The 69,561-nt window shown below is 45.8% G+C and overlaps 4 protein-coding genes and 1 pseudogene across 5 annotated transcripts in view; all 5 read right to left on the bottom strand.

The window, feature by feature from the left end:
* Positions 1 to 6,358, bottom strand: part of LOC311428447 (zinc finger CCCH domain-containing protein 11A-like) — a 7,235-nt gene extending 877 nt beyond the window's left edge. Inside the window, exons 1-6 of the mRNA XM_084539889.1 lie at positions 6,303 to 6,358; positions 2,893 to 2,945; positions 2,331 to 2,505; positions 2,012 to 2,131; positions 1,109 to 1,232; positions 476 to 678 (exon numbers count right to left, since the gene is read on the bottom strand). Coding sequence (XP_084396015.1) covers positions 563 to 678; positions 1,109 to 1,232; positions 2,012 to 2,131; positions 2,331 to 2,384 — 414 coding nt within the window. The 5' untranslated portion in view covers positions 2,385 to 2,505; positions 2,893 to 2,945; positions 6,303 to 6,358 and the 3' untranslated portion in view covers positions 476 to 562. The remainder of the gene's footprint in view (positions 1 to 475; positions 679 to 1,108; positions 1,233 to 2,011; positions 2,132 to 2,330; positions 2,506 to 2,892; positions 2,946 to 6,302) is intronic.
* A 10,920-nt stretch (positions 6,359 to 17,278) lies between these two features.
* Positions 17,279 to 22,225, bottom strand: LOC311428463 (zinc finger CCCH domain-containing protein 11A-like; annotated as a pseudogene). The gene is made up of 8 exons: positions 22,173 to 22,225; positions 21,611 to 21,785; positions 21,292 to 21,411; positions 20,389 to 20,512; positions 19,756 to 19,958; positions 19,092 to 19,211; positions 18,506 to 18,586; positions 17,279 to 17,370 (listed from the first exon to the last, which is right to left on the bottom strand). The product of its transcript is annotated as a zinc finger CCCH domain-containing protein 11A-like (transcript).
* Positions 22,226 to 29,191: 6,966 nt separating this feature from the next.
* Positions 29,192 to 30,505, bottom strand: LOC311428445 (uncharacterized protein). The gene is made up of 3 exons (XM_084539886.1): positions 30,158 to 30,505; positions 29,949 to 29,975; positions 29,192 to 29,525 (listed from the first exon to the last, which is right to left on the bottom strand). The coding sequence occupies exons 1-3, from the start codon at positions 30,365 to 30,367 to the stop codon at positions 29,211 to 29,213; spliced, it is 552 nt and encodes a 183-aa protein (XP_084396012.1). The 5' UTR covers positions 30,368 to 30,505; the 3' UTR covers positions 29,192 to 29,210.
* Positions 30,506 to 30,510: 5 nt separating this feature from the next.
* On the bottom strand, positions 30,511 to 36,328 carry LOC311428443 (zinc finger CCCH domain-containing protein 11A-like). The gene is made up of 8 exons (XM_084539884.1): positions 36,225 to 36,328; positions 35,956 to 36,021; positions 34,945 to 35,436; positions 34,645 to 34,721; positions 33,743 to 33,935; positions 32,933 to 33,102; positions 32,457 to 32,518; positions 30,511 to 31,912 (listed from the first exon to the last, which is right to left on the bottom strand). Exons 3-8 carry the CDS (start codon positions 35,417 to 35,419, stop codon positions 31,645 to 31,647), a joined length of 1,245 nt encoding a protein of 414 aa, XP_084396010.1. The 5' UTR covers positions 35,420 to 35,436; positions 35,956 to 36,021; positions 36,225 to 36,328; the 3' UTR covers positions 30,511 to 31,644.
* Positions 36,329 to 39,642: 3,314 nt separating this feature from the next.
* On the bottom strand, positions 39,643 to 41,641 carry LOC311428450 (zinc finger CCCH domain-containing protein 11A-like). The gene is made up of 4 exons (XM_084539894.1): positions 41,588 to 41,641; positions 41,026 to 41,203; positions 40,707 to 40,826; positions 39,643 to 39,927 (listed from the first exon to the last, which is right to left on the bottom strand). The coding sequence occupies exons 2-4, from the start codon at positions 41,077 to 41,079 to the stop codon at positions 39,772 to 39,774; spliced, it is 330 nt and encodes a 109-aa protein (XP_084396020.1). The 5' UTR covers positions 41,080 to 41,203; positions 41,588 to 41,641; the 3' UTR covers positions 39,643 to 39,771.
* Positions 41,642 to 69,561: the final 27,920 nt, after the last annotated feature.

The raw sequence follows: 69,561 nt of genomic DNA, 5'->3' as shown, positions 1-69,561 counted from the left end.
TAGGACTCTAGATTCTCTCTGCAGCTTTAACTACTACACAACACATTGCTCTTCAGACAGAAAAAAGAAATTTCCTTCCTAGTTTCACATAGAATTTTACAGAAAAGACCAGCTAAAGCCAGGAGTGGTTCTAAGCTTTCCTCCAACGTTTCAGCTTCTGTCCACTGACTGCCAGACAAAGCCACCAGGGACCTGGCAAGACTGCCTGCCCTATCGCTAGTCAGACCTCAGGTCATCTGTGATTTATACACTCATTTACAGCACAGATTCCTTCCAAGAACCAAAGATTTAACACATTCATTTACAGCACAAATTCCTTCAAGAACCAAAGATTTAACACATTCATTTACAGCACAAATTCCTTCAAGAACCAAAGATTTAACACATTCATTTACAGCACAAATTCCTTCAAGAGACAAAGATTTACACAATCATTTACAGCACAAATTCCTTCCAAGAACCAAAACATGCTCACCATCATCATCTTCATCATCATCTGCAGCATTGATTACAACTGGAGGGTGTGTACGGCTTGGGACATTTTCAGAGTTTTCCACTTTCGTCACCCCCTTAGCTGTGGAGAGGGATTTGACTGGACAGAAAGTTTGTTTTGCTGCAGTGACATCTGAGCCACTTTCAGATCATCGTCCGCGCACTCAGGCGGACTTGGCAGTGTAGCTAGAGGAAGAGGAGGATCATCGGTAATATGGCAGTTTAAAACTTTGACCACAATGCAAAGAGATGGTAGCAAAGGCAGATAACCCGCACAGACAACGAATTCAGCATCTCCTTTTGCCCATCCCATCACTGCTTACACCGTGAACAATGATTTCCCTTCCAACAACAACACATCTCCCTACCACCCAGCAAAAGCGGAAACAACAGGAAGCAAACTGCAAGGCAAACATCACACAAAGCAAAGAGAAGCTGAGCACGAAAGCAGAAAACAAACACCAGCAGTACACTCGGTGCAGTACACCTATGACTGCAGACCTTTTCCTGCCCTCACAAATGAACAGTTACCTGACGCCCCCTACAGGATTGGCACCCACTAAGTAATACTCAAAATTAATTCTTCAGCGCTTAAAGAAAAAGGACCTAAACTCACTCTTGCTTGGTGGTAAGAATTGTCCATCGATGTAACGTCCCTTTGCATGATGAAAAGCACAGTTGGCTTTCTGACAGCCTCCCGGCTGGTTCTCCCAGTAGCAAGGAATCTCACTGCGCTTTTTCTGAAGACAGAAAGAAAGAAAAGCTCGTGATAACATGCACCTGAGGCTTGCAAAGAGATGCACAGCTCCAGATCGTGACAGCTGTCACAACACAGTGCTGAAACAGCATTCCAAAGGTCAGTTTCTCAGTTAAGTGTAGTATTTCTGGGCATATTCACAAAGTTTGCATAAGCTGTAACCACTATGCACATTTAGTTTGGTCATCACTCAGTTTGAGAAGACAGGCACTCTCAGACATCACTTGAGGGTGGCTTAAACTAATACACCTAGGATTATACTAGGATTATTCAGAGGGAAAAAGAACATCTGAAATTGCCTAGGTTAACCCTGTCTAGAACTACTTCTTGGAGACTTAGTTCTGCTGCACCTTTAACTTTCCCCACTTCCTACCCCAGGCAGCTACAACAGCGTTATCTGAAGGACTGTGGGTCAGAAGACACCTGATAGTTCATTATCAAGCCTGCTCCCATGAGGATAGAACAGCCTGTTTATTACCCCCCTGCTCCAGCACGTTTTAGCAGTCTATTTAACAGCTATTCTGCATCTCTTGAGAAAACTGTCAGCATCTAATAAAAAAAAATAAACAAATATCTTGCTAAGACATACCTAAGGCATTGATTTTATTTCCCTCTGCTTCCTCCCACCCCCTCTCTTGGTAACAGAAACCAGTATGATTTTGAAGCAAACAAATCTATCCTGCAAAAGCGCAATCAGTACACCTACGGCACTGAAAAATGCTTTTGTGGATTTATTTTGAGAACACATTGTTAGGCACTCACGTCAATTTCCATGTGTCTGAATCGGCAGACATTCCTGAAACAACGACCCTCCTGCCACAGCTTGCAGACCGTCTCATTGCCCAGAGCAGCTTCGCAGTGGCGGTAGGCACATTTGTCTCCCTGGAACCAAAAGGAAACCAACAAGGAAAATAGAGTACAGCCTCAAAAATGGCCATGCTGCTGCCTAATGGTGCTACAACTGAATTCACAATCTATCTGGTTCTCAAGTTAACCAAAGACCAGTGTGCTTCCTCCTCCTAATCTACTCCTTCCTGAAAAAAGGGGAGAAAAAAGCAAAGCAAAGGAAAGCCAGCCATACCTTGCTACAGGTAGAATAGAAATAGAAGTAGCAATCGTCTCCTTGTTTAGACATGCCGACGAGTTCTGCTAACAAGCTCGGGTTCTCTCCACAGGGACTTCCTCTGCTCTTGGAGAGAGCTGTCTTCACCCTTGCTTGGGCTGAAAGTCTTCTACTGGCTTGTGATCAGTGAAATCTTCTTTTTAAAAGTAACCCGAAAGAAAGTAACAAGTGAAAAATAATGAGGAACAAACATTTTTCCAGCTTTCTTCAGTTAATCAAATCAAGTTATCAGTCTCTCAAAGAGAGCAAAGCCTTGAAATCAGCTGTTACATGAACTAACTAAATATTAAAGTTCTGTAAAGCTGCCAGGAGCTTTGTCAGCAAGCGTTCTCTTCCACATCCTCAATAATATGACCTGGAGCACATCTGGAAGCCTGAAAACGGAGTCACTCCTTAAAAAACCACCTGATGATACATGCAAGTCAATAATCAACTATGGCTACAAATAACTTCTCTAGAACACAGTTAGGACGCATTAAACAGCACGTTCCAGGCCCTGTGGGTCTTCGATTTCACCTACCTGGACAACCTCAGCAAAGTTATCGATCTTCAAAGGCTTCCAGTTAACTGCTCCTGTAGGCCGAACCAAGACTGAATCCGTGAATTAATAATAAAGGGGTAGGAAGAATTTTCCTCCTCACTTTGCCAAGGGAACCTCTCATCCACAATTCAAACATAGGATGCGCTTTTAAACAGCTTATAACTAAGAGAGGAAGCAAGTCCATTTGAATGCTCTCTCAGACTGGATGCAGCCACGGTTAGTTAGCTCTTCAAAAAAATAAAAAACAAAAACCAAAACAAAACAAAAACAAAAAAAAAACAGCGCATTTAGAGATGAACTCGTGATTCAAAGTGGCTGCAAAAATGAGGCTCCATCTTCCACAGCCGGACAATTTAACTTTTTTTTTCTTTTTTTTTTTTTAATTTAAAATTCAGCATGTTCCAATCTCTGGTCTTCAAGATTTCTTCACCTATTAAGAAAACACAAAAACCTTTCCCCGTCTTTATTACCTGTACAGCAAAAAACATACCAATGCATCTAAATCCACAGATGTGCATACGCATACACACATCTGTGTTTATACACACACGAGGAGGGAGTGAGAGAAAGTTAGCGAGAGCGACACTGAAAATCAGAATTTTTGCCTTTTCGACACAGAGAGCGCGTAAAAATTCTCTCATTTTGAGGGAACTAGAAAAAAATGGAGGCTCTGCAAAAGATTTTGATGAGTATGCCTTCGAGGCCGATGCTTTGTAACATGAGGGATCTGGGGGCCAGCACACAAATATGCATACGGATGTACATGCATACAGGATAAACATATCTATACACACAAGCGTGCACAGTAGATGTTGTATGATCTCCATATCGAGAACAACTCGTAGCCCTGATCAGACATGTAGAGTTGCAATCAATTAACAGCAGCAAGACAGCAGATCAAGGGTACAGCAAGCTTTGAGAGGCAGGGGAATGCTCACTTTGCCAGTGGCACGGCTGCATGATACCAAGGATTTTGAGTTACTTTGATTTTTTGGAAGCAATTTGGTTTTTCTTTCTGCGCTGTAGCTGTGGTGGTTTTACCGTGCTGAGCAGCTAAACCCCACAACCGCTCTCTCACTCCCCCTCCTTTAGATGAGGAGGGGGAGAAGTAAAGCAAAGAACAACTCACGGGTTGAGATAAGGATAATTTAATTAAAGGGAAAAAATTATAATAATTAAATAAAGACTACCATGAACTAAACAATTTAACTAAGGGGAAATAAAAAGGGAAAGGGGAGGGGAAAAGGAAAAATAAAAAGAAGGGAGGAAAACAAACAAACAAAATAAATGAAGGCTATATGGAAGTGCAGAGGAAAGAAATTACTCTCTACTTCCCACAAATGAGCCATGATTGACCACGTCCTTGAAGCAAGGCCTCAACGCACGCAGCCGGTGTTCGAGAGGAGGACCGACGTTTTCCCAACGAGAGCCCACCCCTCCCCTCTTCTTCCTGTTTCCACCTTTTATTGCTGAGTGGGACATCACATGGTATGGAATATCCCTTTGATTGGTTTAGGTCAGCTGCCCTAGTGATGTTTCTCTCCTCACCTTTTTGCCCACCCCCTAGGAGGGTTAGAGAAAGGCCCAATGCTGTGCCACTGCTGCTCAGCAGTACACACAACACTGGGGTGATAACACTGCTGTTCCAGCTACAAGTACAGAGTACGGCACTGTATGGGCTGCTGCAGGGAAAGTAAACATTCCAGCCAGACCCAGTACAGTAGCAAATACCACAGGTTTGCCATCACGTGCTGTTCCCTAATCCATATATCCATCATCAGCCATTGCTGCAGGATCATGAAAGGTTAGAGAAGACGACTTAGGTCCAATTTAACAGCCAATGAGTTTTCGATGAGCAGAGCTGCAACAGATTTTATTTCGCCACAAGCATTTTTTTTTCTTTTTTTCTGATATGAAGTCAGAAATTTTGATTTTTTTTTTTTTAAAGACACTAAATGTCACAAAACCTGCAACCAGTTCAAATTAGAGTGATTCTGAATCCTTTCATTAAAACGCTGCACATTTCTGTGCAAATTATTTCTGACTCTTCTGGACAAAAGTGGATGAAATAGTTCTTACAAATTAATAATAAAAGGTTGGAAGCTTTTACTCACACAAACACTAGTGAATTTTCCAGGAAATATTGTTTTGGCAGGGAATTTTCCCAAATCTAAAATAAAGAGAGGAAAAGTTGGGTTCTCATATTAGTTACTGCTTTTGACTGCTGGACAAAGGGAATAAAAACAGTAGTTAAGTGCAAGGTTTCCTTCTCTTCTTTAGTATGGGTAGGAATCGTCACTTCGGACCTTTAGCACCTTCAGAAACACACCCAGTGCCATGCAGGTTCCTCTGCAGCTACTTCTAACAATTACTGGTGCTCCTTAGCATGGAAGTTTGACTCAAAACACTCTCCAGATTTAGCTCTTTTGACTGCCCAAGGAGCTCATCATTTTGCTTGTTGCCTTCCATTTTCCTGAACACACCGGGAACGCTGTTCAGAATCTGAATGGATCTGGTCTAAGGAATGGGAAGAAAGCAAAACCAACGATACCTTGCAGTATTCCAAATTCCAAAAAAGCAGTCTCATTTTAAAAAGGACCTCAAAAGCTTTTTTTTTTTTTAAACTGACATCTGCCAACATAGCAATCCAAGCGCTAAACCAACTGAAGTTGCCCCTGAAAGCCTGAATAAAAATGAGTAACTCTGGTGCACTCAGCAGGTCTGTAATAGAAGTTGGTAAGGGTTTTAGATTTCTTTTTTTTTGCTCCAGGGTGCTGGTAAAATTTTTGCATTAAGAGATTTTGAACCTTTTGTACCAAAGAATTAGAGATGCGCTACAGTGCCAGTAGCTGGGGGTCTGGAAATACACACCAACAAGTGTCATAAGCTTTTCATCTTCCTTCAGCAAAGGCATAGTACAAAGAAAATCTGTCTAGTTTGTTTTACAGGCTTGTCTTTCTCAGTACGGAACAAACTGACCTCCCTGGTCTAACTTTGCAGTGCCTATTCTGCCTTTGTCCTGCAGAGAAGAGCAAGAAAGGAACAAATCTATTTTTGCACCCCAAAAACGCATTAGAGGAGGATTATCACACCCACCTAAGGGTACTTCCTTGTTTGTTTATAAAGCACAAAGCATTTCTCTTGGACAGTCTCTGTTGCTGGCCTCTTTTGTGCCTTCCATTTATAATAAAGATATTAAGATGCTTACCCCTTGCTTGTTTTTTTTTTTTTTTTTTTTGTTTGTTTGTTTGTTTTTGTTTTTTTTAAAGAACAGTGGAAGTGGAGAGTCGGATGACAAGCAAGAACAAACACTAGAAACTCCTTGTTCTGCCCCTGCTTTTTAATCACCCAGCATCACCCCGGCTGCAAAACAGCCTCTGCTGATTTACCTGCTTGTTAAAGCACCCCACAGGCTGCAAGTGCGGTGTGCTAGGTGTCAAGTTATATTTAACGGTGCACACGTAACCATTCATCTTCCCACAGTCGAAGCACAGAACAGCCTCTTGCTAACACAACTCATCCCTGCTGCTGCAAGAAACCTCATGGCCTGCAGGAAAACCTCAAGCTAAGAGTTCCAAAGCAAAAGCAGAAAACGCATCATTTGTACTCTTTCTATTTGAGGGAATTCTAGCTGCTAAATGCTGCCTACATCTGAGGGCACGTTCTGAGGCTGCCGGGAAGGACACTCAACACCCACTGACAGCAGGAGTGCAAAGATGCCAGCCAAGAAGGCAAAGGTTAGAGCTGAACGCTGCCTCAGCTTCCTCCAGCAGCCAGCTGGGGGTCACCTTTCACCACGCTCTCTGAGACTCGGAGCCCCGAGTTACCGCAGCCGCCACGTACAGCTGCTCCTTGCTGGCCCAAACTATTTGAACAGTCTTCAGACTTCAGGGACCTGTTTTACGACAGCCTCAAGATCAAATTCATCTGTTCCTGAAGGCGCTGATCGTCCTGCTGTTTCTGTAGCTGTCAAAGAACAATCCTGAACTGAGGCACTCGTCTGATCAAACAGTGCTTCGGCACAGATTTGTCTTTAGCTTGACACATCAAGGTGAAGAGGAATCGATTCTTGCAAGCAACCTCTCAAGCAGGGATCTAATAAGGTGACCAAAACGACAGATCTGTTGTGCAGATCTGAGCACGTCACTCTGCAGGGAATCACTTTCAAGCCTAAGATGTTTCACCCATCTCCCTGCCCCAGAGCGACACAAGGAAAGCTCTTAAGCAATTGCTAGCCTCTCCTCAGTGCTCACGAGTCCCAAATCACTAATTTTACAATATATAAACCATGGCAGCTGGCACCTAGATGGCACACGGTGACACTGCACACGTTGGCAGTGCTGTCAGGAGCTGGAAAGTCAGGGGTGAGGGGGTTAAGGGAAAACCACACATCAGTTTAGCAACTTGGCTCCCGTAGGATACTTCCTACGGCAGGAGTTTTAGCAAAGTCCCTCCCTCAGAGGGACCTGCTGGCTAATTAAAACAGGACTTCTGCTGGAGCAGTCAGAAGGCAGCAGGGTATCAGGAGATATCCAGTGGGCATCACCGTCAGCCTGTGGCAGTTTGGGGTCCAGGTATCAGTGGTTATGCGTGGTTTTCTCTGCTTCACTTTCTCCAAAGCTGTGAAAAAATAGTTCTTTTACAGCACTGTACAGTCACATGTTACGGATGGAACCAGCTGCATCAACTTCCAGTACGACGGTGTTGGAAAAAGGTGCCTTTGGTGGTCAGGAGCACAACAGCTCTGGTGAGGTGTTATTTAAGTGTGTTCTTACATCTGAGTTTCCTCATAGCAGTATGTAGCTGAGGGGGTCCAGGTTTCCCAGGTAAGATTGATGTTTTTTCTCCTACCAAGCACCAGCTCAGTATACAAAGCTCTGTTAATAACACCCAAGCGTGTAGATGTTAAACTGAAACTGCTTTTAAACCTATTTGTTGTTACGAAAATAGCTTAATACACCATCTTCACAGGGTAAAAATTCACATGGAAGGACAAAAAAACCCAGAAGCGCTTCCTGAGCTTCAGTTTACCAACAGCACCATCGGATTTAGATCCTGGCCTGGCAGCCAGGATGCAGGGTCTGTAAGCATTGCTGCGATGTGCAAGTGCCAAGGCAGGTTTCTGGCCTGCCCTGAATAAAATACCTTTTTTTTTTAATACAAACAGCGTGCCAGGTACGCTGTAATGCCAATGTGCCAGCTCAATAGAGGATGTCAAACAACAGAGGCGTTTATCCTAATTTCTGGCATGAAAACACTTTTAACAGCATTCTTTTCATGAAGAAAACCCTCTCTATCTTCTCCAATGCTCCAGGATCTGCTGCAGCTGCAGCAGCCGCGCTGGTACAACCCACATCTTTGCCAAATCTTTTCAATAATTGTGCTTTACCTCGGCAATGTTGAGGTCACTCCTCTTCCTCCTCCAGCTGAGCAAGCAGCTCGCTGGCTCTGCCACACCGCAGGTGCGGAAGCGAAAGCTGGGAACACAGGAGTCAAACTCTCAGTGCTCACAAAGCCACCAGGGCAGAGGGCTGACACAGAGGCACCCCGGATCCGCTCTCCCTCCCCGCTGCGAGGCTCGCAGCAGCCCCAACCCGAAGCACACACAATGCTTCGCATGGTGATGTCACCGCTGATTCTGAGTCCCCACGTGAGGATCTGCTTCACCACTCTCAACGTTGGTGTTGGTTTTTGATTTTTGTTTTTTTTTTTTCTTTTAAACATTCTCAGCTTATGGGAAACCATCAGGTAAACCACAGATCGCTAGGGAAGAAGGCCCACACGAGGGAAGTCCGTGCTTTTCTTCCAGGCAGTGGCACGTGCTTTAACACGCCGCGTTCGACAAAGCAGCTCTCCCCGTTTTGCTCAGTGGCAACAGGCACGACTGCAACGCACACAGGTGTAGGCAGCACCTGCAGGTCCCAAACCCTTAACCCGTTTTTAGAGAGCACCAATTTTTTAAGTAGTGCTTTTCCCTTAATCCATGACCCCTTCTTTCCTTTATTTCTATCGGGTGGCTCTCCTCCATTTTCCTCCTCAGTGTCTGAGCAGACACTGGGAATCGTTTCCGGAGGAAGGGCACGGCTGAAGCTCCTCCATCTACTCTCCGAGAAAAGAGAGTATGTTAAAGAATACATCTTTCCTTTCTTTTCCCTTTTTTAAATACAATTTCTGAAATCAACGCTGCGGCCTGGCAGCAAATACCTACGGGACTAAAGGTGATTCCTCATCCTCACTGTAACGTTGTAGTTAACCTCCCAACGAACCCATCTCCCCAGGAAGCAGCCATTTGAGATGGGAAGGGGCAGAGCAAGAGGAAGCTCTCCTTAGCCTAGCTCTTCCCCCAACATCACCTCGCCACCCAGCACCAAATTCAATTCACCTGCTCCGCCCGATCACTCGAACGGGCGTCCGACGCTGGCACACGCCGCAGCGGTGGTTCTGACGTGCCTTAAATCACCTCTCCGCAGAATATCTCGGGTCTGTACGCTCAAATAACGCAGTATTTGAGAAATAACGCCCAGAGCTCACACTCTGAGTGCAGCCCAACAGCACCGAAGCACCGGTAGGCTAAACATTCCAAACCTGGCAACAAGGCTGACCCAAGCAACAGCATGGAACCCTTCTGCACCTTCAGCGTGGACATCAGCGTAAGGAAACAGAGACCTCCTCGATCCAAATTTTAAGCGAGAAACGCAAAAGGTCACCCAACCGGCTTGTTTTCAGCAAGCTAAAGGAGAAATTAAGGCGACAACCGGGTGCATCCAGAGTTAGTCAGATCCTGAAGGCAGTTCCTTGGGGGAACGGAGGAGCAACGCGCCAGATGAGGGCTGCCTTACAGCGCACCCCTTAGAGGCACTGCTACGGAAGGAAGGCAGAAGGTTGGAACTCGAAAGAACTAGCAAGGCGCCCGTTAAGGGGGAAATCTTTCATTTTTTTTATCAGCAGAACCTCCCCTCTCCCTCCCCCCCCCCCCCCCCCCCCCCCCATGAAGGCAGACCGGGGACTCTTTGCTTCCTTAGGGAGAGGGCAGGGACGGGGCAGGGTGGTGGGACAGATGGCCAGAGGTTCGGATGGACGGACAGACAGCCGGACAGAGGGCCCAGCAAGGCCTGACGAAGGGCTCAGGAGCGGGAGGGAAGGGCAGGGCGAGGGGAAAGGCAGAGAAGTACAAATCTCTTTTTCCTTGTGATAACTTTTCTTGACCAAAAAACACGATTGTGAATGAGGCAAAATGAAAGATGTAACATGGGGACGTGCGGATACTCACGATGATGCAGCCTTCTATCCGCATGTTCACCTGCTCATAGAGCCACACCTGGATCCTCGACCTCTGCAGAACGAAGGAGGAGAGTAAGTCGGGCCACAAACACTGAGCACTTTTGTTCTCTCATGTGTTCAGAAATACCTGCTAGCCACAGCCACGACAGCTCCCAAACGCTCCGAGGAGCAACTCTCAGGGGCAGTTCCAATGTGCAATCTGACATTTGAGCGTTATACCATCGGGTGAATACTACACGTTTGGTGAAGAACACGTTTCCAGTCACAAGGGAACACCCCTGCACGCCCGGCTACACGAGGGGGAAATGCCGGGCTCCTTGTGCCCACCAGCACACCGCACAGCTCTCCATCCCCCACAAACCCGTCCCGGGACACAGCCAGGAGCCGAAAACTCACCGAGGGGAATCCCCAGACCCTCCCCACTCCCCCCACACTCCCCAAATCCCCATCCCCGCCCCCTCCCCGCGGTACTCACGTTCTGCAGGTAGCGGAAGATGAGGTTCTGGGGCGCTGCGTTAAGGGCTCAGCACGGGGACGACAGTTCCGGGCTCGGGACAAGGCCCCAAACCCCACAGCGAGGCCTCAGGGCCCCGCGACAAGGCCTCAAGGCCCGGGCCGAGCCCCCTGAGGTCCGAGCCGCCCCCCACCCACCTCCCCGGCACCCCCCAGCCGCAGGAAGGATACGATGGGCTGCACCATCACCTTCTGCACCTTCTGGCCCTGCCCGCGGTACGCCATGGCTGCTGCCGCCTCGCCGCTCCCGCTCCCAGCACCGCAGGCAGAAGAGGCGAAGGCTGATGGTAGAACAGGGCTTCTTGGGGTGAAGGGAAAGCGAGGGCAGGTGGGCGCAGTCTCTGAGCTCTCCTCCTCCTGAGTTTGCTTTTTCTCCCCCATTTCTGAGCCGCCAGAAGTCCCCGTGAAGTCCTTCGGCACGATGAAGGCCTGCGTGAGCTCCAGCAGCAGTTTCGTCGGCGGAGGTTTTCCCTGGTGGGGCCGGGGCGTCACAGCACACACACACACACACACACAGAGACGCGTGGTTTTGTCCAAACATTAAGTATTTACAACAAATTCGACAAGCGCTTTTCCTCTGCCAGCAGCAAATGCCTGAGGGCCCCCACAGCTTCACAAATCATAGCGGGAAGTGCCTACCGTGCCGCGAAAAGTTCGGAAAATAATTCAAAATTGATCTGCTAGGGGAAAAAAAACGATGGCTGGTGGCAGGGTACACAATACACCCGAATCTCAGCTCTGTCCTCCGCAGGGTCAGTGCCCACGCCCAAGTGCGATGCTGATGGCACCCGAACATTTGCTGTAGCAGGCAGCAGAGCCAGCAGCTCAGGGGAGCAACTTTTAAAACCAAGAGGCACTTAAACAACCCTTCATCGACCCTGTGACTGCGGCAGAGTCCCGACTGCTCGCCCCGGAGTCCTCACACAGGCAAAAAGCACCAACCAAAGCCTGGGGGAACTTTGGTATAGCACAAGAGAAGGGAGTGGGGGTAGTGGAGCCGCATGGCAGAGCTGCTGCTTTTCACCATTTGATCCTCCCTGATAATTGAAAGGAAGGCTGGGTGGGCTGACCCCCACCCCCATTCCTGGCAGCAAGTTTGGTCCACAACACACTGGAACAACGATTCTGCTCCCTCCCACCCCTACAGCTTCATCATCTGACACGGGTACAGTCAAAACAATGGCATACACGAGTAAAAGTCAAGAGTTGACATAGTAACTCCAGGATTTGGCTATCAACTGTCCGAGAAATCAGAACACCGAAGCTTCACAATGTGCCCAACATCGAGTTGTGCCAAGGGCGGAGGAAGGAAGAAGCTTTACATTTAAGCCTTCAGAGCATCGCTCCATCAGATCGATTTGCAGCCACCATGGCGTGCCAATGGAGATCTTTCTGTGCCAAAAGAAGTGCTTTGTCCTCTCGATATCGAAGGTAACCACCTATAGTTACAGAATGGATGCACAAGACCTTAACTCTGACCAGCAGGGAAATTTAGGACAACTGAGGGCAGATCCTGCCAATTTCTACCACTTCGGACTGTGCTTTAAGTCTCATTGCAAAGCCTCAGTTAGAAAAAGGATCACCTCGGGGTATCCAACAAGAAGAACAGTTTTAATTTTTATTTTTTTTTTAATTATACCCTAGGACTACGCAGTTCAGCTGTCAATCATCTCGGAGAGTTCAAGGAGGAGGTCATCCTCGTCCTTCCCTGGGTCTAAGTCGATTTCGGCTTCCAGTCTGCCTCCTGAGATTTCCCAAAGTAGCTTCTCAAAATCTTCATCCGCAGATAAGGGCACGTTCCCTGTGGAACTCAGCCAGCGTGTCCGTGCCTCTTCTGGCTGGGAAGAAGCTGAGGTCGAGGTCTCGAGATCCATCTCCATCTGCTCCTCAAATCTTTCAGGGCTTCCAAGACGCACTTCAGGTCTTGGGAGAGCAAGAAAGAACAATCAGGATATGCCATTTCTTAACGGGAAATCCTTTTCCTGCAAACCGGCTCTTAAAACTGTAGGCAAGCCCTCCTATGCTTCAATCTTACACAGGGATTGTTATCAATCAACCCAGGGCTACATTTAGAGCCCGATGTGTTACCAGGTACATTTTTCAGTCTGGGGGTTTATCTGTGAAGCCAGGGCACCTGGAGTTGAGGTGGCATTCTTGAGGACCAAAAGGCAGAGGACACTACTCATCATCTATCACCTCACGAGGAAGTAGAACTTCACCTCATCCTCGTTCAGGTATTCAGACAACCCAAGAAGTCACCGGAAAGCTGTGCTGACTTGCAGCATTTCAAGAAAGCCTAATTAAGCAATCCTGCTAGCTGCTAGAAAGTGGTTTCAGGTGACTTATTCCTTTGATGGATTTTGGCTTCAATTATCTCAGAACCCTCATTTTTTCCCACATGTGACAGAACTTATGTTTCCCTGGGGATATACACTGATTAAGAAAAAGAACAAGTTGGGGTTGTCACCTGTTTTGGGGATTTTCTTCAAGTCTGATGGCTGGGACGTGCTCCGGCACGTCTGAAACACCCTAGAAAGCAGCAAAACAGTATTTATGACACATGGGTAAAAGATTCCTTAATAGCTTTTTCCTCCACACTGCTTCTCCTCTGGCATTGCGGAGCCGTGGCCAAAATACAAAACCAAGGTGCTCCTGAAGAAAGTTCACATTCACCTGGAGGTTACTCACGATCTGGTGTCTTTTAAGAACATGGCATTAATGGACAAAATCCCCCACACCAGAGAAATCACAGCATCAGAGTACCGGTTAAAGAGTGCCATTCATCTCATAAATACAGAAGGGTTCTACAAGCATCCTGGAGACAGCTACTGGATTTCTAAGGAAACAGAAGGCCTGCAGAACGTTTGAGTTTTCCACCTTTTCAAATAGAGGAGGGTAGAAATTTAACAAGGGATCCATCGCTGCATTAGCCCCTGGCCTTACCATGGCTGCTTTTCTGGCTGGAGGTCCCATCATGTCAGCATCAAAGGCAGTCTGTAGTTCCACAGCTGCTATGGCAGACGGGTAACTCCCAGGTGCCTTACGTTTCAGTGCCTTCTTCTTGGGGAAAGTGACTTTCCCACGCGAAGGCTTCGCAGATGTCATAAAGTTGGCTAGAGTAAAAGGAAGAGAGAACTGATACAGTCTTGCTCTGCCTCAGGAAAAATCCAGGTTCTCTTAATCATTTCCACAGTCCTTCTACACACTTAAATGCATTTGGCCAGCACAATTACACCGCCATTGCCTGGATTCTCAGGAATCTTTTCCACATAGTAAACTCTGTCTACCAACAAGCCATACAAAGGAACAAAGAAACCGAAGAGCTACAGTAAATAATAATCCAGGACAAGGGAAACCTCAGACACATAGCAATCCTAAGTGCAAGCTAGGTTCACAAATATAGACAGCTTTTATATTTAAAGTCCCGCTCCCGCTAGGAAAGGAAAAAGCAGCAGTTATAGTAGGACAAGAGTGTATGCAACTCTTGTACCAGCTTCCTCTCCCTTGCAGTGATGTCCCACAGTTAAGTTGTTCTACAAAGTCCACATTTGTAGTGTCATTTTCTAGTCTCCCGTTCCTTACCTAACATCTGGCTGGCAGGAAAAGAAACAAACTAAGAAAAAGAAAGTACACCCTTCGCTTCGTAGCACTGCGTGGCAAAATGCACCCAGCCAGAGTTACAGCATGAGAATTGTCATCTTCTGTCTGTATTTCAGAAGACAACCTAAGTAACTCTTAACCTTCAACACTTACTTTTAGCTTCCTGGCCCTGAAATTGAGCTGCCACTTTCCCTGCTGGTTCAGTATTAAAGAAGCCAGCAGTAGATTTGACAGCAGCTTCCTCCTGCCGAAGCTTCTCTTGTTGTTCTCTCTGTTGCCACTTCTCCCACCGTCTCTCTTCAAAGCTCTTCTCTGGACATTTACGAGTTCCACTCTGCCGAGTGGGCTAGAAGGAAAGAAAAGTAGTGCATGAATAGGACAAAAAAAATAAATAAAATCCGTGGAGATTTCGTTAAGAAAATCTGATCAGCAATCCCTCCAAAATGGTCTTGATGTGGAACAGCATATTAATCTCGTTCAGGTTACTGTTGTTTTTTTTTTTTGTTTGTTTGTTTGTTTGTTTTCCCATAAAATTCTGCCTGTAACAAGAGCCATGCTTTACTATGGACGCAGTCTCACATATCTGCAATATCCACTATGGCAAGCTTCTTTAAACAGCTAGGGTGTTCTGCTGTACATCTATTTATCACATTCTTTTTAAGCAGCAGAAAGTCATACAAGTTCCCCTATACAGTATCCACTGACAGATTGATTTCCTTGAACACAGAACTCTGGCCTTCTGTATTAAATCCTTCATGTCTGACAGATCAAGTCAGTAAGAACAAAAAGAATTCCCTCCACGTTAACTGTGTAGATTTCAGCTGGTGCTAACAGGGTTTCTTTCTTGCTGTGGTATAAACAGACTGATTCCAAGTTTGAGGATTACAGAGTTGTCTGGAAATGCTGCTGGCGATAGGATTTAGACTGCACTGCAGCTCCTACCAGCTGCTGAAGGGTAAGAACACACTCAAGAGGGTGGCACACGGTGAGTAACAAAACTTGTCAGAATTATCAGAAATTGTACGAATGTATGTGTGTCTTCACAGAGGACTCACCTGTACATCAGGTCCAGAGGAAAGTTTAGGAAAAGGCCGGTTCAATTCCACTGCCTTCTTTTCTTCTTTTTCAGGTGCTTTAAAAAAAGACAAAAAAAAGTGTTGTCAACGGCAGAAATAAAGAAAGCTGGGTACTTGTTTCCTTTGTGCATTTATTTCCTTGTGTCCCATGAGAGAGAGAGAGAAAGGCTACAATGTGCAAGCCATTCAGCATTTATCCATGAAGCAGATCCTGAGCAAACTGAACTTGCTCAATATGGGAAGCACCTCACTGGGGCAGGCATTAAAGCATCTTATTACCTGTTAGTTTTGTGCTCCATAAAGATTTCTGCTCTGCTGGGGCAGGTCCGGGTTGTGCTGAGGGAGCTGGCACATCTCCTTCACTCTGCTGCATCCGCAGAGCTTTCTCACGCTTTATTTCTTCCAAGGTTTTAACACGCACTTCTCCTTCTGGCTTGACTTTTCCTGCCGGCTCCTTCGCCTGCCCTTTGCTGGGCCCGGACAGAGCGAGCTGCTTCTTGGACTCACCCTGAATTTTGCTCTTGCTATGGCATTCTCCTGCTTTTTTCTTCTCTTCTACCAAGCGATTATTCTTTTTTTCAGACAAGGCTTCAGAGAAAGTTTGCATGCGACCTGCACGAGCAGCTCTTGCCCCTGCGCTGGAATCTTCAGTTTTACCGTGCCCTTCAGCCTCGGCTTTGGCTTGAGGTTCGCGTCTCTGAAGAGCTTTCTCACGACGGATTTCCTCCAGTGTTTTCACATGGATCTCTCCCATCGGCTTAGCAGCCTTCCCTGTCATCATCAAGAAATGAGGAGAAGCACCAACATTTAAAGAGAGTCCAGCAATATTTTAAGTCTCCAAAATTTGTCAGAGCACTAAGGAAAACTCATCTTGAGCGTTCCCAATAATGCATCTTAGAACAATATCCTTAGAACAACATTCTCCTCCTCCTCTGAGCCACTTGTATTTTGAAGACCAGCCCTATCCAGAGAGAACTGCTACACAGAAATGCTGCTTTACTTTATTACTTTTTCAGACTGCATTTCAAATTCCTGCTCCTGGCAGTGGTTCTATTCTAATTGTACGTAACGGTTCACAGAAGCAGCTAAAAACCTCGACAAGGCACAAGTAGAAAATAAACACACACCTAGAGCCAGAGTTCTGATAGTGGCTGTCAGAAGAGCTTCAGCACTCAACCAAGAGGCGTCAGTTCTTTGTTTTCGTTTAAATTAGTTTGTAGGGATGTATGAAAGCAGTCCAAGTTCGTGGAAAGGACGGAGGAGAAAGCATATTTAAGATCTAGCTGTTACCTCTCTCAGTACTGGTCTGTTTAGGAGGTAATCCCAGCCTGTCCTTCAGAGACTTGGGAACTCGAACTGCAAAACAGAAAAAGAACGAATTAGGGAGGCTGCATAATGTCAACTTCAGGTTCACATTTCAAAACAAGACAGGAAAGGTAGCTTTGAATCCCAGTGATTACGACCTCAGCCAACATGCAAAAAGAAACATCACTGGAAAAGGACAAACAGAAAGACTAAATACGAAACCCAGGAATCCAATCCAGATGCCCGTTTAGTACCTGTCTCTCTCTTGGGTGCTTTGTCAGCATTTCCCGGAGCCTCTACCTTCTTCCCCAGCCTTTCAGCAAGGCTGCGCTTCACTGGAAGGCTGCCTACATCATCTTCAGAGAAAACAAGGAATATTGTAAGAACTTTTCTTTGCAGGAAGGTTTGAGAACAGTCAACAATAAGCTTCTCTTTTTCAAGCATATTTTCATAGAATTGCCTTTCAGCTGCTAAATGATTTTTTTTTTTTTTTTTCCATTTCTGCCGTCAACACAGATCTCCACTGCAATGTATTTTCCCTTCATACATCACAAATACTCTTTAATGCAGTCATATATAGAAGGCAGCACCTACGTAACAGCTCGTAAAAAGTTCTCACCCGCGGAGGCTTTCCGTTTTCCTTGTCTATCAGCAAGATCTACTCGAACCACAGGTTCCTCCCCTAAAACAAAAGGGAATTTTTTTTTCTATTTCACAGAAACCAGTAGCCAACAGAAATATTATCCTGTTAGCCCATGTCCAAAAAACCCTAGTCAGACACTGTTTTGACAGCTAGACCACACAAACTCATATTTTAACTATAATTAACATGGAAAAAAAATATTAATAGTCTCAGTGCTTGCTTCAAATTCCAGCTGAGATAGTAGAGAGTGAATCTGAGTCTGCTTGACACCTATACTTTGTGCAGAACAAAGCTGCATAAGCAAGCAGAATATTCTTAGGTGCAAATGCTGAGAAATATTCCTTTCTAAGGTGAATGTCTACAAGTAAAAGTACTTCCACACTTTTTTCCCTTTAAAAGGCATTTGCACAGCTCTAAACAATTTATACACAAACTCCTGTCATACTGTGTCCACACCTGCCACTGTACGCCTCTTTAATGCTTCAGAAATTGCTTCTTATATAGCACTGGCTTCTACAGCTCGCTCTTCTCGTTACTCTTCTGTTTTTCAGTTACCCCCCTATTGGCATACTGACACTTTTTTTTTTCTCCTGCCACTGCACTTAACCTGAGCACCAAATCTTTCCAGTACAACCAGGGACTTTAAGCATAAAAGCACGTTTTGAACAGAAGGCAGCACCAGAAGGCTAACATGGGTGAATTGTTTTAATTATTGCTTAACCCTCCAGTTTAGGAGTAATGAAATCAAAACAAAAGCATTCATTATTACCTTTCTTGGAAGACACTGTCACAGTTCTCACCACTGTCCGGACATTTTCCTCTTCTGGAGCAGGAAAAATCATAGAATCAACGGGACGAAGAGAAGATCTTGAAGAACCTTCTGTTCAGAGCAACCAAAACATAAGGAAGTTTACCCAACGTAAAAAACTATCACAAAGAACAAAAAACTTTAAATGATTTGTTACTGTCAAAAATACAGCAAGCAGAGCATGTAAAGAAGAGAGGTGACTAATTTGCCTCTGGTTGCCCTTTGGACTCCCATTTAGAATACCAGCTGGCTGAGAATCAGGTTGCTTTATGCCCCCAGCTAAAAATGGAAGTCTGTCCCTCAAGCAGCTCCCAGTCACCATCACCTGCCGTGAACAGGATAAGAAAGTAGGCAATATTAACTCACCACCGTGTCTCTTATTTTTTTCCTTCATCTTCTGCCATTTGATTTCCTCAAGTGTTTTTATTCCAAAATTCAGATTGCCCTCTGAAAACAGGAAACAGTTCATGAGACAGGCTTAGAGGCACTCACTGAGGACCACAGGTCCTCAGGCTTCTTAGCGCTCAGGAACTTTCTGAAGTATTTCGAATAAAGCCTGTCAACACTCCTCACAAGTGAAAGAGCCATAGAACCAATGGCATTTTGCCCCTCCTTTCATCCTTCAGGGTTCAAAATGTAGTTTTAATTTTAATCCATTTACACAATATTAGATCCCTCTATCGTTAGATATGGCTTATCAACAGTGGTTGCAAGGCTGCACGTGCAGCCATTTAAACTCCATGCTGTGGCCCTGTTTTGTTCTCCAAAAGTAAAGAAAAGGAGTTCACCTTTCTGACCCAATGGGCACATGATGGTATTAATGGCAGAAATGAGATCATGGAAATAACCGACTCCATTCAGCACCCCTACATTTTGTTGTGTTTTTACACCACGCTGCTTTTGACTTAACTGTCAAGTTCTTCTGATTTATCCTACTAAGGTGCTGGCATACCTTGTTTAGTAGTAATAGAACTGCCTTTCCGAGTGGAAATCACCCGTAATCCATTTTTGCCTTCCGCAGCTGGATGCTGGACGGGAGTTTTAGTTTCTTCTCCTTCCTCAGAAAGTTGGTCTGAAGGGGAAAAATCGATTCAGTTATGCATAGACCAGGTTGGTCATGATTACGTAGCTCATGCAGTGACACTTCAGCCCATGGTTCATATAAAAAACTTTGTTGCTGTTTTGTTTTGTTTGTTTGTTTGTTTGTTTGTTTGTTTTTAAACAGCTACACTGACCTGATGAACTCCTAAGTAGAATACACTAGGACAAAACATCTAGGACTCTAGATTCTCTCTGCAGCTTTAACTACTACACAACACATTGCTCTTCAGACAGAAAAAAGAAATTTCCTTCCTAGTTTCACATAGAACTTTACACAAAAGACCAGCTAAAGCCAGGAGTGGTTCTAAGCTTTCCTCCAACGTTTCAGCTTCTGTCCACTGACTGCCAGACAAAGCCACCAGGGACCTGGCCAGACTGCCTGCCCTATCGCTAGTCAGACCTCAGGTCATCTGTGATTTATACACTCATTTACAGCACAGATTCCTTCCAAGAACCAAAGATTTAACACATTCATTTACAGCACAAATTCCTTCCAAGAACCAAAACATGCTCACCATCATCATCTTCATCATCATCTGCAGCATTGATTACAACTGGAGGGTGTGTAGGGCTTGGGACATTTTCAGAGTTTTCCACTTTCGTCACCCCCTTAGCTGTGGAGAGGGATTTGACTGGACAGAAAGTTTGTTTTGCTGCAGTGACATCTGAGCCACTTTCAGATCATCGTCCGCGCACTCAGGCGGACTTGGCAGTGTAGCTAGAGGAAGAGGAGGATCATCGGTAATATGGCAGTTTAAAACTTTGACCACAATGCAAAGAGATGGTAGCAAAGGCAGATAACCCGCACAGACAACGAATTCAGCATCTCCTTTTGCCCATCCCATCACTGCTTACACCGTGAACAATGATTTCCCTTCCAACAACAACACATCTCCCTACCACCCAGCAAAAGCGGAAACAACAGGAAGCAAACTGCAAGGCAAACATCACACAAAGCAAAGAGAAGCTGAGCACGAAAGCAGAAAACAAACACCAGCAGTACACTCGGTGCAGTACACCTATGACTGCAGACCTTTTCCTGCCCTCACAAATGAACAGTTACCTGACGCCCCCTACAGGATTGGCACCCACTAAGTAATACTCAAAATTAATTCTTCAGCGCTTAAAGAAAAAGGACCTAAACTCACTCTTGCTTGGTGGTAAGAATTGTCCATCGATGTAACGTCCCTTTGCATGATGAAAAGCACAGTTGGCTTTCTGACAGCCTCCCGGCTGGTTCTCCCAGTAGCAAGGAATCTCACTGCGCTTTTTCTGAAGACAGAAAGAAAGAAAAGCTCGTGATAACATGCACCTGAGGCTTGCAAAGAGATGCACAGCTCCAGATCGTGACAGCTGTCACAACACAGTGCTGAAACAGCATTCCAAAGGTCAGTTTCTCAGTTAAGTGTAGTATTTCTGGGCATATTCACAAAGTTTGCATAAGCTGTAACCACTATGCACATTTAGTTTGGTCATCACTCAGTTTGAGAAGACAGGCACTCTCAGACATCACTTGAGGGCGGCTTAAACTAATACACCTAGGATTATACTAGGATTATTCAGAGGGAAAAAGAACATCTGAAATTGCCTAGGTTAACCCTGTCTAGAACTACTTCTTGGAGACTTAGTTCTGCTGCACCTTTAACTTTCCCCACTTCCTACCCCAGGCAGCTACAACAGCGTTATCTGAAGGACTGTGGGTCAGAAGACACCTGATAGTTCATTATCAAGCCTGCTCCCATGAGGATAGAACAGCCTGTTTATTACCCCCCTGCTCCAGCACGTTTTAGCAGTCTATTTAACAGCTATTCTGCATCTCTTGAGAAAACTGTCAGCATCTAATAAAAAAAAATAAACAAATATCTTGCTAAGACATACCTAAGGCATTGATTTTATTTCCCTCTGCTTCCTCCCACCCCCTCTCTTGGTAACAGAAACCAGTATGATTTTGAAGCAAACAAATCTATCCTGCAAAAGCGCAATCAGTACACCTACGGCACTGAAAAATGCTTTTGTGGATTTATTTTGAGAACACATTGTTAGGCACTCACGTCAATTTCCATGTGTCTGAATCGGCAGACATTCCTGAAACAACGACCCTCCTGCCACAGCTTGCAGACCGTCTCATTGCCCAGAGCAGCTTCGCAGTGGCGGTAGGCACATTTGTCTCCCTGGAACCAAAAGGAAACCAACAAGGAAAATAGAGTACAGCCTCAAAAATGGCCATGCTGCTGCCTAATGGTGCTACAACTGAATTCACAATCTATCTGGTTCTCAAGTTAACCAAAGACCAGTGTGCTTCCTCCTCCTAATCTACTCCTTCCTGAAAAAAGAGGAGAAAAAAGCAAAGCAAAGGAAAGCCAGCCATACCTTGCTACAGGTAGAATAGAAATAGAAGTAGCAATCGTCTCCTTGTTTAGACATGCCGACGAGTTCTGCTAACAAGCTCGGGTTCTCTCCACAGGGACTTCCTCTGCTCTTGGAGAGAGCTGTCTTCACCCTTGCTTGGGCTGAAAGTCTTCTACTGGCTTGTGATCAGTGAAATCTTCTTTTTAAAAGTAACCCGAAAGAAAGTAACAAGTGAAAAATAATGAGGAACAAACATTTTTCCAGCTTTCTTCAGTTAATCAAATCAAGTTATCAGTCTCTCAAAGAGAGCAAAGCCTTGAAATCAGCTGTTACATGAACTAACTAAATATTAAAGTTCTGTAAAGCTGCCAGGAGCTTTGTCAGCAAGCGTTCTCTTCCACATCCTCAATAATATGACCTGGAGCACATCTGGAAGCCTGAAAACGGAGTCACTCCTTAAAAAACCACCTGATGATACATGCAAGTCAATAATCAACTATGGCTACAAATAACTTCTCTAGAACACAGTAAGGACGCATTAAACAGCACGTTCCAGGCCCTGTGGGTCTTCGATTTCACCTACCTGGACAACCTCAGCAAAGTTATCGATCTTCAAAGGCTTCCAGTTAACTGCTCCTGTAGGCCGAACCAAGACTGAAGCCGTGAATTAATAATAAAGGGGTAGGAAGAATTTTCCTCCTCACTTTGCCAAGGGAACCTCTCATCCACAATTCAAACAAAGGATGCGCTTTTAAACAGCTTATAACTAAGAGAGGAAGCAAGTCCATTTGAATGCTCTCTCAGACTGGATGCAGCCACGGTTAGTTAGCTCTTCAAAAAAATAAAAAACAAAAACCAAAACAAAACAAAAACAAAAAAAAAACAGCGCATTTAGAGATGAACTCGTGATTCAAAGTGGCTGCAAAAATGAGGCTCCATCTTCCACAGCCGGACAATTTAACTTTTTTTTTTTTTTTTTTTTTAATTTAAAATTCAGCATGTTCCAATCTCTGGTCTTCAAGATTTCTTCACCTATTAAGAAAACACAAAAACCTTTCCCCGTCTTTATTACCTGTACAGCAAAAAACATACCAGTGCATCTAAATCCACAGATGTGCATACGCATACACACATCTGTGTTTATACACACACGAGGAGGGAGTGAGAGAAAGTTAGCGAGAGCGACACTGAAAATCAGAATTTTTGCCTTTTCGACACAGAGAGCGCGTAAAAATTCTCTCATTTTGAGGGAACTAGAAAAAAATGGAGGCTCTGCAAAAGATTTTGATGAGTATGCCTTCGAGGCCGATGCTTTGTAACATGAGGGATCTGGGGGCCAGCACACAAATATGCATACGGATGTACATGCATACAGGATAAACATATCTATACACACAAGCGTGCACAGTAGATGTTGTATGATCTCCATATCGAGAACAACTCGTAGCCCTGATCAGACATGTAGAGTTGCAATCAATTAACAGCAGCAAGACAGCAGATCAAGGGTACAGCAAGCTTTGAGAGGCAGGGGAATGCTCACTTTGCCAGTGGCACGGCTGCATGATACCAAGGATTTTGAATTACTTTGATTTTTTGGAAGCAATTTGGTTTTTCTTTCTGCGCTGTAGCTGTGGTGGTTTTACCGTGCTGGGCAGCTAAACCCCACAACCGCTCTCTCACTCCCCCTCCTTTAGATGAGGAGGGGGAGAAGTAAAGCAAAGAACAACTCACGGGTTGAGATAAGGATAATTTAATTAAAGGGAAAAAATTATAATAATTAAATAAAGACTACCATGAACTAAACAATTTAACTAAGGGGAAATAAAAAGGGAAAGGGGAGGGGAAAAGGAAAAATAAAAAGAAGGGAGGAAAACAAACAAACAAAATAAATGAAGGCTATATGGAAGTGCAGAGGAAAGAAATTACTCTCTACTTCCCACAAATGAGCCATGATTGACCACGTCCTTGAAGCAAGGCCTCAACGCACGCAGCCGGTGTTCGAGAGGAGGACCGACGTTTTCCCAACGAGAGCCCACCCCTCCCCTCTTCTTCCTGTTTCCACCTTTTATTGCTGAGTGGGACATCACATGGTATGGAATATCCCTTTGATTGGTTTAGGTCAGCTGCCCTAGTGATGTTTCTCTCCTCACCTTTTTGCCCACCCCCTAGGAGGGTTAGAGAAAGGCCCAATGCTGTGCCACTGCTGCTCAGCAGTACACACAACACTGGGGTGATAACACTGCTGTTCCAGCTACAAGTACAGAGTACGGCACTGTATGGGCTGCTGCAGGGAAAGTAAACATTCCAGCCAGACCCAGTACAGTAGCAAATACCACAGGTTTGCCATCACGTGCTGTTCCCTAATCCATATATCCATCATCAGCCATTGCTGCAGGATCATGAAAGGTTAGAGAAGACGACTTAGGTCCAATTTAACAGCCAATGAGTTTTCGATGAGCAGAGCTGCAACAGATTTTATTTCGCCACAAGCATTTTTTTTTCTTTTTTTCTGATATGAAGTCAGAAATTTTGATTTTTTTTTTTTTTAAAGACACTAAATGTCACAAAACCTGCAACCAGACCAGATAAAGTTCAATTCAGAGTGATTCTGAATCCTTTCATTAAAACGCTGCACATTTCTGTGCAAATTATTTCTGACTCTTCTGGACAAAAGTGGATGAAATAGTTCTTACAAATTAATAATAAAAGGTTGGAAGCTTTTACTCACACAAACACTAGTGAATTTTCCAGGAAATATTGTTTTGGCAGGGAATTTTCCCAAATCTAAAATAAAGAGAGGAAAAGTTGGGTTCTCATATTAGTTACTGCTTTTGACTGCTGGACAAAGGGAATAAAAACAGTAGTTAAGTGCAAGGTTTCCTTCTCTTCTTTAGTATGGGTAGGAATCGTCACTTCGGACCTTTAGCACCTTCAGAAACACACCCAGTGCCATGCAGGTTCCTCTGCAGCTACTTCTAACAATTACTGGTGCTCCTTAGCATGGAAGTTTGACTCAAAACACTCTCCAGATTTAGCTCTTTTGACTGCCCAAGGAGCTCATCATTTTGCTTGTTGCCTTCCATTTTCCTGAACACACCGGGAACGCTGTTCAGAATCTGAATGGATCTGGTCTAAGGAATGGGAAGAAAGCAAAACCAACGATACCTTGCAGTATTCCAAATTCCAAAAAAGCAGTCTCATTTTAAAAAGGACCTCAAAAGCTTTTTTTTTTTTTAAACTGACATCTGCCAACATAGCAATCCAAGCGCTAAACCAACTGAAGTTGCCCCTGAAAGCCTGAATAAAAATGAGTAACTCTGGTGCACTCAGCAGGTCTGTAATAGAAGTTGGTAAGGGTTTTAGATTTCTTTTTTTTTTGCTCCAGGGTGCTGGTAAAATTTTTGCATTAAGAGATTTTGAACCTTTTGTACCAAAGAATTAGAGATGCGCTACAGTGCCAGTAGCTGGGGGTCTGGAAATACACACCAACAAGTGTCATAAGCTTTGCCTTTGCTGAAGGAAGATGAATACTACAAAGAAAATCTGTCTAGTTTGTTTTACAGGCTTGTCTTTCTCAGTACGGAACAAACTGACCTCCCTGGTCTAACTTTGCAGTGCCTATTCTGCCTTTGTCCTGCAGAGAAGAGCAAGAAAGGAACAAATCTATTTTTGCACCCCAAAAACGCATTAGAGGAGGATTATCACACCCACCTAAGGGTACTTCCTTGTTTGTTTATAAAGCACAAAGCATTTCTCTTGGACAGTCTCTGTTGCTGGCCTCTTTTGTGCCTTCCATTTATAATAAAGATATTAAGATGCTTACCCCTTGCTTGTTTTTTTTTTTTTTTTTTATTTGTTTGTTTTTGTTTTTTTTAAAGAACAGTGGAAGTGGAGAGTCGGATGACAAGCAAGAACAAACACTAGAAACTCCTTGTTCTGCCCCTGCTTTTTAATCACCCAGCATCACCCCGGCTGCAAAACAGCCTCTGCTGATTTACCTGCTTGTTAAAGCACCCCACAGGCTGCAAGTGCGGTGTGCTAGGTGTCAAGTTATATTTAACGGTGCACACGTAACCATTCATCTTCCCACAGTCGAAGCACAGAACAGCCTCTTGCTAACACAACTCATCCCTGCTGCTGCAAGAAACCTCATGGCCTGCAGGAAAACCTCAAGCTAAGAGTTCCAAAGCAAAAGCAGAAAACGCATCATTTGTACTCTTTCTATTTGAGGGAATTCTAGCTGCTAAATGCTGCCTACATCTGAGGGCACGTTCTGAGGCTGCCGGGAAGGACACTCAACACCCACTGACAGCAGGAGTGCAAAGATGCCAGCCAAGAAGGCAAAGGTTAGAGCTGAACGCTGCCTCAGCTTCCTCCAGCAGCCAGCTGGGGGTCACCTTTCACCACGCTCTCTGAGACTCGGAGCCCCGAGTTACCGCAGCCGCCACGTACAGCTGCTCCTTGCTGGCCCAAACTATTTGAAGAGTCTTCAGACTTCAGGGACCTGTTTTACGACAGCCTCAAGATCAAATTCATCTGTTCCTGAAGGCGCTGATCGTCCTGCTGTTTCTGTAGCTGTCAAAGAACAATCCTGAACTGAGGCACTCGTCTGATCAAACAGTGCTTCGGCACAGATTTGTCTTTAGCTTGACACATCAAGGTGAAGAGGAATCGATTCTTGCAAGCAACCTCTCAAGCAGGGATCTAATAAGGTGACCAAAACGACAGATCTGTTGTGCAGATCTGAGCACGTCACTCTGCAGGGAATCACTTTCAAGCCTAAGATGTTTCACCCATCTCCCTGCCCCAGAGCGACACAAGGAAAGCTCTTAAGCAATTGCTAGCCTCTCCTCAGTGCTCACGAGTCCCAAATCACTAATTTTACAATATATAAACCATGGCAGCTGGCACCTAGATGGCACACGGTGACACTGCACACGTTGGCAGTGCTGTCAGGAGCTGGAAAGTCAGGGGTGAGGGGGTTAAGGGAAAACCACACATCAGTTTAGCAACTTGGCTCCCGTAGGATACTTCCTACGGCAGGAGTTTTAGCAAAGTCCCTCCCTCAGAGGGACCTGCTGGCTAATTAAAACAGGACTTCTGCTGGAGCAGTCAGAAGGCAGCAGGGTATCAGGAGATATCCAGTGGGCATCACCGTCAGCCTGTGGCAGTTTGGGGTCCAGGTATCAGTGGTTATGCGTGGTTTTCTCTGCTTCACTTTCTCCAAAGCTGTGAAAAAATAGTTCTTTTACAGCACTGTACAGTCACACGTTACGGATGGAACCAGCTGCATCAACTTCCAGTACGACGGTGTTGGAAAAAGGTGCCTTTGGTGGTCAGGAGCACAACAGCTCTGGTGAGGTGTTATTTAAGTGTGTTCTTACATCTGAGTTTCCTCATAGCAGTATGTAGCTGAGGGGGTCCAGGTTTCCCAGGTAAGATTGATGTTTTTTCTCCTACCAAGCACCAGCTCAGTATACAAAGCTCTGTTAATAACACCCAAGCGTGTAGATGTTAAACTGAAACTGCTTTTAAACCTATTTGTTGTTACGAAAATAGCTTAATACACCATCTTCACAGGGTAAAAATTCACATGGAAGGACAAAAAAACCCAGAAGCGCTTCCTGAGCTTCAGTTTACCAACAGCACCATCGGATTTAGATCCTGGCCTGGCAGCCAGGATGCAGGGTCTGTAAGCATTGCTGCGATGTGCAAGTGCCAAGGCAGGTTTCTGGCCTGCCCTGAATAAAATACCTTTTTTTTTTAATACAAACAGCGTGCCAGGTACGCTGTAATGCCAATGTGCCAGCTCAATAGAGGATGTCAAACAACAGAGGCGTTTATCCTAATTTCTGGCATGAAAACACTTTTAACAGCATTCTTTTCATGAAGAAAACCCTCTCTATCTTCTCGAATGCTCCAGGATCTGCTGCACCTGCAGGAGCCGCGCTGGTACAACCCACATCTTTGCCAAATCTTTTCAATAATTGTGCTTTACCTCGGCAATGTTGAGGTCACTCCTCTTCCTCCTCCAGCTGAGCAAGCAGCTCGCTGGCTCTGCCACACCGCAGGTGCGGAAGCGAAAGCTGGGAACACAGGAGTCAAACTCTCAGTGCTCACAAAGCCACCAGGGCAGAGGGCTGACACAGAGGCACCCCGGATCCGCTCTCCCTCCCCGCTGCGAGGCTCGCAGCAGCCCCAACCCGAAGCACACACAATGCTTCGCATGGTGATGTCACCGCTGATTCTGAGTCCCCACGTGAGGATCTGCTTCACCACTCTCAACGTTGGTGTTGGTTTTTGATTTTTGTTTTTTTTTTTTTTCTTTTAAACATTCTCAGCTTATGGGAAACCATCAGGTAAACCACAGATCGCTAGGGAAGAAGGCCCACACGAGGGAAGTCCGTGCTTTTCTTCCAGGCAGTGGCACGTGCTTTAACACGCCGCGTTCGACAAAGCAGCTCTCCCCGTTTTGCTCAGTGGCAACAGGCACGACTGCAACGCACACAGGTGTAGGCAGCACCTGCAGGTCCCAAACCCTTAACCCGTTTTTAGAGAGCACCAATTTTTTAAGTAGTGCTTTTCCCTTAATCCATGACCCCTTCTTTCCTTTATTTCTATCGGGTGGCTCTCCTCCATTTTCCTCCTCAGTGTCTGAGCAGACACTGGGAATCGTTTCCGGAGGAAGGGCACGGCTGAAGCTCCTCCATCTACTCTCCGAGAAAAGAGAGTATGTTAAAGAATACATCTTTCCTTTCTTTTCCCTTTTTTAAATACAATTTCTGAAATCAATGCTGCGGCCTGGCAGCAAATACCTACGGGACTAAAGGTGATTCCTCATCCCCACTGTAACGTTGTAGTTAAACTCCCAACGAACCCATCTCCCCAGGAAGCGGCCATTTGAGATGGGAAGGGGCAGAGCAAGAGGAAGCTCTCCTTAGCCTAGCTCTTCCCCCAACACCACCTCGCCACCCAGCACCAAATTCAACTCACCTGCTCCTCCCGATCACTCGAACGGGCGTCCGACGCTGGCACACGCCGCAGCGGTGGTTCTGACGTGCCTTAAATCACCTCTCCGCAGAATATCTCGGGTCTGTACGCTCAAATAACGCAGTATTTGAGAAATAACGCCCAGAGCTCACACTCTGAGTGCAGCCCAACAGCACCGAAGCACCGGTAGGCTAAACATTCCAAACCTGGCAACAAGGCTGACCCAAGCAACAGCACGGAACCCTTCTGCACCTTCAGCGTGGACATCAGCGTAAGGAAACACAGACCTCCTCGATCCAAATTTTAAGCGAGAAACGCAAAAGGTCACCCAACCGGCTTGTTTTCAGCAAGCTAAAGGAGAAATTAAGGCGACAACCGGGTGCATCCAGAGTTAGTCAGATCCTGAAGGCAGTTCCTTGGGGGAACGGAGGAGCAACGCGCCAGATGAGGGCTGCCTTACAGCGCACCCCTTGGAGGCACTGCTACGGAAGGAAGGCAGAAGGTTGGAACTCGAAAGAACTCGCAAGGCGCCCGTTAAGGGGGAAATCTTTCATTTTTTTCTCAGCAGAACCTCCCCTCTCCCTCCCCCCCCCCCCCCCCCATGAAGGCAGACCGGGGACTCTTTGCTTCCTTAGGGAGAGGGCAGGGACGGGGCAGGGTGGTGGGACAGATGGCCAGAGGTTCGGATGGACGGACAGACAGCCGGACAGAGGGCCCAGCAAGGCCTGACGAAGGGCTCAGGAGCGGGAGGGAAGGGCAGGGCGAGGGGAAAGGCAGAGAAGTACAAATCTCTTTTTCCTTGTGATAACTTTTCTTGACCAAAAAACACGATTGTGAATGAGGCAAAATGAAAGATGTAACATGGGGACGTGCGGATACTCACGATGATGCAGCCTTCTATCCGCATGTTCACCTGCTCATAGAGCCACACCTGGATCCTCGACCTCTGCAGAACGAAGGAGGAGAGTAAGTCGGGCCACAAACACTGAGCACTTTTGTTCTCTCATGTGTTCAGAAATACCTGCTAGCCACAGCCACGACAGCTCCCAAACGCTCCGAGGAGCAACTCTCAGGGGCAGTTCCAATGTGCAATCTGACATTTGAGCGTTATACCATCGGGTGAATACTACACGTTTGGTGAAGAACACGTTTCCAGTCACAAGGGAACACCCCTGCACGCCCGGCTACACGAGGGGGAAATGCCGGGCTCCTTGTGCCCACCAGCACACCGCACAGCTCTCCATCCCCCACAAACCCGTCCCGGGACACAGCCAGGAGCCGAAAACTCACCGAGGGGAATCCCCAGACCCTCCCCACTCCCCCCACACTCCCCAAATCCCCATCCCCGCCCCCTCCCCGCGGTACTCACGTTCTGCAGGTAGCGGAAGATGAGGTTCTGGGGCGCTGCGTTAAGGGCTCAGCACGGGGACGACAGTTCCGGGCTCGGGACAAGGCCCCAAACCCCACAGCGAGGCCTCAGGGCCCCGCGACAAGGCCTCAAGGCCCGGGCCGAGCCCCCTGAGGTCCGAGCCGCCCCCCACCCACCTCCCCGGCACCCCCCAGCCGCAGGAAGGATACGATGGGCTGCACCATCACCTTCTGCACCTTCTGGCCCTGCCCGCGGTACGCCATGGCTGCTGCCGCCTCGCCGCTCCCGCTCCCAGCACCGCAGGCAGAAGAGGCGAAGGCTGATGGTAGAACAGGGCTTCTTGGGGTGAAGGGAAAGCGAGGGCAGGTGGGCGCAGTCTCTGAGCTCTCCTCCTCCTGAGTTTGCTTTTTCTCCCCCATTTCTGAGCCGCCAGAAGTCCCCGTGAAGTCCTTCGGCACGATGAAGGCCTGCGTGAGCTCCAGCAGCAGTTTCGTCGGCGGAGGTTTTCCCTGGTGGGGCCGGGGCGTCACAGCACACACACACACACACACACAGAGACGCGTGGTTTTGTCCAAACATTAAGTATTTACAACAAATTCGACAAGCGCTTTTCCTCTGCCAGCAGCAAATGCCTGAGGGCCCCCACAGCTTCACAAATCATAGCGGGAAGTGCCTACCGTGCCGCGAAAAGTTCGGAAAATAATTCAAAATTGATCTGCTAGGGGAAAAAAAACGATGGCTGGTGGCAGGGTACACAATACACCCGAATCTCAGCTCTGTCCTCCGCAGGGTCAGTGCCCACGCCCAAGTGCGATGCTGATGGCACCCGAACATTTGCTGTAGCAGGCAGCAGAGCCAGCAGCTCAGGGGAGCAACTTTTAAAACCAAGAGGCACTTAAACAACCCTTCATCGACCCTGTGACTGCGGCAGAGTCCCGACTGCTCGCCCCGGAGTCCTCACACAGGCAAAAAGCACCAACCAAAGCCTGGGGGAACTTTGGTATAGCACAAGAGAAGGGAGTGGGGGTAGTGGAGCCGCATGGCAGAGCTGCTGCTTTTCACCATTTGATCCTCCCTGATAATTGAAAGGAAGGCTGGGTGGGCTGACCCCCACCCCCATTCCTGGCAGCAAGTTTGGTCCACAACACACTGGAACAACGATTCTGCTCCCTCCCACCCCTACAGCTTCATCATCTGACATGGGTACAGTCAAAACAATGGCATACACGAGTAAAAGTCAAGAGTTGACATAGTAACTCCAGGATTTGGCTATCAACTGTCCGAGAAATCAGAACACCGAAGCTTCACAATGTGCCCAACATCGAGTTGTGCCAAGGGCGGAGGAAGGAAGAAGCTTTACATTTAAGCCTTCAGAGCATCGCTCCATCAGAAGATCGATTTGCAGCCACCATGGCGTGCCAATGGAGATCTTTCTGTGCCAAAAGAAGTGCTTTGTCCTCTCGATATCGAAGGTAACCACCTATAGTTACAGAATGGATGCACAAGACCTTAACTCTGACCAGCAGGGAAATTTAGGACAACTGAAGGCAGATCCTGCCAATTTCTACCACTTCGGACTGTGCTTTAAGTCTCATTGCAAAGCCTCAGTTAGAAAAAGGATCACCTCGGGGTATCCAACAAGAAGAACAGTTTTAATTTTTTTTTTTTTTTTAATTATACCCTAGGACTACGCAGTTCAACTGTCAATCATCTCGGAGAGTTCAAGGAGGAGGTCATCCTCGTCCTTCCCTGGGTCTAAGTCGATTTCGGCTTCCAGTCTGCCTCCTGAGATTTCCCAAAGTAGCTTCTCAAAATCTTCATCCGCAGATAAGGGCACGTTCCCTGTGGAACTCAGCCAGCGTGTCCGTGCCTCTTCTGGCTGGGAAGAAGCTGAGGTCGAGGTCTCGAGATCCATCTCCATCTGCTCCTCAAATCTTTCCGGGCTTCCAAGACGCACTTCAGGTCTTGGGAGAGCAAGAAAGAACAATCAGGATATGCCATTTCTTAACGGGAAATCCTTTTCCTGCAAACCGGCTCTTAAAACTGTAGGCAAGCCCTCCTATGCTTCAATCTTACACAGGGATTGTTATCAATCAACCCAGGGCTACATTTAGAGCCCGATGTGTTACCAGGTACATTTTTCAGTCTGGGGGTTTATCTGTGAAGCCAGGGCACCTGGAGTTGAGGTGGCATTCTTGAGGACCAAAAGGCAGAGGACACTACTCATCATCTATCACCTCACGAGGAAGTAGAACTTCACCTCATCCTCGTTCAGGTATTCAGACAACCCAAGAAGTCACCGGAAAGCTGTGCTGACTTGCAGCATTTCAAGAAAGCCTAATTAAGCAATCCTGCTAGCTGCTAGAAAGTGGTTTCAGGTGACTTATTCCTTTGATGGATTTTGGCTTCAATTATCTCAGAACCCTCATTTTTTCCCACATGTGACAGAACTTATGTTTCCCTGGGGATATACACTGATTAAGAAAAAGAACAAGTTGGGGTTGTCACCTGTTTTGGGGATTTTCTTCAAGTCTGATGGCTGGGACGTGCTCCGGCACGTCTGAAACACCCTAGAAAGCAGCAAAACAGTATTTATGACACATGGGTAAAAGATTCCTTAATAGCTTTTTCCTCCACACTGCTTCTCCTCTGGCATTGCGGAGCCGTGGCCAAAATACAAAACCAAGGTGCTCCTGAAGAAAGTTCACATTCACCTGGAGGTTACTCACGATCTGGTGTCTTTTAAGAACATGGCATTAATGGACAAAATCCCCCACACCAGAGAAATCACAGCATCAGAGTACCGGTTAAAGAGTGCCATTCATCTCATAAATACAGAAGGGTTCTACAAGCATCCTGGAGACAGCTACTGGATTTCTAAGGAAACAGAAGGCCTGCAGAACGTTTGAGTTTTCCACCTTTTCAAATAGAGGAGGGTAGAAATTTAACAAGGGATCCATCGCTGCATTAGCCCCTGGCCTTACCATGGCTGCTTTTCTGGCTGGAGGTCCCATCATGTCAGCATCAAAGGCAGTCTGTAGTTCCACAGCTGCTATGGCAGACGGGTAACTCCCAGGTGCCTTACGTTTCAGTGCCTTCTTCTTGGGGAAAGTGACTTTCCCACGCGAAGGCTTCGCAGATGTCATAAAGTTGGCTAGAGTAAAAGGAAGAGAGAACTGATACAGTCTTGCTCTGCCTCAGGAAAAATCCAGGTTCTCTTAATCATTTCCACAGTCCTTCTACACACTTAAATGCATTTGGCCAGCACAATTACACCGCCATTGCCTGGATTCTCAGGAATCTTTTCCACATAGTAAACTCTGTCTACCAACAAGCCATACAAAGGAACAAAGAAACCGAAGAGCTACAGTAAATAATAATCCAGGACAAGGGAAACCTCAGACACATAGCAATCCTAAGTGCAAGCTAGGTTCACAAATATAGACAGCTTTTATATTTAAAGTCCCGCTCCCGCTAGGAAAGGAAAAAGCAGCAGTTATAGTAGGACAAGAGTGTATGCAACTCTTGTACCAGCTTCCTCTCCCTTGCAGTGATGTCCCACAGTTAAGTTGTTCTACAAAGTCCACATTTGTAGTGTCATTTTCTAGTCTCCCGTTCCTTACCTAACATCTGGCTGGCAGGAAAAGAAACAAACTAAGAAAAAGAAAGTACACCCTTCGCTTCGTAGCACTGCGTGGCAAAATGCACCCAGCCAGAGTTACAGCATGAGAATTGTCATCTTCTGTCTGTATTTCAGAAGACAACCTAAGTAACTCTTAACCTTCAACACTTACTTTTAGCTTCCTGGCCCTGAAATTGAGCTGCCACTTTCCCTGCTGGTTCAGTATTAAAGAAGCCAGCAGTAGATTTGACAGCAGCTTCCTCCTGCCGAAGCTTCTCTTGTTGTTCTCTCTGTTGCCACTTCTCCCACCGTCTCTCTTCAAAGCTCTTCTCTGGACATTTACGAGTTCCACTCTGCTGAGTGGGCTAGAAGGAAAGAAAAGTAGTGCATGAGTAGGACAAAAAAAATAAATAAAATCCGTGGAGATTTCGTTAAGAAAATCTGATCAGCAATCCCTCCAAAATGGTCTTGATGTGGAACAGCATATTAATCTCGTTCAGGTTACTGTTGGTTTTTTTGTTTGTTTGTTTGTTTGTTTTTTTTCCCATAAAATTCTGCCTGTAACAAGAGCCATGCTTTACTATGGACGCAGTCTCACATATCTGCAATATCCACTATGGCAAGCTTCTTTAAACAGCTAGGGTGTTCTGCTGTACATCTATTTATCACATTCTTTTTAAGCAGCAGAAAGTCATACAAGTTCCCCTATACAGTATCCACTGACAGATTGATTTCCTTGAACACAGAACTCTGGCCTTCTGTATTAAATCCTTCATGTCTGACAGATCAAGTCAGTAAGAACAAAAAGAATTCCCTCCACGTTAACTGTGTAGATTTCAGCTGGTGCTAACAGGGTTTCTTTCTTGCTGTGGTATAAACAGACTGATTCCAAGTTTGAGGATTACAGAGTTGTCTGGAAATGCTGCTGGCGATAGGATTTAGACTGCACTGCAGCTCCTACCAGCTGCTGAAGGGTAAGAACACACTCAAGAGGGTGGCACACGGTGAGTAACAAAACTTGTCAGAATTATCAGAAATTGTACGAATGTATGTGTGTCTTCACAGAGGACTCACCTGTACATCAGGTCCAGAGGAAAGTTTAGGAAAAGGCCGGTTCAATTCCACTGCCTTCTTTTCTTCTTTTTCAGGTGCTTTAAAAAAAGACAAAAAAAAGTGTTGTCAACGGCAGAAATAAAGAAAGCTGGGTACTTGTTTCCTTTGTGCATTTATTTCCTTGTGTCCCATGAGAGAGAGAGAGAAAGGCTACAATGTGCAAGCCATTCAGCATTTATCCATGAAGCAGATCCTGAGCAAACTGAACTTGCTCAATATGGGAAGCACCTCACTGGGGCAGGCATTAAAGCATCTTATTACCTGTTAGTTTTGTGCTCCATAAAGATTTCTGCTCTGCTGGGGCAGGTCCGGGTTGTGCTGAGGGAGCTGGCACATCTCCTTCACTCTGCTGCATCCGCAGAGCTTTCTCACGCTTTATTTCTTCCAAGGTTTTAACACGCACTTCTCCTTCTGGCTTGACTTTTCCTGCCGGCTCCTTCGCCTGCCCTTTGCTGGGCCCGGACAGAGCGAGCTGCTTCTTGGACTCACCCTGAATTTTGCTCTTGCTATGGCATTCTCCTGCTTTTTTCTTCTCTTCTACCAAGCGATTATTCTTTTTTTCAGACAAGGCTTCAGAGAAAGTTTGCATGCGACCTGCACGAGCAGCTCTTGCCCCTGCGCTGGAATCTTCAGTTTTACCGTGCCCTTCAGCCTCGGCTTTGGCTTGAGGTTCGCGTCTCTGAAGAGCTTTCTCACGACGGATTTCCTCCAGTGTTTTCACATGGATCTCTCCCATCGGCTTAGCAGCCTTCCCTGTCATCATCAAGAAATGAGGAGAAGCACCAACATTTAAAGAGAGTCCAGCAATATTTTAAGTCTCCAAAATTTGTCAGAGCACTAAGGAAAACTCATCTTGAGCGTTCCCAATAATGCATCTTAGAACAATATCCTTAGAACAACATTCTCCTCCTCCTCTGAGCCACTTGTATTTTGAAGACCAGCCCTATCCAGAGAGAACTGCTACACAGAAATGCTGCTTTACTTTATTACTTTTTCAGACTGCATTTCAAATTCCTGCTCCTGGCAGTGGTTCTATTCTAATTGTACGTAACGGTTCACAGAAGCAGCTAAAAACCTCGACAAGGCACAAGTAGAAAATAAACACACACCTAGAGCCAGAGTTCTGATAGTGGCTGTCAGAAGAGCTTCAGCACTCAACCAAGAGGCGTCAGTTCTTTGTTTTCGTTTAAATTAGTTTGTAGGGATGTATGAAAGCAGTCCAAGTTCGTGGAAAGGACGGAGGAGAAAGCATATTTAAGATCTAGCTGTTACCTCTCTCAGTACTGGTCTGTTTAGGAGGTAATCCCAGCCTGTCCTTCAGAGACTTGGGAACTCGAACTGCAAAACAGAAAAAGAACGAATTAGGGAGGCTGCATAATGTCAACTTCAGGTTCACATTTCAAAACAAGACAGGAAAGGTAGCTTTGAATCCCAGTGATTACGACCTCAGCCAACATGCAAAAAGAAACATCACTGGAAAAGGACAAACAGAAAGACTAAATACGAAACCCAGGAATCCAATCCAGATGCCCGTTTAGTACCTGTCTCTCTCTTGGGTGCTTTGTCAGCATTTCCCGGAGCCTCTACCTTCTTCCCCAGCCTTTCAGCAAGGCTGCGCTTCACTGGAAGGCTGCCTACATCATCTTCAGAGAAAACAAGGAATATTGTAAGAACTTTTCTTTGCAGGAAGGTTTGAGAACAGTCAACAATAAGCTTCTCTTTTTCAAGCATATTTTCATAGAATTGCCTTTCAGCTGCTAAATGATTTTTTTTTTTTTTTTCCATTTCTGCCGTCAACACAGATCTCCACTGCAATGTATTTTCCTTTCATACATCACAAATACTCTTTAATGCAGTCATATATAGAAGGCAGCACCTACGTAACAGCTCGTAAAAAGTTCTCACCCGCGGAGGCTTTCCGTTTTCCTTGTCTATCAGCAAGATCTACTCGAACCACAGGTTCCTCCCCTAAAACAAAAGGGAATTTTTTTTTCTATTTCACAGAAACCAGTAGCCAACAGAAATATTATCCTGTTAGCCCATGTCCAAAAAACCCTAGTCAGACACTGTTTTGACAGCTAGACCACACAAACTCATATTTTAGCTATAATTAACATGGAAAAAAAATATTAATAGTCTCAGTGCTTGCTTCAAATTCCAGCTGAGATAGTAGAGAGTGAATCTGAGTCTGCTTGACACCTATACTTTGTGCAGAACAAAGCTGCATAAGCAAGCAGAATATTCTTAGGTGCAAATGCTGAGAAATATTCCTTTCTAAGGTGAATGTCTACGAGTAAAAGTACTTCCACACTTTTTTCCCTTTAAAAGGCATTTGCACAGCTCTAAACAATTTATACACAAACACCTGTCATACTGTGTCCACACCTGCCACTGTACGCCTCTTTAATGCTTCAGAAATTGCTTCTTATATAGCACTGGCTTCTACAGCTCGCTCTTCTCGTTACTCTTCTGTTTTTCAGTTACCCCCCTATTGGCATACTGACACTTTTTTTTTTCTCCTGCCACTGCACTTAACCTGAGCACCAAATCTTTCCAGTACAACCAGGGACTTTAAGCATAAAAGCACGTTTTGAACAGAAGGCAGCACCAGAAGGCTAACATGGGTGAATTGTTTTAATTATTGCTTAACCCTCCAGTTTAGGAGTAATGAAATCAAAACAAAAGCATTCATTATTACCTTTCTTGGAAGACACTGTCACAGTTCTCACCACTGTCCGGACATTTTCCTCTTCTGGAGCAGGAAAAATCATAGAATCAACGGGACGAAGAGAAGATCTTGAAGAACCTTCTGTTCAGAGCAACCAAAACATAAGGAAGTTTACCCAACGTAAAAAACTATCACAAAGAACAAAAAACTTTAAATGATTTGTTACTGTCAAAAATACAGCAAGCAGAGCATGTAAAGAAGAGAGGTGACTAATTTGCCTCTGGTTGCCCTTTGGACTCCCATTTAGAATACCAGCTGGCTGAGAATCAGGTTGCTTTATGCCCCCAGCTAAAAATGGAAGTCTGTCCCTCAAGCAGCTCCCAGTCACCATCACCTGCCGTGAACAGGATAAGAAAGTAGGCAATATTAACTCACCACCGTGTCTCTTATTTTTTTCCTTCATCTTCTGCCATTTGATTTCCTCAAGTGTTTTTATTCCAAAATTCAGATTGCCCTCTGAAAACAGGAAACAGTTCATGAGACAGGCTTAGAGGCACTCACTGAGGACCACAGGTCCTCAGGCTTCTTAGCGCTCAGGAACTTTCTGAAGTATTTCGAATAAAGCCTGTCAACACTCCTCACAAGTGAAAGAGCCATAGAACCAATGGCATTTTGCCCCTCCTTTCATCCTTCAGGGTTCAAAATGTAGTTTTAATTTTAATCCATTTACACAATATTAGATCCCTCTATCGTTAGATATGGCTTATCAACAGTGGTTGCAAGGCTGCACGTGCAGCCATTTAAACTCCATGCTGTGGCCCTGTTTTGTTCTCCAAAAGTAAAGAAAAGGAGTTCACCTTTCTGACCCAATGGGCACATGATGGTATTAATGGCAGAAATGAGATCATGGAAATAACCGACTCCATTCAGCACCCCTACATTTTGTTGTGTTTTTACACCACGCTGCTTTTGACTTAACTGTCAAGTTCTTCTGATTTATCCTACTAAGGTGCTGGCATACCTTGTTTAGTAGTAATAGAACTGCCTTTCCGAGTGGAAATCACCCGTAATCCATTTTTGCCTTCCGCAGCTGGATGCTGGACGGGAGTTTTAGTTTCTTCTCCTTCCTCAGAAAGTTGGTCTGAAGGGGAAAAATCGATTCAGTTATGCATAGACCAGGTTGGTCATGATTACGTAGCTCATGCAGTGACACTTCAGCCCATGGTTCATATAAAAAACTTTTTTGCTGTTTTGTTTTGTTTGTTTGTTTGTTTGTTTGATTGTTTTTAAACAGCTACACTGACCTGATGAACTCCTAAGTAGAATACACTAGGACAAAACATCTAGGACTCTAGATTCTCTCTGCAGCTTTAACTACTACACAACACATTGCTCTTCAGACAGAAAAAAGAAATTTCCTTCCTAGTTTCACATAGAACTTTACACAAAAGACCAGCTAAAGCCAGGAGTGGTTCTAAGCTTTCCTCCAACGTTTCAGCTTCTGTCCACTGACTGCCAGACAAAGCCACCAGGGACCTGGCCAGACTGCCTGCCCTATCGCTAGTCAGACCTCAGGTCATCTGTGATTTATACACTCATTTACAGCACAGATTCCTTCCAAGAACCAAAGATTTAACACATTCATTTACAGCACAAATTCCTTCAAGAACCAAAGATTTAACACATTCATTTACAGCACAAATTCCTTCAAGAACCAAAGATTTAACACATTCATTTACAGCACAAATTCCTTCAAGAAACAAAGATTTACACAATCATTTACAGCACAAATTCCTTCCAAGAACCAAAACATGCTCACCATCATCATCTTCATCATCATCTGCAGCATTGATTACAACTGGAGGGTGTGTAGGGCTTGGGACATTTTCAGAGTTTTCCACTTTCGTCACCCCCTTAGCTGTGGAGAGGGATTTGACTGGACAGAAAGTTTGTTTTGCTGCAGTGACATCTGAGCCACTTTCAGATCATCGTCCGCGCACTCAGGCGGACTTGGCAGTGTAGCTAGAGGAAGAGGAGGATCATCGGTAATATGGCAGTTTAAAACTTTGACCACAATGCAAAGAGATGGTAGCAAAGGCAGATAACCCGCACAGACAACGAATTCAGCATCTCCTTTTGCCCATCCCATCACTGCTTACACCGTGAACAATGATTTCCCTTCCAACAACAACACATCTCCCTACCACCCAGCAAAAGCGGAAACAACAGGAAGCAAACTGCAAGGCAAACATCACACAAAGCAAAGAGAAGCTGAGCACGAAAGCAGAAAACAAACACCAGCAGTACACTCGGTGCAGTACACCTATGACTGCAGACCTTTTCCTGCCCTCACAAATGAACAGTTACCTGACGCCCCCTACAGGATTGGCACCCACTAAGTAATACTCAAAATTAATTCTTCAGCGCTTAAAGAAAAAGGACCTAAACTCACTCTTGCTTGGTGGTAAGAATTGTCCATCGATGTAACGTCCCTTTGCATGATGAAAAGCACAGTTGGCTTTCTGACAGCCTCCCGGCTGCTTCTCCCAGTAGCAAGGAATCTCACTGCGCTTTTTCTGAAGACAGAAAGAAAGAAAAGCTCGTGATAACATGCACCTGAGGCTTGCAAAGAGATGCACAGCTCCAGATCGTGACAGCTGTCACAACACAGTGCTGAAACAGCATTCCAAAGGTCAGTTTCTCAGTTAAGTGTAGTATTTCTGGGCATATTCACAAAGTTTGCATAAGCTGTAACCACTATGCACATTTAGTTTGGTCATCACTCAGTTTGAGAAGACAGGCACTCTCAGACATCACTTGAGGGTGGCTTAAACTAATACACCTAGGATTATACTAGGATTATTCAGAGGGAAAAAGAACATCTGAAATTGCCTAGGTTAACCCTGTCTAGAACTACTTCTTGGAGACTTAGTTCTGCTGCACCTTTAACTTTCCCCACTTCCTACCCCAGGCAGCTACAACAGCGTTATCTGAAGGACTGTGGGTCAGAAGACACCTGATAGTTCATTATCAAGCCTGCTCCCATGAGGATAGAACAGCCTGTTTATTACCCCCCTGCTCCAGCACGTTTTAGCAGTCTATTTAACAGCTATTCTGCATCTCTTGAGAAAACTGTCAGCATCTAATAAAAAAAAATAAACAAATATCTTGCTAAGACATACCTAAGGCATTGATTTTATTTCCCTCTGCTTCCTCCCACCCCCTCTCTTGGTAACAGAAACCAGTATGATTTTGAAGCAAACAAATCTATCCTGCAAAAGCGCAATCAGTACACCTACGGCACTGAAAAATGCTTTTGTGGATTTATTTTGAGAACACATTGTTAGGCACTCACGTCAATTTCCATGTGTCTGAATCGGCAGACATTCCTGAAACAACGACCCTCCTGCCACAGCTTGCAGACCGTCTCATTGCCCAGAGCAGCTTTGCAGTGGCGGTAGGCACATTTGTCTCCCTGGAACCAAAAGGAAACCAACAAGGAAAATAGAGTACAGCCTCAAAAATGGCCATGCTGCTGCCTAATGGTGCTACAACTGAATTCACAATCTATCTGGTTCTCAAGTTAACCAAAGACCAGTGTGCTTCCTCCTCCTAATCTACTCCTTCCTGAAAAAAGAGGAGAAAAAAGCAAAGCAAAGGAAAGCCAGCCATACCTTGCTACAGGTAGAATAGAAATAGAAGTAGCAATCGTCTCCTTGTTTAGACATGCCGACGAGTTCTGCTAACAAGCTCGGGTTCTCTCCACAGGGACTTCCTCTGCTCTTGGAGAGAGCTGTCTTCACCCTTGCTTGGGCTGAAAGTCTTCTACTGGCTTGTGATCAGTGAAATCTTCTTTTTAAAAGTAACCCGAAAGAAAGTAACAAGTGAAAAATAATGAGGAACAAACATTTTTCCAGCTTTCTTCAGTTAATCAAATCAAGTTATCAGTCTCTCAAAGAGAGCAAAGCCTTGAAATCAGCTGTTACATGAACTAACTAAATATTAAAGTTCTGTAAAGCTGCCAGGAGCTTTGTCAGCAAGCGTTCTCTTCCACATCCTCAATAATATGACCTGGAGCACATCTGGAAGCCTGAAAACGGAGTCACTCCTTAAAAAACCACCTGATGATACATGCAAGTCAATAATCAACTATGGCTACAAATAACTTCTCTAGAACACAGTTAGGACGCATTAAACAGCACGTTCCAGGCCCTGTGGGTCTTCGATTTCACCTACCTGGACAACCTCAGCAAAGTTATCGATCTTCAAAGGCTTCCAGTTAACTGCTCCTGTAGGCCGAACCAAGACTGAATCCGTGAATTAATAATAAAGGGGTAGGAAGAATTTTCCTCCTCACTTTGCCAAGGGAACCTCTCATCCACAATTCAAACATAGGATGCGCTTTTAAACAGCTTATAACTAAGAGAGGAAGCAAGTCCATTTGAATGCTCTCTCAGACTGGATGCAGCCACGGTTAGTTAGCTCTTCAAAAAAATAAAAAACAAAAACCAAAACAAAACAAAAACAAAAAAAAAACAGCGCATTTAGAGATGAACTCGTGATTCAAAGTGGCTGCAAAAATGAGGCTCCATCTTCCACAGCCGGACAATTTAACTTTTTTTTTCTTTTTTTTTTTTTAATTTAAAATTCAGCATGTTCCAATCTCTGGTCTTCAAGATTTCTTCACCTATTAAGAAAACACAAAAACCTTTCCCCGTCTTTATTACCTGTACAGCAAAAAACATACCAGTGCATCTAAATCCACAGATGTGCATACGCATACACACATCTGTGTTTATACACACACGAGGAGGGAGTGAGAGAAAGTTAGCGAGAGCGACACTGAAAATCAGAATTTTTGCCTTTTCGACACAGAGAGCGCGTAAAAATTCTCTCATTTTGAGGGAACTAGAAAAAAATGGAGGCTCTGCAAAAGATTTTGATGAGTATGCCTTCGAGGCCGATGCTTTGTAACATGAGGGATCTGGGGGCCAGCACACAAATATGCATACGGATGTACATGCATACAGGATAAACATATCTATACACACAAGCGTGCACAGTAGATGTTGTATGATCTCCATATCGAGAACAACTCGTAGCCCTGATCAGACATGTAGAGTTGCAATCAATTAACAGCAGCAAGACAGCAGATCAAGGGTACAGCAAGCTTTGAGAGGCAGGGGAATGCTCACTTTGCCAGTGGCACGGCTGCATGATACCAAGGATTTTGAATTACTTTGATTTTTTGGAAGCAATTTGGTTTTTCTTTCTGCGCTGTAGCTGTGGTGGTTTTACCGTGCTGGGCAGCTAAACCCCACAACCGCTCTCTCACTCCCCCTCCTTTAGATGAGGAGGGGGAGAAGTAAAGCAAAGAACAACTCACGGGTTGAGATAAGGATAATTTAATTAAAGGGAAAAAATTATAATAATTAAATAAAGACTACCATGAACTAAACAATTTAACTAAGGGGAAATAAAAAGGGAAAGGGGAGGGGAAAAGGAAAAATAAAAAGAAGGGAGGAAAACAAACAAACAAAATAAATGAAGGCTATATGGAAGTGCAGAGGAAAGAAATTACTCTCTACTTCCCACAAATGAGCCATGATTGACCACGTCCTTGAAGCAAGGCCTCAACGCACGCAGCCGGTGTTCGAGAGGAGGACCGACGTTTTCCCAACGAGAGCCCACCCCTCCCCTCTTCTTCCTGTTTCCACCTTTTATTGCTGAGTGGGACATCACATGGTATGGAATATCCCTTTGATTGGTTTAGGTCAGCTGCCCTAGTGATGTTTCTCTCCTCACCTTTTTGCCCACCCCCTAGGAGGGTTAGAGAAAGGCCCAATGCTGTGCCACTGCTGCTCAGCAGTACACACAACACTGGGGTGATAACACTGCTGTTCCAGCTACAAGTACAGAGTACGGCACTGTATGGGCTGCTGCAGGGAAAGTAAACATTCCAGCCAGACCCAGTACAGTAGCAAATACCACAGGTTTGCCATCACGTGCTGTTCCCTAATCCATATATCCATCATCAGCCATTGCTGCAGGATCATGAAAGGTTAGAGAAGACGACTTAGGTCCAATTTAACAGCCAATGAGTTTTCGATGAGCAGAGCTGCAACAGATTTTATTTCGCCACAAGCATTTTTTTTTCTTTTTTTCTGATATGAAGTCAGAAATTTTGATTTTTTTTTTTTTTTTAAGACACTAAATGTCACAAAACCTGCAACCAGACCAGATAAAGTTCAATTCAGAGTGATTCTGAATCCTTTCATTAAAACGCTGCACATTTCTGTGCAAATTATTTCTGACTCTTCTGGACAAAAGTGGATGAAATAGTTCTTACAAATTAATAATAAAAGGTTGGAAGCTTTTACTCACACAAACACTAGTGAATTTTCCAGGAAATATTGTTTTGGCAGGGAATTTTCCCAAATCTAAAATAAAGAGAGGAAAAGTTGGGTTCTCATATTAGTTACTGCTTTTGACTGCTGGACAAAGGGAATAAAAACAGTAGTTAAGTGCAAGGTTTCCTTCTCTTCTTTAGTATGGGTAGGAATCGTCACTTCGGACCTTTAGCACCTTCAGAAACACACCCAGTGCCATGCAGGTTCCTCTGCAGCTACTTCTAACAATTACTGGTGCTCCTTAGCATGGAAGTTTGACTCAAAACACTCTCCAGATTTAGCTCTTTTGACTGCCCAAGGAGCTCATCATTTTGCTTGTTGCCTTCCATTTTCCTGAACACACCGGGAACGCTGTTCAGAATCTGAATGGATCTGGTCTAAGGAATGGGAAGAAAGCAAAACCAACGATACCTTGCAGTATTCCAAATTCCAAAAAAGCAGTCTCATTTTAAAAAGGACCTCAAAAGCTTTTTTTTTTTTTAAACTGACATCTGCCAACATAGCAATCCAAGCGCTAAACCAACTGAAGTTGCCCCTGAAAGCCTGAATAAAAATGAGTAACTCTGGTGCACTCAGCAGGTCTGTAATAGAAGTTGGTAAGGGTTTTAGATTTCTTTTTTTTTGCTCCAGGGTGCTGGTAAAATTTTTGCATTAAGAGATTTTGAACCTTTTGTACCAAAGAATTAGAGATGCGCTACAGTGCCAGTAGCTGGGGGTCTGGAAATACACACCAACAAGTGTCATAAGCTTTGCCTTTGCTGAAGGAAGATGAATAGTACAAAGAAAATCTGTCTAGTTTGTTTTACAGGCTTGTCTTTCTCAGTACGGAACAAACTGACCTCCCTGGTCTAACTTTGCAGTGCCTATTCTGCCTTTGTCCTGCAGAGAAGAGCAAGAAAGGAACAAATCTATTTTTGCACCCCAAAAACGCATTAGAGGAGGATTATCACACCCACCTAAGGGTACTTCCTTGTTTGTTTATAAAGCACAAAGCATTTCTCTTGGACAGTCTCTGTTGCTGGCCTCTTTTGTGCCTTCCATTTATAATAAAGATATTAAGATGCTTACCCCTTGCTTGTTTTTTTTTTTTATTTGTTTGTTTGTTTGTTTTTGTTTTTTTTAAAGAACAGTGGAAGTGGAGAGTCGGATGACAAGCAAGAACAAACACTAGAAACTCCTTGTTCTGCCCCTGCTTTTTAATCACCCAGCATCACCCCGGCTGCAAAACAGCCTCTGCTGATTTACCTGCTTGTTAAAGCACCCCACAGGCTGCAAGTGCGGTGTGCTAGGTGTCAAGTTATATTTAACGGTGCACACGTAACCATTCATCTTCCCACAGTCGAAGCACAGAACAGCCTCTTGCTAACACAACTCATCCCTGCTGCTGCAAGAAACCTCATGGCCTGCAGGAAAACCTCAAGCTAAGAGTTCCAAAGCAAAAGCAGAAAACGCATCATTTGTACTCTTTCTATTTGAGGGAATTCTAGCTGCTAAATGCTGCCTACATCTGAGGGCACGTTCTGAGGCTGCCGGGAAGGACACTCAACACCCACTGACAGCAGGAGTGCAAAGATGCCAGCCAAGAAGGCAAAGGTTAGAGCTGAACGCTGCCTCAGCTTCCTCCAGCAGCCAGCTGGGGGTCACCTTTCACCACGCTCTCTGAGACTCGGAGCCCCGAGTTACCGCAGCCGCCACGTACAGCTGCTCCTTGCTGGCCCAAACTATTTGAACAGTCTTCAGACTTCAGGGACCTGTTTTACGACAGCCTCAAGATCAAATTCATCTGTTCCTGAAGGCGCTGATCGTCCTGCTGTTTCTGTAGCTGTCAAAGAACAATCCTGAACTGAGGCACTCGTCTGATCAAACAGTGCTTCGGCACAGATTTGTCTTTAGCTTGACACATCAAGGTGAAGAGGAATCGATTCTTGCAAGCAACCTCTCAAGCAGGGATCTAATAAGGTGACCAAAACGACAGATTTGTTGTGCAGATCTGAGCACGTCACTCTGCAGGGAATCACTTTCAAGCCTAAGATGTTTCACCCATCTCCCTGCCCCAGAGCGACACAAGGAAAGCTCTTAAGCAATTGCTAGCCTCTCCTCAGTGCTCACGAGTCCCAAATCACCAATTTTACAATATATAAACCATGGCAGCTGGCACCTAGATGGCACACGGTGACACTGCACACGTTGGCAGTGCTGTCAGGAGCTGGAAAGTCAGGGGTGAGGGGGTTAAGGGAAAACCACACATCAGTTTAGCAACTTGGCTCCCGTAGGATACTTCCTACGGCAGGAGTTTTAGCAAAGTCCCTCCCTCAGAGGGACCTGCTGGCTAATTAAAACAGGACTTCTGCTGGAGCAGTCAGAAGGCAGCAGGGTATCAGGAGATATCCAGTGGGCATCACCGTCAGCCTGTGGCAGTTTGGGGTCCAGGTATCAGTGGTTATGCGTGGTTTTCTCTGCTTCACTTTCTCCAAAGCTGTGAAAAAATAGTTCTTTTACAGCACTGTACAGTCACACGTTACGGATGGAACCAGCTGCATCAACTTCCAGTACGACGGTGTTGGAAAAAGGTGCCTTTGGTGGTCAGGAGCACAACAGCTCTGGTGAGGTGTTATTTAAGTGTGTTCTTACATCTGAGTTTCCTCATAGCAGTATGTAGCTGAGGGGGTCCAGGTTTCCCAGGTAAGATTGATGTTTTTTCTCCTACCAAGCACCAGCTCAGTATACAAAGCTCTGTTAATAACACCCAAGCGTGTAGATGTTAAACTGAAACTGCTTTTAAACCTATTTGTTGTTACGAAAATAGCTTAATACACCATCTTCACAGGGTAAAAATTCACATGGAAGGACAAAAAAACCCAGAAGCGCTTCCTGAGCTTCAGTTTACCAACAGCACCATCGGATTTAGATCCTGGCCTGGCAGCCAGGATGCAGGGTCTGTAAGCATTGCTGCGATGTGCAAGTGCCAAGGCAGGTTTCTGGCCTGCCCTGAATAAAATACCTTTTTTTTTTTAATACAAACAGCGTGCCAGGTACGCTGTAATGCCAATGTGCCAGCTCAATAGAGGATGTCAAACAACAGAGGCGTTTATCCTAATTTCTGGCATGAAAACACTTTTAACAGCATTCTTTTCATGAAGAAAACCCTCTCTATCTTCTCCAATGCTCCAGGATCTGCTGCAGCTGCAGCAGCCGCGCTGGTACAACCCACATCTTTGCCAAATCTTTTCAATAATTGTGCTTTACCTCGGCAATGTTGAGGTCACTCCTCTTCCTCCTCCAGCTGAGCAAGCAGCTCGCTGGCTCTGCCACACCGCAGGTGCGGAAGCGAAAGCTGGGAACACAGGAGTCAAACTCTCAGTGCTCACAAAGCCACCAGGGCAGAGGGCTGACACAGAGGCACCCCGGATCCGCTCTCCCTCCCCGCTGCGAGGCTCGCAGCAGCCCCAACCCGAAGCACACACAATGCTTCGCATGGTGATGTCACCGCTGATTCTGAGTCCCCACGTGAGGATCTGCTTCACCACTCTCAACGTTGGTGTTGGTTTTTGATTTTTGTTTTTTTTTTTTTTCTTTTAAACATTCTCAGCTTATGGGAAACCATCAGGTAAACCACAGATCGCTAGGGAAGAAGGCCCACACGAGGGAAGTCCGTGCTTTTCTTCCAGGCAGTGGCACGTGCTTTAACACGCCGCGTTCGACAAAGCAGCTCTCCCCGTTTTGCTCAGTGGCAACAGGCACGACTGCAACGCACACAGGTGTAGGCAGCACCTGCAGGTCCCAAACCCTTAACCCGTTTTTAGAGAGCACCAATTTTTTAAGTAGTGCTTTTCCCTTAATCCATGACCCCTTCTTTCCTTTATTTCTATCGGGTGGCTCTCCTCCATTTTCCTCCTCAGTGTCTGAGCAGACACTGGGAATCGTTTCCGGAGGAAGGGCACGGCTGAAGCTCCTCCATCTACTCTCCGAGAAAAGAGAGTATGTTAAAGAATACATCTTTCCTTTCTTTTCCCTTTTTTAAATACAATTTCTGAAATCAATGCTGCGGCCTGGCAGCAAATACCTACGGGACTAAAGGTGATTCCTCATCCCCACTGTAACGTTGTAGTTAAACTCCCAACGAACCCATCTCCCCAGGAAGCGGCCATTTGAGATGGGAAGGGGCAGAGCAAGAGGAAGCTCTCCTTAGCCTAGCTCTTCCCCCAACACCACCTCGCCACCCAGCACCAAATTCAATTCACCTGCTCCGCCCGATCACTCGAACGGGCGTCCGACGCTGGCACACGCCGCAGCGGTGGTTCTGACGTGCCTTAAATCACCTCTCCGCAGAATATCTCGGGTCTGTACGCTCAAATAACGCAGTATTTGAGAAATAACGCCCAGAGCTCACACTCTGAGTGCAGCCCAACAGCACCGAAGCACCGGTAGGCTAAACATTCCAAACCTGGCAACAAGGCTGACCCAAGCAACAGCACGGAACCCTTCTGCACCTTCAGCGTGGACATCAGCGTAAGGAAACACAGACCTCCTCGATCCAAATTTTAAGCGAGAAACGCAAAAGGTCACCCAACCGGCTTGTTTTCAGCAAGCTAAAGGAGAAATTAAGGCGACAACCGGGTGCATCCAGAGTTAGTCAGATCCTGAAGGCAGTTCCTTGGGGGAACGGAGGAGCAACGCGCCAGATGAGGGCTGCCTTACAGCGCACCCCTTAGAGGCACTGCTACGGAAGGAAGGCAGAAGGTTGGAACTCGAAAGAACTAGCAAGGCGCCCGTTAAGGGGGAAATCTTTCATTTTTTTCTCAGCAGAACCTCCCCTCTCCCTCCCCCTCCCCCCAACCCCCCCATGAAGGCAGACCGGGGACTCTTTGCTTCCTTAGGGAGAGGGCAGGGACGGGGCAGGGTGGTGGGACAGATGGCCAGAGGTTCGGATGGACGGACAGACAGCCGGACAGAGGGCCCAGCAAGGCCTGACGAAGAGCTCAGGAGCGGGAGGGAAGGGCAGGGCGAGGGGAAAGGCAGAGAAGTACAAATCTCTTTTTCCTTGTGATAACTTTTCTTGACCAAAAAACACGATTGTGAATGAGGCAAAATGAAAGATGTAACATGGGGACGTGCGGATACTCACGATGATGCAGCCTTCTATCCGCATGTTCACCTGCTCATAGAGCCACACCTGGATCCTCGACCTCTGCAGAACGAAGGAGGAGAGTAAGTCGGGCCACAAACACTGAGCACTTTTGTTCTCTCATGTGTTCAGAAATACCTGCTAGCCACAGCCACGACAGCTCCCAAACGCTCCGAGGAGCAACTCTCAGGGGCAGTTCCAATGTGCAATCTGACATTTGAGCGTTATACCATCGGGTGAATACTACACGTTTGGTGAAGAACACGTTTCCAGTCACAAGGGAACACCCCTGCACGCCCGGCTACACGAGGGGGAAATGCCGGGCTCCTTGTGCCCACCAGCACACCGCACAGCTCTCCATCCCCCACAAACCCGTCCCGGGACACAGCCAGGAGCCGAAAACTCACCGAGGGGAATCCCCAGACCCTCCCCACTCCCCCCACACTCCCCAAATCCCCATCCCCGCCCCCTCCCCGCGGTACTCACGTTCTGCAGGTAGCGGAAGATGAGGTTCTGGGGCGCTGCGTTAAGGGCTCAGCACGGGGACGACAGTTCCGGGCTCGGGACAAGGCCCCAAACCCCACAGCGAGGCCTCAGGGCCCCGCGACAAGGCCTCAAGGCCCGGGCCGAGCCCCCTGAGGTCCGAGCCGCCCCCCACCCACCTCCCCGGCACCCCCCAGCCGCAGGAAGGATACGATGGGCTGCACCATCACCTTCTGCACCTTCTGGCCCTGCCCGCGGTACGCCATGGCTGCTGCCGCCTCGCCGCTCCCGCTCCCAGCACCGCAGGCAGAAGAGGCGAAGGCTGATGGTAGAACAGGGCTTCTTGGGGTGAAGGGAAAGCGAGGGCAGGTGGGCGCAGTCTCTGAGCTCTCCTCCTCCTGAGTTTGCTTTTTCTCCCCCATTTCTGAGCCGCCAGAAGTCCCCGTGAAGTCCTTCGGCACGATGAAGGCCTGCGTGAGCTCCAGCAGCAGTTTCGTCGGCGGAGGTTTTCCCTGGTGGGGCCGGGGCGTCACAGCACACACACACACACACACACAGAGACGCGTGGTTTTGTCCAAACATTAAGTATTTACAACAAATTCGACAAGCGCTTTTCCTCTGCCAGCAGCAAATGCCTGAGGGCCCCCACAGCTTCACAAATCATAGCGGGAAGTGCCTACCGTGCCGCGAAAAGTTCGGAAAATAATTCAAAATTGATCTGCTAGGGGAAAAAAAACGATGGCTGGTGGCAGGGTACACAATACACCCGAATCTCAGCTCTGTCCTCCGCAGGGTCAGTGCCCACGCCCAAGTGCGATGCTGATGGCACCCGAACATTTGCTGTAGCAGGCAGCAGAGCCAGCAGCTCAGGGGAGCAACTTTTAAAACCAAGAGGCACTTAAACAACCCTTCATCGACCCTGTGACTGCGGCAGAGTCCCGACTGCTCGCCCCGGAGTCCTCACACAGGCAAAAAGCACCAACCAAAGCCTGGGGGAACTTTGGTATAGCACAAGAGAAGGGAGTGGGGGTAGTGGAGCCGCATGGCAGAGCTGCTGCTTTTCACCATTTGATCCTCCCTGATAATTGAAAGGAAGGCTGGGTGGGCTGACCCCCACCCCCATTCCTGGCAGCAAGTTTGGTCCACAACACACTGGAACAACGATTCTGCTCCCTCCCACCCCTACAGCTTCATCATCTGACACGGGTACAGTCAAAACAATGGCATACACGAGTAAAAGTCAAGAGTTGACATAGTAACTCCAGGATTTGGCTATCAACTGTCCGAGAAATCAGAACACCGAAGCTTCACAATGTGCCCAACATCGAGTTGTGCCAAGGGCGGAGGAAGGAAGAAGCTTTACATTTAAGCCTTCAGAGCATCGCTCCATCAGAAGATCGATTTGCAGCCACCATGGCGTGCCAATGGAGATCTTTCTGTGCCAAAAGAAGTGCTTTGTCCTCTCGATATCGAAGGTAACCACCTATAGTTACAGAATGGATGCACAAGACCTTAACTCTGACCAGCAGGGAAATTTAGGACAACTGAGGGCAGATCCTGCCAATTTCTACCACTTCGGACTGTGCTTTAAGTCTCATTGCAAAGCCTCAGTTAGAAAAAGGATCACCTCGGGGTATCCAACAAGAAGAACAGTTTTAATTTTTTTTTTTTTTTTAATTATACCCTAGGACTACGCAGTTCAACTGTCAATCATCTCGGAGAGTTCAAGGAGGAGGTCATCCTCGTCCTTCCCTGGGTCTAAGTTGATTTCGGCTTCCAGTCTGCCTCCTGAGATTTCCCAAAGTAGCTTCTCAAAATCTTCATCCGCAGATAAGGGCACGTTCCCTGTGGAACTCAGCCAGCGTGTCCGTGCCTCTTCTGGCTGGGAAGAAGCTGAGGTCGAGGTCTCGAGATCCATCTCCATCTGCTCCTCAAATCTTTCCGGGCTTCCAAGACGCACTTCAGGTCTTGGGAGAGCAAGAAAGAACAATCAGGATATGCCATTTCTTAACGGGAAATCCTTTTCCTGCAAACCGGCTCTTAAAACTGTAGGCAAGCCCTCCTATGCTTCAATCTTACACAGGGATTGTTATCAATCAACCCAGGGCTACATTTAGAGCCCGATGTGTTACCAGGTACATTTTTCAGTCTGGGGGTTTATCTGTGAAGCCAGGGCACCTGGAGTTGAGGTGGCATTCTTGAGGACCAAAAGGCAGAGGACACTACTCATCATCTATCACCTCACGAGGAAGTAGAACTTCACCTCATCCTCGTTCAGGTATTCAGACAACCCAAGAAGTCACCGGAAAGCTGTGCTGACTTGCAGCATTTCAAGAAAGCCTAATTAAGCAATCCTGCTAGCTGCTAGAAAGTGGTTTCAGGTGACTTATTCCTTTGATGGATTTTGGCTTCAATTATCTCAGAACCCTCATTTTTTCCCACATGTGACAGAACTTATGTTTCCCTGGGGATATACACTGATTAAGAAAAAGAACAAGTTGGGGTTGTCACCTGTTTTGGGGATTTTCTTCAAGTCTGATGGCTGGGACGTGCTCCGGCACGTCTGAAACACCCTAGAAAGCAGCAAAACAGTATTTATGACACATGGGTAAAAGATTCCTTAATAGCTTTTTCCTCCACACTGCTTCTCCTCTGGCATTGCGGAGCCGTGGCCAAAATACAAAACCAAGGTGCTCCTGAAGAAAGTTCACATTCACCTGGAGGTTACTCACGATCTGGTGTCTTTTAAGAACATGGCATTAATGGACAAAATCCCCCACACCAGAGAAATCACAGCATCAGAGTACCGGTTAAAGAGTGCCATTCATCTCATAAATACAGAAGGGTTCTACAAGCATCCTGGAGACAGCTACTGGATTTCTAAGGAAACAGAAGGCCTGCAGAACGTTTGAGTTTTCCACCTTTTCAAATAGAGGAGGGTAGAAATTTAACAAGGGATCCATCGCTGCATTAGCCCCTGGCCTTACCATGGCTGCTTTTCTGGCTGGAGGTCCCATCATGTCAGCATCAAAGGCAGTCTGTAGTTCCACAGCTGCTATGGCAGACGGGTAACTCCCAGGTGCCTTACGTTTCAGTGCCTTCTTCTTGGGGAAAGTGACTTTCCCACGCGAAGGCTTCGCAGATGTCATAAAGTTGGCTAGAGTAAAAGGAAGAGAGAACTGATACAGTCTTGCTCTGCCTCAGGAAAAATCCAGGTTCTCTTAATCATTTCCACAGTCCTTCTACACACTTAAATGCATTTGGCCAGCACAATTACACCGCCATTGCCTGGATTCTCAGGAATCTTTTCCACATAGTAAACTCTGTCTACCAACAAGCCATACAAAGGAACAAAGAAACCGAAGAGCTACAGTAAATAATAATCCAGGACAAGGGAAACCTCAGACACATAGCAATCCTAAGTGCAAGCTAGGTTCACAAATATAGACAGCTTTTATATTTAAAGTCCCGCTCCCGCTAGGAAAGGAAAAAGCAGCAGTTATAGTAGGACAAGAGTGTATGCAACTCTTGTACCAGCTTCCTCTCCCTTGCAGTGATGTCCCACAGTTAAGTTCTTCTACAAAGTCCACATTTGTAGTGTCATTTTCTAGTCTCCCGTTCCTTACCTAACATCTGGCTGGCAGGAAAAGAAACAAACTAAGAAAAAGAAAGTACACCCTTCGCTTCGTAGCACTGCGTGGCAAAATGCACCCAGCCAGAGTTACAGCATGAGAATTGTCATCTTCTGTCTGTATTTCAGAAGACAACCTAAGTAACTCTTAACCTTCAACACTTACTTTTAGCTTCCTGGCCCTGAAATTGAGCTGCCACTTTCCCTGCTGGTTCAGTATTAAAGAAGCCAGCAGTAGATTTGACAGCAGCTTCCTCCTGCCGAAGCTTCTCTTGTTGTTCTCTCTGTTGCCACTTCTCCCACCGTCTCTCTTCAAAGCTCTTCTCTGGACATTTACGAGTTCCACTCTGCTGAGTGGGCTAGAAGGAAAGAAAAGTAGTGCATGAGTAGGACAAAAAAAATAAATAAAATCCGTGGAGATTTCGTTAAGAAAATCTGATCAGCAATCCCTCCAAAATGGTCTTGATGTGGAACAGCATATTAATCTCGTTCAGGTTACTGTTGGTTTTTTTGTTTGTTTGTTTGTTTGTTTTTTTTCCCATAAAATTCTGCCTGTAACAAGAGCCATGCTTTACTATGGACGCAGTCTCACATATCTGCAATATCCACTATGGCAAGCTTCTTTAAACAGCTAGGGTGTTCTGCTGTACATCTATTTATCACATTCTTTTTAAGCAGCAGAAAGTCATACAAGTTCCCCTATACAGTATCCACTGACAGATTGATTTCCTTGAACACAGAACTCTGGCCTTCTGTATTAAATCCTTCATGTCTGACAGATCAAGTCAGTAAGAACAAAAAGAATTCCCTCCACGTTAACTGTGTAGATTTCAGCTGGTGCTAACAGGGTTTCTTTCTTGCTGTGGTATAAACAGACTGATTCCAAGTTTGAGGATTACAGAGTTGTCTGGAAATGCTGCTGGCGATAGGATTTAGACTGCACTGCAGCTCCTACCAGCTGCTGAAGGGTAAGAACACACTCAAGAGGGTGGCACACGGTGAGTAACAAAACTTGTCAGAATTATCAGAAATTGTACGAATGTATGTGTGTCTTCACAGAGGACTCACCTGTACATCAGGTCCAGAGGAAAGTTTAGGAAAAGGCCGGTTCAATTCCACTGCCTTCTTTTCTTCTTTTTCAGGTGCTTTAAAAAAAGACAAAAAAAAGTGTTGTCAACGGCAGAAATAAAGAAAGCTGGGTACTTGTTTCCTTTGTGCATTTATTTCCTTGTGTCCCATGAGAGAGAGAGAGAAAGGCTACAATGTGCAAGCCATTCAGCATTTATCCATGAAGCAGATCCTGAGCAAACTGAACTTGCTCAATATGGGAAGCACCTCACTGGGGCAGGCATTAAAGCATCTTATTACCTGTTAGTTTTGTGCTCCATAAAGATTTCTGCTCTGCTGGGGCAGGTCCGGGTTGTGCTGAGGGAGCTGGCACATCTCCTTCACTCTGCTGCATCCGCAGAGCTTTCTCACGCTTTATTTCTTCCAAGGTTTTAACACGCACTTCTCCTTCTGGCTTGACTTTTCCTGCCGGCTCCTTCGCCTGCCCTTTGCTGGGCCCGGACAGAGCGAGCTGCTTCTTGGACTCACCCTGAATTTTGCTCTTGCTATGGCATTCTCCTGCTTTTTTCTTCTCTTCTACCAAGCGATTATTCTTTTTTTCAGACAAGGCTTCAGAGAAAGTTTGCATGCGACCTGCACGAGCAGCTCTTGCCCCTGCGCTGGAATCTTCAGTTTTACCGTGCCCTTCAGCCTCGGCTTTGGCTTGAGGTTCGCGTCTCTGAAGAGCTTTCTCACGACGGATTTCCTCCAGTGTTTTCACATGGATCTCTCCCATCGGCTTAGCAGCCTTCCCTGTCATCATCAAGAAATGAGGAGAAGCACCAACATTTAAAGAGAGTCCAGCAATATTTTAAGTCTCCAAAATTTGTCAGAGCACTAAGGAAAACTCATCTTGAGCGTTCCCAATAATGCATCTTAGAACAATATCCTTAGAACAACATTCTCCTCCTCCTCTGAGCCACTTGTATTTTGAAGACCAGCCCTATCCAGAGAGAACTGCTACACAGAAATGCTGCTTTACTTTATTACTTTTTCAGACTGCATTTCAAATTCCTGCTCCTGGCAGTGGTTCTATTCTAATTGTACGTAACGGTTCACAGAAGCAGCTAAAAACCTCGACAAGGCACAAGTAGAAAATAAACACACACCTAGAGCCAGAGTTCTGATAGTGGCTGTCAGAAGAGCTTCAGCACTCAACCAAGAGGCGTCAGTTCTTTGTTTTCGTTTAAATTAGTTTGTAGGGATGTATGAAAGCAGTCCAAGTTCGTGGAAAGGACGGAGGAGAAAGCATATTTAAGATCTAGCTGTTACCTCTCTCAGTACTGGTCTGTTTAGGAGGTAATCCCAGCCTGTCCTTCAGAGACTTGGGAACTCGAACTGCAAAACAGAAAAAGAACGAATTAGGGAGGCTGCATAATGTCAACTTCAGGTTCACATTTCAAAACAAGACAGGAAAGGTAGCTTTGAATCCCAGTGATTACGACCTCAGCCAACATGCAAAAAGAAACATCACTGGAAAAGGACAAACAGAAAGACTAAATACGAAACCCAGGAATCCAATCCAGATGCCCGTTTAGTACCTGTCTCTCTCTTGGGTGCTTTGTCAGCATTTCCCGGAGCCTCTACCTTCTTCCCCAGCCTTTCAGCAAGGCTGCGCTTCACTGGAAGGCTGCCTACATCATCTTCAGAGAAAACAAGGAATATTGTAAGAACTTTTCTTTGCAGGAAGGTTTGAGAACAGTCAACAATAAGCTTCTCTTTTTCAAGCATATTTTCATAGAATTGCCTTTCAGCTGCTAAATGATTTTTTTTTTTTTTTTCCATTTCTGCCGTCAACACAGATCTCCACTGCAATGTATTTTCCTTTCATACATCACAAATACTCTTTAATGCAGTCATATATAGAAGGCAGCACCTACGTAACAGCTCGTAAAAAGTTCTCACCCGCGGAGGCTTTCCGTTTTCCTTGTCTATCAGCAAGATCTACTCGAACCACAGGTTCCTCCCCTAAAACAAAAGGGAATTTTTTTTTCTATTTCACAGAAACCAGTAGCCAACAGAAATATTATCCTGTTAGCCCATGTCCAAAAAACCCTAGTCAGACACTGTTTTGACAGCTAGACCACACAAACTCATATTTTAACTATAATTAACATGGAAAAAAAATATTAATAGTCTCAGTGCTTGCTTCAAATTCCAGCTGAGATAGTAGAGAGTGAATCTGAGTCTGCTTGACACCTATACTTTGTGCAGAACAAAGCTGCATAAGCAAGCAGAATATTCTTAGGTGCAAATGCTGAGAAATATTCCTTTCTAAGGTGAATGTCTACGAGTAAAAGTACTTCCACACTTTTTTCCCTTTAAAAGGCATTTGCACAGCTCTAAACAATTTATACACAAACACCTGTCATACTGTGTCCACACCTGCCACTGTACGCCTCTTTAATGCTTCAGAAATTGCTTCTTATATAGCACTGGCTTCTACAGCTCGCTCTTCTCGTTACTCTTCTGTTTTTCAGTTACCCCCCTATTGGCATACTGACACTTTTTTTTTTCTCCTGCCACTGCACTTAACCTGAGCACCAAATCTTTCCAGTACAACCAGGGACTTTAAGCATAAAAGCACGTTTTGAACAGAAGGCAGCACCAGAAGGCTAACATGGGTGAATTGTTTTAATTATTGCTTAACCCTCCAGTTTAGGAGTAATGAAATCAAAACAAAAGCATTCATTATTACCTTTCTTGGAAGACACTGTCACAGTTCTCACCACTGTCCGGACATTTTCCTCTTCTGGAGCAGGAAAAATCATAGAATCAACGGGACGAAGAGAAGATCTTGAAGAACCTTCTGTTCAGAGCAACCAAAACATAAGGAAGTTTACCCAACGTAAAAAACTATCACAAAGAACAAAAAACTTTAAATGATTTGTTACTGTCAAAAATACAGCAAGCAGAGCATGTAAAGAAGAGAGGTGACTAATTTGCCTCTGGTTGCCCTTTGGACTCCCATTTAGAATACCAGCTGGCTGAGAATCAGGTTGCTTTATGCCCCCAGCTAAAAATGGAAGTCTGTCCCTCAAGCAGCTCCCAGTCACCATCACCTGCCGTGAACAGGATAAGAAAGTAGGCAATATTAACTCACCACCGTGTCTCTTATTTTTTTCCTTCATCTTCTGCCATTTGATTTCCTCAAGTGTTTTTATTCCAAAATTCAGATTGCCCTCTGAAAACAGGAAACAGTTCATGAGACAGGCTTAGAGGCACTCACTGAGGACCACAGGTCCTCAGGCTTCTTAGCGCTCAGGAACTTTCTGAAGTATTTCGAATAAAGCCTGTCAACACTCCTCACAAGTGAAAGAGCCATAGAACCAATGGCATTTTGCCCCTCCTTTCATCCTTCAGGGTTCAAAATGTAGTTTTAATTTTAATCCATTTACACAATATTAGATCCCTCTATCGTTAGATATGGCTTATCAACAGTGGTTGCAAGGCTGCACGTGCAGCCATTTAAACTCCATGCTGTGGCCCTGTTTTGTTCTCCAAAAGTAAAGAAAAGGAGTTCACCTTTCTGACCCAATGGGCACATGATGGTATTAATGGCAGAAATGAGATCATGGAAATAACCGACTCCATTCAGCACCCCTACATTTTGTTGTGTTTTTACACCACGCTGCTTTTGACTTAACTGTCAAGTTCTTCTGATTTATCCTACTAAGGTGCTGGCATACCTTGTTTAGTAGTAATAGAACTGCCTTTCCGAGTGGAAATCACCCGTAATCCATTTTTGCCTTCCGCAGCTGGATGCTGGACGGGAGTTTTAGTTTCTTCTCCTTCCTCAGAAAGTTGGTCTGAAGGGGAAAAATCGATTCAGTTATGCATAGACCAGGTTGGTCATGATTACGTAGCTCATGCAGTGACACTTCAGCCCATGGTTCATATAAAAAACTTTGTTGCTGTTTTGTTTTGTTTGTTTGTTTGTTTGTTTGTTTGTTTGTTTTTAAACAGCTACACTGACCTGATGAACTCCTAAGTAGAATACACTAGGACAAAACATCTAGGACTCTAGATTCTCTCTGCAGCTTTAACTACTACACAACACATTGCTCTTCAGACAGAAAAAAGAAATTTCCTTCCTAGTTTCACATAGAACTTTACACAAAAGACCAGCTAAAGCCAGGAGTGGTTCTAAGCTTTCCTCCAACGTTTCAGCTTCTGTCCACTGACTGCCAGACAAAGCCACCAGGGACCTGGCCAGACTGCCTGCCCTATCGCTAGTCAGACCTCAGGTCATCTGTGATTTATACACTCATTTACAGCACAGATTCCTTCCAAGAACCAAAGATTTAACACATTCATTTACAGCACAAATTCCTTCCAAGAACCAAAACATGCTCACCATCATCATCTTCATCATCATCTGCAGCATTGATTACAACTGGAGGGTGTGTAGGGCTTGGGACATTTTCAGAGTTTTCCACTTTCGTCACCCCCTTAGCTGTGGAGAGGGATTTGACTGGACAGAAAGTTTGTTTTGCTGCAGTGACATCTGAGCCACTTTCAGATCATCGTCCGCGCACTCAGGCGGACTTGGCAGTGTAGCTAGAGGAAGAGGAGGATCATCGGTAATATGGCAGTTTAAAACTTTGACCACAATGCAAAGAGATGGTAGCAAAGGCAGATAACCCGCACAGACAACGAATTCAGCATCTCCTTTTGCCCATCCCATCACTGCTTACACCGTGAACAATGATTTCCCTTCCAACAACAACACATCTCCCTACCACCCAGCAAAAGCGGAAACAACAGGAAGCAAACTGCAAGGCAAACATCACACAAAGCAAAGAGAAGCTGAGCACGAAAGCAGAAAACAAACACCAGCAGTACACTCGGTGCAGTACACCTATGACTGCAGACCTTTTCCTGCCCTCACAAATGAACAGTTACCTGACGCCCCCTACAGGATTGGCACCCACTAAGTAATACTCAAAATTAATTCTTCAGCGCTTAAAGAAAAAGGACCTAAACTCACTCTTGCTTGGTGGTAAGAATTGTCCATCGATGTAACGTCCCTTTGCATGATGAAAAGCACAGTTGGCTTTCTGACAGCCTCCCGGCTGGTTCTCCCAGTAGCAAGGAATCTCACTGCGCTTTTTCTGAAGACAGAAAGAAAGAAAAGCTCGTGATAACATGCACCTGAGGCTTGCAAAGAGATGCACAGCTCCAGATCGTGACAGCTGTCACAACACAGTGCTGAAACAGCATTCCAAAGGTCAGTTTCTCAGTTAAGTGTAGTATTTCTGGGCATATTCACAAAGTTTGCATAAGCTGTAACCACTATGCACATTTAGTTTGGTCATCACTCAGTTTGAGAAGACAGGCACTCTCAGACATCACTTGAGGGCGGCTTAAACTAATACACCTAGGATTATACTAGGATTATTCAGAGGGAAAAAGAACATCTGAAATTGCCTAGGTTAACCCTGTCTAGAACTACTTCTTGGAGACTTAGTTCTGCTGCACCTTTAACTTTCCCCACTTCCTACCCCAGGCAGCTACAACAGCGTTATCTGAAGGACTGTGGGTCAGAAGACACCTGATAGTTCATTATCAAGCCTGCTCCCATGAGGATAGAACAGCCTGTTTATTACCCCCCTGCTCCAGCACGTTTTAGCAGTCTATTTAACAGCTATTCTGCATCTCTTGAGAAAACTGTCAGCATCTAATAAAAAAAAATAAACAAATATCTTGCTAAGACATACCTAAGGCATTGATTTTATTTCCCTCTGCTTCCTCCCACCCCCTCTCTTGGTAACAGAAACCAGTATGATTTTGAAGCAAACAAATCTATCCTGCAAAAGCGCAATCAGTACACCTACGGCACTGAAAAATGCTTTTGTGGATTTATTTTGAGAACACATTGTTAGGCACTCACGTCAATTTCCATGTGTCTGAATCGGCAGACATTCCTGAAACAACGACCCTCCTGCCACAGCTTGCAGACCGTCTCATTGCCCAGAGCAGCTTTGCAGTGGCGGTAGGCACATTTGTCTCCCTGGAACCAAAAGGAAACCAACAAGGAAAATAGAGTACAGCCTCAAAAATGGCCATGCTGCTGCCTAATGGTGCTACAACTGAATTCACAATCTATCTGGTTCTCAAGTTAACCAAAGACCAGTGTGCTTCCTCCTCCTAATCTACTCCTTCCTGAAAAAAGAGGAGAAAAAAGCAAAGCAAAGGAAAGCCAGCCATACCTTGCTACAGGTAGAATAGAAATAGAAGTAGCAATCGTCTCCTTGTTTAGACATGCCGACGAGTTCTGCTAACAAGCTCGGGTTCTCTCCACAGGGACTTCCTCTGCTCTTGGAGAGAGCTGTCTTCACCCTTGCTTGGGCTGAAAGTCTTCTACTGGCTTGTGATCAGTGAAATCTTCTTTTTAAAAGTAACCCGAAAGAAAGTAACAAGTGAAAAATAATGAGGAACAAACATTTTTCCAGCTTTCTTCAGTTAATCAAATCAAGTTATCAGTCTCTCAAAGAGAGCAAAGCCTTGAAATCAGCTGTTACATGAACTAACTAAATATTAAAGTTCTGTAAAGCTGCCAGGAGCTTTGTCAGCAAGCGTTCTCTTCCACATCCTCAATAATATGACCTGGAGCACATCTGGAAGCCTGAAAACGGAGTCACTCCTTAAAAAACCACCTGATGATACATGCAAGTCAATAATCAACTATGGCTACAAATAACTTCTCTAGAACACAGTAAGGACGCATTAAACAGCACGTTCCAGGCCCTGTGGGTCTTCGATTTCACCTACCTGGACAACCTCAGCAAAGTTATCGATCTTCAAAGGCTTCCAGTTAACTGCTCCTGTAGGCCGAACCAAGACTGAAGCCGTGAATTAATAATAAAGGGGTAGGAAGAATTTTCCTCCTCACTTTGCCAAGGGAACCTCTCATCCACAATTCAAACAAAGGATGCGCTTTTAAACAGCTTATAACTAAGAGAGGAAGCAAGTCCATTTGAATGCTCTCTCAGACTGGATGCAGCCACGGTTAGTTAGCTCTTCAAAAAAATAAAAAACAAAAACCAAAACAAAACAAAAACAAAAAAAAAACAGCGCATTTAGAGATGAACTCGTGATTCAAAGTGGCTGCAAAAATGAGGCTCCATCTTCCACAGCCGGACAATTTAACTTTTTTTTTCTTTTTTTTTTTTTAATTTAAAATTCAGCATGTTCCAATCTCTGGTCTTCAAGATTTCTTCACCTATTAAGAAAACACAAAAACCTTTCCCCGTCTTTATTACCTGTACAGCAAAAAACATACCAGTGCATCTAAATCCACAGATGTGCATACGCATACACACATCTGTGTTTATACACACACGAGGAGGGAGTGAGAGAAAGTTAGCGAGAGCGACACTGAAAATCAGAATTTTTGCCTTTTCGACACAGAGAGCGCGTAAAAATTCTCTCATTTTGAGGGAACTAGAAAAAAATGGAGGCTCTGCAAAAGATTTTGATGAGTATGCCTTCGAGGCCGATGCTTTGTAACATGAGGGATCTGGGGGCCAGCACACAAATATGCATACGGATGTACATGCATACAGGATAAACATATCTATACACACAAGCGTGCACAGTAGATGTTGTATGATCTCCATATCGAGAACAACTCGTAGCCCTGATCAGACATGTAGAGTTGCAATCAATTAACAGCAGCAAGACAGCAGATCAAGGGTACAGCAAGCTTTGAGAGGCAGGGGAATGCTCACTTTGCCAGTGGCACGGCTGCATGATACCAAGGATTTTGAATTACTTTGATTTTTTGGAAGCAATTTGGTTTTTCTTTCTGCGCTGTAGCTGTGGTGGTTTTACCGTGCTGGGCAGCTAAACCCCACAACCGCTCTCTCACTCCCCCTCCTTTAGATGAGGAGGGGGAGAAGTAAAGCAAAGAACAACTCACGGGTTGAGATAAGGATAATTTAATTAAAGGGAAAAAATTATAATAATTAAATAAAGACTACCATGAACTAAACAATTTAACTAAGGGGAAATAAAAAGGGAAAGGGGAGGGGAAAAGGAAAAATAAAAAGAAGGGAGGAAAACAAACAAACAAAATAAATGAAGGCTATATGGAAGTGCAGAGGAAAGAAATTACTCTCTACTTCCCACAAATGAGCCATGATTGACCACGTCCTTGAAGCAAGGCCTCAACGCACGCAGCCGGTGTTCGAGAGGAGGACCGACGTTTTCCCAACGAGAGCCCACCCCTCCCCTCTTCTTCCTGTTTCCACCTTTTATTGCTGAGTGGGACATCACATGGTATGGAATATCCCTTTGATTGGTTTAGGTCAGCTGCCCTAGTGATGTTTCTCTCCTCACCTTTTTGCCCACCCCCTAGGAGGGTTAGAGAAAGGCCCAATGCTGTGCCACTGCTGCTCAGCAGTACACACAACACTGGGGTGATAACACTGCTGTTCCAGCTACAAGTACAGAGTACGGCACTGTATGGGCTGCTGCAGGGAAAGTAAACATTCCAGCCAGACCCAGTACAGTAGCAAATACCACAGGTTTGCCATCACGTGCTGTTCCCTAATCCATATATCCATCATCAGCCATTGCTGCAGGATCATGAAAGGTTAGAGAAGACGACTTAGGTCCAATTTAACAGCCAATGAGTTTTCGATGAGCAGAGCTGCAACAGATTTTATTTCGCCACAAGCATTTTTTTTTCTTTTTTTCTGATATGAAGTCAGAAATTTTGATTTTTTTTTTTTTTAAAGACACTAAATGTCACAAAACCTGCAACCAGACCAGATAAAGTTCAATTCAGAGTGATTCTGAATCCTTTCATTAAAACGCTGCACATTTCTGTGCAAATTATTTCTGACTCTTCTGGACAAAAGTGGATGAAATAGTTCTTACAAATTAATAATAAAAGGTTGGAAGCTTTTACTCACACAAACACTAGTGAATTTTCCAGGAAATATTGTTTTGGCAGGGAATTTTCCCAAATCTAAAATAAAGAGAGGAAAAGTTGGGTTCTCATATTAGTTACTGCTTTTGACTGCTGGACAAAGGGAATAAAAACAGTAGTTAAGTGCAAGGTTTCCTTCTCTTCTTTAGTATGGGTAGGAATCGTCACTTCGGACCTTTAGCACCTTCAGAAACACACCCAGTGCCATGCAGGTTCCTCTGCAGCTACTTCTAACAATTACTGGTGCTCCTTAGCATGGAAGTTTGACTCAAAACACTCTCCAGATTTAGCTCTTTTGACTGCCCAAGGAGCTCATCATTTTGCTTGTTGCCTTCCATTTTCCTGAACACACCGGGAACGCTGTTCAGAATCTGAATGGATCTGGTCTAAGGAATGGGAAGAAAGCAAAACCAACGATACCTTGCAGTATTCCAAATTCCAAAAAAGCAGTCTCATTTTAAAAAGGACCTCAAAAGCTTTTTTTTTTTTTAAACTGACATCTGCCAACATAGCAATCCAAGCGCTAAACCAACTGAAGTTGCCCCTGAAAGCCTGAATAAAAATGAGTAACTCTGGTGCACTCAGCAGGTCTGTAATAGAAGTTGGTAAGGGTTTTAGATTTCTTTTTTTTTGCTCCAGGGTGCTGGTAAAATTTTTGCATTAAGAGATTTTGAACCTTTTGTACCAAAGAATTAGAGATGCGCTACAGTGCCAGTAGCTGGGGGTCTGGAAATACACACCAACAAGTGTCATAAGCTTTGCCTTTGCTGAAGGAAGATGAATAGTACAAAGAAAATCTGTCTAGTTTGTTTTACAGGCTTGTCTTTCTCAGTACGGAACAAACTGACCTCCCTGGTCTAACTTTGCAGTGCCTATTCTGCCTTTGTCCTGCAGAGAAGAGCAAGAAAGGAACAAATCTATTTTTGCACCCCAAAAACGCATTAGAGGAGGATTATCACACCCACCTAAGGGTACTTCCTTGTTTGTTTATAAAGCACAAAGCATTTCTCTTGGACAGTCTCTGTTGCTGGCCTCTTTTGTGCCTTCCATTTATAATAAAGATATTAAGATGCTTACCCCTTGCTTGTTTTTTTTTTTTATTTGTTTGTTTGTTTGTTTTTGTTTTTTTTAAAGAACAGTGGAAGTGGAGAGTCGGATGACAAGCAAGAACAAACACTAGAAACTCCTTGTTCTGCCCCTGCTTTTTAATCACCCAGCATCACCCCGGCTGCAAAACAGCCTCTGCTGATTTACCTGCTTGTTAAAGCACCCCACAGGCTGCAAGTGCGGTGTGCTAGGTGTCAAGTTATATTTAACGGTGCACACGTAACCATTCATCTTCCCACAGTCGAAGCACAGAACAGCCTCTTGCTAACACAACTCATCCCTGCTGCTGCAAGAAACCTCATGGCCTGCAGGAAAACCTCAAGCTAAGAGTTCCAAAGCAAAAGCAGAAAACGCATCATTTGTACTCTTTCTATTTGAGGGAATTCTAGCTGCTAAATGCTGCCTACATCTGAGGGCACGTTCTGAGGCTGCCGGGAAGGACACTCAACACCCACTGACAGCAGGAGTGCAAAGATGCCAGCCAAGAAGGCAAAGGTTAGAGCTGAACGCTGCCTCAGCTTCCTCCAGCAGCCAGCTGGGGGTCACCTTTCACCACGCTCTCTGAGACTCGGAGCCCCGAGTTACCGCAGCCGCCACGTACAGCTGCTCCTTGCTGGCCCAAACTATTTGAAGAGTCTTCAGACTTCAGGGACCTGTTTTACGACAGCCTCAAGATCAAATTCATCTGTTCCTGAAGGCGCTGATCGTCCTGCTGTTTCTGTAGCTGTCAAAGAACAATCCTGAACTGAGGCACTCGTCTGATCAAACAGTGCTTCGGCACAGATTTGTCTTTAGCTTGACACATCAAGGTGAAGAGGAATCGATTCTTGCAAGCAACCTCTCAAGCAGGGATCTAATAAGGTGACCAAAACGACAGATCTGTTGTGCAGATCTGAGCACGTCACTCTGCAGGGAATCACTTTCAAGCCTAAGATGTTTCACCCATCTCCCTGCCCCAGAGCGACACAAGGAAAGCTCTTAAGCAATTGCTAGCCTCTCCTCAGTGCTCACGAGTCCCAAATCACTAATTTTACAATATATAAACCATGGCAGCTGGCACCTAGATGGCACACGGTGACACTGCACACGTTGGCAGTGCTGTTAGGAGCTGGAAAGTCAGGGGTGAGGGGGTTAAGGGAAAACCACACATCAGTTTAGCAACTTGGCTCCCGTAGGATACTTCCTACGGCAGGAGTTTTAGCAAAGTCCCTCCCTCAGAGGGACCTGCTGGCTAATTAAAACAGGACTTCTGCTGGAGCAGTCAGAAGGCAGCAGGGTATCAGGAGATATCCAGTGGGCATCACCGTCAGCCTGTGGCAGTTTGGGGTCCAGGTATCAGTGGTTATGCGTGGTTTTCTCTGCTTCACTTTCTCCAAAGCTGTGAAAAAATAGTTCTTTTACAGCACTGTACAGTCACACGTTACGGATGGAACCAGCTGCATCAACTTCCAGTACGACGGTGTTGGAAAAAGGTGCCTTTGGTGGTCAGGAGCACAACAGCTCTGGTGAGGTGTTATTTAAGTGTGTTCTTACATCTGAGTTTCCTCATAGCAGTATGTAGCTGAGGGGGTCCAGGTTTCCCAGGTAAGATTGATGTTTTTTCTCCTACCAAGCACCAGCTCAGTATACAAAGCTCTGTTAATAACACCCAAGCGTGTAGATGTTAAACTGAAACTGCTTTTAAACCTATTTGTTGTTACGAAAATAGCTTAATACACCATCTTCACAGGGTAAAAATTCACATGGAAGGACAAAAAAACCCAGAAGCGCTTCCTGAGCTTCAGTTTACCAACAGCACCATCGGATTTAGATCCTGGCCTGGCAGCCAGGATGCAGGGTCTGTAAGCATTGCTGCGATGTGCAAGTGCCAAGGCAGGTTTCTGGCCTGCCCTGAATAAAATACCTTTTTTTTTTAATACAAACAGCGTGCCAGGTACGCTGTAATGCCAATGTGCCAGCTCAATAGAGGATGTCAAACAACAGAGGCGTTTATCCTAATTTCTGGCATGAAAACACTTTTAACAGCATTCTTTTCATGAAGAAAACCCTCTCTATCTTCTCCAATGCTCCAGGATCTGCTGCAGCTGCAGCAGCCGCGCTGGTACAACCCACATCTTTGCCAAATCTTTTCAATAATTGTGCTTTACCTCGGCAATGTTGAGGTCACTCCTCTTCCTCCTCCAGCTGAGCAAGCAGCTCGCTGGCTCTGCCACACCGCAGGTGCGGAAGCGAAAGCTGGGAACACAGGAGTCAAACTCTCAGTGCTCACAAAGCCACCAGGGCAGAGGGCTGACACAGAGGCACCCCGGATCCGCTCTCCCTCCCCGCTGCGAGGCTCGCAGCAGCCCCAACCCGAAGCACACACAATGCTTCGCATGGTGATGTCACCGCTGATTCTGAGTCCCCACGTGAGGATCTGCTTCACCACTCTCAACGTTGGTGTTGGTTTTTGATTTTTGTTTTTTTTTTTTCTTTTAAACATTCTCAGCTTATGGGAAACCATCAGGTAAACCACAGATCGCTAGGGAAGAAGGCCCACACGAGGGAAGTCCGTGCTTTTCTTCCAGGCAGTGGCACGTGCTTTAACACGCCGCGTTCGACAAAGCAGCTCTCCCCGTTTTGCTCAGTGGCAACAGGCACGACTGCAACGCACACAGGTGTAGGCAGCACCTGCAGGTCCCAAACCCTTAACCCGTTTTTAGAGAGCACCAATTTTTTAAGTAGTGCTTTTCCCTTAATCCATGACCCCTTCTTTCCTTTATTTCTATCGGGTGGCTCTCCTCCATTTTCCTCCTCAGTGTCTGAGCAGACACTGGGAATCGTTTCCGGAGGAAGGGCACGGCTGAAGCTCCTCCATCTACTCTCCGAGAAAAGAGAGTATGTTAAAGAATACATCTTTCCTTTCTTTTCCCTTTTTTAAATACAATTTCTGAAATCAACGCTGCGGCCTGGCAGCAAATACCTACGGGACTAAAGGTGATTCCTCATCCTCACTGTAACGTTGTAGTTAACCTCCCAACGAACCCATCTCCCCAGGAAGCGGCCATTTGAGATGGGAAGGGGCAGAGCAAGAGGAAGCTCTCCTTAGCCTAGCTCTTCCCCCAACACCACCTCGCCACCCAGCACCAAATTCAATTCACCTGCTCCGCCCGATCACTCGAACGGGCGTCCGACGCTGGCACACGCCGCAGCGGTGGTTCTGACGTGCCTTAAATCACCTCTCCGCAGAATATCTCGGGTCTGTACGCTCAAATAACGCAGTATTTGAGAAATAACGCCCAGAGCTCACACTCTGAGTGCAGCCCAACAGCACCGAAGCACCGGTAGGCTAAACATTCCAAACCTGGCAACAAGGCTGACCCAAGCAACAGCACGGAACCCTTCTGCACCTTCAGCGTGGACATCAGCGTAAGGAAACACAGACCTCCTCGATCCAAATTTTAAGCGAGAAACGCAAAAGGTCACCCAACCGGCTTGTTTTCAGCAAGCTAAAGGAGAAATTAAGGCGACAACCGGGTGCATCCAGAGTTAGTCAGATCCTGAAGGCAGTTCCTTGGGGGAACGGAGGAGCAACGCGCCAGATGAGGGCTGCCTTACAGCGCACCCCTTAGAGGCACTGCTACGGAAGGAAGGCAGAAGGTTGGAACTCGAAAGAACTAGCAAGGCGCCCGTTAAGGGGGAAATCTTTCATTTTTTTCTCAGCAGAACCTCCCCTCTCCCTCCCCCCCCCCCCAACCCCCCCATGAAGGCAGACCGGGGACTCTTTGCTTCCTTAGGGAGAGGGCAGGGACGGGGCAGGGTGGTGGGACAGATGGCCAGAGGTTCGGATGGACGGACAGACAGCCGGACAGAGGGCCCAGCAAGGCCTGACGAAGAGCTCAGGAGCGGGAGGGAAGGGCAGGGCGAGGGGAAAGGCAGAGAAGTACAAATCTCTTTTTCCTTGTGATAACTTTTCTTGACCAAAAAACACGATTGTGAATGAGGCAAAATGAAAGATGTAACATGGGGACGTGCGGATACTCACGATGATGCAGCCTTCTATCCGCATGTTCACCTGCTCATAGAGCCACACCTGGATCCTCGACCTCTGCAGAACGAAGGAGGAGAGTAAGTCGGGCCACAAACACTGAGCACTTTTGTTCTCTCATGTGTTCAGAAATACCTGCTAGCCACAGCCACGACAGCTCCCAAACGCTCCGAGGAGCAACTCTCAGGGGCAGTTCCAATGTGCAATCTGACATTTGAGCGTTATACCATCGGGTGAATACTACACGTTTGGTGAAGAACACGTTTCCAGTCACAAGGGAACACCCCTGCACGCCCGGCTACACGAGGGGGAAATGCCGGGCTCCTTGTGCCCACCAGCACACCGCACAGCTCTCCATCCCCCACAAACCCGTCCCGGGACACAGCCAGGAGCCGAAAACTCACCGAGGGGAATCCCCAGACCCTCCCCACTCCCCCCACACTCCCCAAATCCCCATCCCCGCCCCCTCCCCGCGGTACTCACGTTCTGCAGGTAGCGGAAGATGAGGTTCTGGGGCGCTGCGTTAAGGGCTCAGCACGGGGACGACAGTTCCGGGCTCGGGACAAGGCCCCAAACCCCACAGCGAGGCCTCAGGGCCCCGCGACAAGGCCTCAAGGCCCGGGCCGAGCCCCCTGAGGTCCGAGCCGCCCCCCACCCACCTCCCCGGCACCCCCCAGCCGCAGGAAGGATACGATGGGCTGCACCATCACCTTCTGCACCTTCTGGCCCTGCCCGCGGTACGCCATGGCTGCTGCCGCCTCGCCGCTCCCGCTCCCAGCACCGCAGGCAGAAGAGGCGAAGGCTGATGGTAGAACAGGGCTTCTTGGGGTGAAGGGAAAGCGAGGGCAGGTGGGCGCAGTCTCTGAGCTCTCCTCCTCCTGAGTTTGCTTTTTCTCCCCCATTTCTGAGCCGCCAGAAGTCCCCGTGAAGTCCTTCGGCACGATGAAGGCCTGCGTGAGCTCCAGCAGCAGTTTCGTCGGCGGAGGTTTTCCCTGGTGGGGCCGGGGCGTCACAGCACACACACACACACACACACAGAGACGCGTGGTTTTGTCCAAACATTAAGTATTTACAACAAATTCGACAAGCGCTTTTCCTCTGCCAGCAGCAAATGCCTGAGGGCCCCCACAGCTTCACAAATCATAGCGGGAAGTGCCTACCGTGCCGCGAAAAGTTCGGAAAATAATTCAAAATTGATCTGCTAGGGGAAAAAAAACGATGGCTGGTGGCAGGGTACACAATACACCCGAATCTCAGCTCTGTCCTCCGCAGGGTCAGTGCCCACGCCCAAGTGCGATGCTGATGGCACCCGAACATTTGCTGTAGCAGGCAGCAGAGCCAGCAGCTCAGGGGAGCAACTTTTAAAACCAAGAGGCACTTAA

Source organism: Aythya ferina, assembly GCF_964211825.1.
Source record: "Aythya ferina genome assembly, contig: HAP1_SCAFFOLD_81, whole genome shotgun sequence".
NCBI classification, from domain to species: domain Eukaryota; kingdom Metazoa; phylum Chordata; class Aves; order Anseriformes; family Anatidae; genus Aythya; species Aythya ferina.
This window is presented reverse-complemented; position numbering and strand designations above follow the sequence as displayed.

Bases quoted from the DNA above. Each gene is read 5' to 3' on its own strand.
- LOC311428450 (XM_084539894.1), bottom strand. From the start codon at position 41,079: ATGTCTAAACAAGGAGACGATTGCTACTTCTATTTCTATTCTACCTGT. The intron at 40,827-41,025 runs GTATGGCTGGCT...TTTTGGTTCCAG, and splicing joins TCTATTCTACCTGTAGCAAG to GGAGACAAATGTGCCTACCG. The intron at 39,928-40,706 runs GTGAGTGCCTAA...TTCTGTCTTCAG, and splicing joins TCAGACACATGGAAATTGAC to AAAAAGCGCAGTGAGATTCC.
- LOC311428445 (XM_084539886.1), bottom strand. From the start codon at position 30,367: ATGGGGGAGAAAAAGCAAACTCAGGAGGAGGAGAGCTCAGAGACTGCG. The intron at 29,976-30,157 runs GTATCCTTCCTG...GCAGCGCCCCAG, and splicing joins AGGTGATGGTGCAGCCCATC to AACCTCATCTTCCGCTACCT. The intron at 29,526-29,948 runs GTGAGTACCGCG...TTCGTTCTGCAG, and splicing joins TCTTCCGCTACCTGCAGAAC to AGGTCGAGGATCCAGGTGTG.
- LOC311428443 (XM_084539884.1), bottom strand. From the start codon at position 35,419: ATGGGAGAGATCCATGTGAAAACACTGGAGGAAATCCGTCGTGAGAAA. The intron at 34,722-34,944 runs GTAATAAGATGC...CTTTTTTTAAAG, and splicing joins ATGGAGCACAAAACTAACAG to CACCTGAAAAAGAAGAAAAG. The intron at 31,913-32,456 runs GTGACAACCCCA...TGCTCTCCCAAG, and splicing joins GAAGAAAATCCCCAAAACAG to ACCTGAAGTGCGTCTTGGAA.